The sequence below is a fragment of the Desmodus rotundus genome, chromosome 2 (assembly GCF_022682495.2).
Source record: "Desmodus rotundus isolate HL8 chromosome 2, HLdesRot8A.1, whole genome shotgun sequence".
Classification (NCBI taxonomy): Eukaryota; Metazoa; Chordata; class Mammalia; order Chiroptera; family Phyllostomidae; genus Desmodus; species Desmodus rotundus.
In genome coordinates this window covers 90,466,817-90,538,905 of record NC_071388.1, presented here as the reverse complement: position 1 = coordinate 90,538,905, position 72,089 = coordinate 90,466,817, and the positions used below count along the sequence as shown (strand labels likewise).

The following is a 72,089-nucleotide window of genomic DNA, read 5'->3' as shown; positions in this document are numbered from 1 at the left end:
GGTGAATACTAAAATAATCACCGAGTGAAAGAATGCAGACCAAAGAGCACGTGCTATATGACTTTATTTCTAGAAAATTCTAGAAAATGCACACTAATCTGTAGAGACAGTATACAAACTTTGATAACACGAAGTGGAGGGAGGTATGAAGCACTGAGAAATCATTAAAGGCCACAGGATACTTTTTGGGGTGATGTGTATATTTACTCTCCTGAGTTTGATGATGGTTATGTGTGCATGTGTGTATCTGAGGACTGTATTCTCAAAATTTACCAAAGCTGCATACTTTAAATATGTGCAGTTTATTGTATATCAATTATACCTCAAAGCAAAAGTTTTAAAAATAACAGAGAATAATGACTATAGGTTGAATTAAAAAAAACTAAACCCAGTGATCAAAAAAATGAAAGTTTTTTTACTTTGATCTTATTCTTTTTTAAATTTTGTATTGTTATTCAATTACAGTTGTGTGCCTTTTCTCCCCATCCCTCCACCCCACCCCAGCTGAAACCCCATCCCTCCTCCACCTCCACCCTCCCCCTTGATTTTGTCCCTGTGTCCTTTATAGTAGTTCCTGTAATCCCCTCTCCTCACTGTCCCCTCCCCACGCCCCCCTGACCATTGTTAGATTGTTCTTAACTTCAATGTCTCTGGTTATATTTTGTTTCCTTTTTCTTTTTCTATTTATTATGTTCCAGTTAAAGGTGAGATCATATGGCCAGACGGTGAGGGACAAATACCAAAATGAAAGTTTTGATATTGTGGCTAGATTCCCTTGTTTCTCCTAGTATTAAGTTATAACAAATGGGAATACTTAGTGAAAACTTACCATGAGCTAGGCATAATTTTAAATACTTTGCATCTATTAGCTTGTTCAACACTCACAACATGCCTGTGAAGTAGATGACCTCATTTTACAGTTGGGCAAACTGAGGCACAGACAGGCTCAATCAAGGACACCGGTTAAATTAGCCAAGCCAGGATTTAAGTCCAGACTGTCTGTGTCCAGTATGCTCACTCTTGACCACTGCACTATGTATACACCTCTCAGGAAAATGGTTGTGAACAGAACTTACTGGTTTAAGTAGAAATGTTAGGATGAGGAGGGAGACTTTCAGAGAACCAGAAAGGAGGCTGAATGAGGTTCAGAAAGAGTCACCGAGTAGTCCAGGCCTGGCTGCACACCTGTCCTGCAGGGCCCCCCCTGGGTTTGTGCGGGGTGTGTCACCGTCTGTGTCAAAAGTGTTAGCTGAGATCTTAACTCTCCTTTATTTGTGCAGATTGGCTGTTGCTGTGCCAGGTCAACCTTGATGCTCAGGGCCCTCCACCAGCTTTCACAAGAAATTCAACCACAGCATGTACAGAATATTGTTTATAGTTCTCATGAAAATTTGGGGATTTGTGGGCAAGAGTCACTCCTCCCAGCACGCAGCATTTACTCAGCTCCTCCACCTGACACCGCTAGTGACTTCCCTGCGCCTCTCTCCCCTCCCCCAGCCCACCTCCAGTCACTCATATTTGCCTTAGAATGCTTTGTCCCAGTCTGCCTTTTGTTTCCTTGTCTTAAGGTTTCCACTTAAAACCTTGACTACAGCTTCTACCCTCCTCACAAGCCTCTCAAAGCCATTTCTCCCTTAGGAAATTCTCACGTCAGCTGCTAGGAAAATAAAGTTGCCTCCATACCCTGACAAAAGCTCGCCACCCGACTTTCCCAGGCTGACCTGACCATGTGTTGCTGTTGTGACCACATCTAAAAGAAAAGCGTGGAGAACAGCAGGGACCTTCCCTCCAGGGAGAGCCTCTGCTCTTGGATATTGAAGCACAGGCCAAAGCTCAATGCAACCCTCAGAAATCCTGCCGGATTTTCTCAAACCTGGTACCTGGCATCCCTTGGGGACTAGTGGCCTCACCTGCATCAGCTTGAGTGGCTGTTAGTGAGGAGGTAGAAAGGCTTGCACTCTTCTCCCCCGCCCCTTGACCCTGCCGCGAGCTTTCTACAGCTGCCTCGCTTGGGCTTTCAAAACATACTTTAAAATGTGAAGACAGCATTGACAGAAGGGGCATTTATAACTCAGGATCTGGGGTCTCTAAGGTTAGTAAAAACAGAACTTGGATGACCTCAGCCACCGATCAGATTGCCCCTGCCACCCCCTCTGTGATTGCAGGTGGGAGGGTAAAGGGTGCAAAGGGAGGAAGAGAAAGCAGAGGGGCCTCTCCCCGACGGCCGGGCAGTGGTGAGGAATGTGGGAGCAGGGTAAACACCGGGAAAGGAAGTGACACCCCCTGGTGGGACAGTCTTTCCTAGGACTCATCTTTGCTGTGTCGCCCCCTCACTCCTGTGATGACTTTGCTGATTCATTTGTGGCACATCCGTTTTCAAATGGAGATCAACAGTTAGGGCTGGGGAGAGAAGGAGGAAGGTCTGTCTCTAGGAAAGGCTGTGCTGGGGAAGGCCACAGCGCTCTTCTATAAGAGCAGAGATGAGTGGGTGGGCAGAGGGTCTGTAGGCAGGCCTTTTTTTTGTTTTAATCCTCACCCAAGGATATATGTACTGATTTTAGAGAAAGGGAAAGAGGGAGAGAGAGAGAGAGAGAGAGAGAGAGAGAGAAACATCGATTGGCTGCCTGCCTTCTGTATGCACCCGACCTGAGACCAAACCTTTTGGTGTACAGGACAATGCTCCAACCCACTGAGCCACTGGGCCAGGGCTGTAGACGTGTGTTTCAGGTGGCGATCACAATGTCTTACAATGGCCTAACATAGTTGCAAACACATTTTTAAGAACGGATTATTCTACATAAAAAGTCAGAGTTCATGAACATCCGCTGATCGGGCAACCTCACCTGTACCACTCACAGGTCTCCCTGCTTCCAGTCTGATTTGAACTCAGCAGCCAGAGGGATCCCTTTACACATAAATCAAATCACGTCACTTCACTGAGCAAAAGTTTTCCATGATGTTTTTCATCTTGTTCAGAATAAAAACCAGAGCTCCAGAAAGACCCTTTGTGGCAGGCAACCTGCTACCTTTGCTCTCCTCCTTTTCTTGTATCTTTTTCTCCAACCCCTCTTCACACAGATCACAGATTCAAATCCTGGCTTTACTGTCTGTGTGTCTTTGGGAAAATAACTAGTCTATTCTCACTTCTTCATCTGTAAAATGAAGCTATTAATTATATCTTGCTCATCGGGTGGTTACAAAGACGAAGCAGGTTCATATCGTGAGAGCCCTTAACCCAGTGGCTGACACATACATGGGAAGAACAACCCTCTGGCTCCCCTGCTCCAGCCCTGCTGGTTTCCTTGACGTTCCTCAGAGCAGCCAGGTTTGTACCTGCCAGGGTGCCTGTGAGTGCTGCTCTCTCTGCCGGGCCTTGGTTTCCGCAGACACCCACGAGATCTGCCCCCTCGCCTCCTTCACGCCTTACTCATCCGTATTTGGGATGAATCAAAAATTAAAAGCAGAAGTGAACCTAAAAAAAAAAAAAGGCCAATCAGGAAGACATGAAATAAGTATTCGTTGAATTCAGGAATGAGATAGAAGAGACACAGCTATCTGGAAATGATGATTCAATTACAAGGTAGTTAAAAGAAAAGAGAATCAAATAGAAATTTAACAAGGAGCATTGAAGAAAGGCTGAAAACAACTAAGAGAATTAAGGTGTATGGTAATTTTTTCTAGAAAATCATGAAGATACCTGAGGTTATAAACTAGATAGCGATTAGCACTGCCTAGTTTTGGATTTACAGAGTTACTTTTCCAGATTTTTTTCTGTCTGAGCACCCAAGACCGGTTTGTCACCAACCCTTGGCTATCACAAAACCTTTGCCAATACTTCCATTCTGCTTCTTCCCTGACCTCTCCTGTCTGGCTCTGTGGCCATCCAGGGAGCAAAGCACCCTCACTCCTTGTCCTTGCTTCCAGGAACGGCTGGGCCCACCCATCACCAGGCTCCCCAGACTTTCCAAGCAGCAAATCAGTGCCACATGCCTGGCTCCCTCACTTGCTCTCCATCCTTCTCCTTTCCACCCAGTCTCCAGGTCTTTCTTTGACCCTTTGCTTCTATTTCTCTGCAGCATGCCAGCCGTTACTACTTTCATTCACTCATCAATAAGATTTACTTTAAGCAACTAAGTAGCTGGTATTGTCACACTCACCTTCCCCTGGGAATTCTAAACAATTTTATGTTCTTTTGTTCTCATTTCCAGGGAACTCTGAACAATTGTAAGTAAAAGTACCTTAAATAAATATGACCTCTTCAGAGATAATGAGAGCATGGAAGAGGGGCACTCTCCACATTCCTGCCTGGGTCCTAGGGGGGCTGAAGCTATATACAGTAAAAAGGTCTCTTCTAGGCTATTTGGGAGATTGTTTGTAACTCCTGCCCCACCCTGACTTCCTTGGCCCCGCCGGCACTGGGCTCCACAGCGCTGGGTATTGTAGGGCTATGGAGGGAAGCCCAGCCCAAACTGTAAGAAAAAGAGACTTTGTCTATGTACCCTGGCTATGAACCTATGTACCCTGTCTATGAACCTTCCCCTACTTTATCCTGAAGAAATGAGGCTTACGTGGGAGAGACCCAAACTCACCGATGTGGGCTCGGAGACATAGCCAAGGGATACAAATGACTGTCTGTGTGATTGAAAAGTTGTCAAAATACTAAGAACTTTAAGGTGAGGAAGGGGAATAAAAATATAAGAAGAAAATATCTCAAAACATTCGTGTAGATTTTGTTTGATGTCTCTTAGATTCAAGCTGAAGAGAGAGTGGTGAGGATAGAGTTGCTGGATTTCCCTCAGTAGACTTTTTGTCTGTCTGTCTGTCTGTTTGTTTTACAGGAAGGAGGAGCACTTATGGAATGCAGATGTTGACCAATTTTTTTTTCTTTTTAGGAAGCTTGTCTGCTGGAGCCCTGCTCAGCCCCTTCAAATTATATTATTGGTTTGCTAACGGGGTTTAGGGTGGAAAAGACTTCTGTGATTTGTTTCAGAATAGTGTCAAATTAACAGGCTCACTCTTGGATTATAAAGTTTTCCCTCAACCTGAAACAAAACCAACTTCCCCATTCTGCCACGTCTCTCTCCTGTTCTCTTTTCTCTTTTAGCCTGAAACAGGGTTCTGTGGCCAGAGGGAGGAGGAAGTGAGCTGGCTCACTGTTCCTGCCCCAGCGGGACCCTAAGGAGCATGGAATGACCCCGTTCAGGGTGGCCATTATCTCTGCACAGTCTCTGGCTTGTGGTGGAAGGAAGAAGGGGCAAGGAACATGGTCCTAGGGAGAAGGCTAAATGAATGAAGCCAGACATAAAGAACCTTCATGAATGTTTCTTAAAACTAACTGCACACATACGCCATTCTATACCTATGAGTTCAGAGAAATTCTAAATTCGTGCATTTTCACATCTGAAGGCCGTACAGCACTTGCAGTTAGGCAACAGACCACTTCCCCAGCTTCCTGTTGAACCTTAATGCTACTGCAGCCTGTGGTTATTTAAGATGCTTCTACTTGAGCTTTGACCTTTGAAATTAGACATATTGGTAAATATAAAATAAACCACTTTTAACACCCAGAAGTGAGTGTCTTTCAGCCTGTCATCCACCTTGAGACTATCAGGGTTTCGGGGGCATTTCTGAGTATGTCTCCACTCCCTTCAGATTTCACCCTCTCCCCTGTGCACATGCCCGCCCACCTCACTCTGCCTGCTGCCCTGGGTGAAGCCTGGCTGTGTTCACAAACATCATGGGGTGCAGTGGAATAGTGGCTAAGGCCACATTCTGAAGGATGACTGACTGACCCCCCGAGTTCACATCATGGCTTTGCCATTTTCTAGCTGTGTGACTTCAGAAAAGTCACTTAAGCTCTCTGTTCTACATTTGCTCATCTTTAACATGGAGGATAATTTTGTACTTACCTCATAAGGATATTGTAAGGAAAAATAAATGTATATGTTTAAAGTACCCAGAACAGTGCCTGGCCATACTACGTGAATGTGAGATGCTGTTACTGTCTAGAGTTCATGTCGTTCCTCTGTGAGCCCCTGTTGGGTTGCTTCACTTTCTGACCATCTAAACCCACCCTGCTCCTTTCAATCTCAGATGAATTCCCTCTTTCCTCTGAAACCATTGCCTGTCCCATGCACTTTATACAGGCATGTCCTTCATTAGTGTGCTTTTCCCCTCATGTATGTTTTATCTGCTTCAATCAGTTTCAAGGACAGTAATGCTGTTTCATGAATTTTTGTATCTCCTGTGTCCTGTGCAGTGTTTTTTCTTTAGGCTTTTAAATTTTTTTATTGAATTTACTGGGGTGACACTGATTGATAAAATTATGTAGGTTTCAGGTGTACATTTCTATAACACATCATCTGTACACTGCATTGTGTGTTCACCGCCCCAGGTCAAGTCTCCTCTTGCCACCATTTATTCCCCTTTCACCTTCTCCTGCCTCCCCCAGGCCCCCTTCCTTCTGGCACTCACCATACAGTTGTCTGCATCCATGAATTTTTTTTTTTTTGCTTTTCTTTGCTTAATTCCTTCACCCTTCTCACCCAGTCCCCAGCTCCCTTGCCTTTGACAACTATCAGTCTGTTCTCTGTATCCATGAGTCTGTCTCCCCTTGTTAGTTTGTTTCGTTCATTACATTACACATATCAGCGACATCATATGGTATTTATCTTATTCTGACCAGTTTATTTCACTTAGCATAATGGTCTCCAGATCCATCCACACTGTTGCAAAAGGTATGGTTTCCTTCTTTTTTATGGCCATGTAGTATTCCATTGTGTAACTGTACCATAGTTGTTTTATACACTCATCTACTGATGGGCACTGGGCTACTTCCAAATCTTGGCTATTATAAATAACACTTCAGTGAACATAGGGGTACATATATTCTTTTGAATTAGTGTTTCAGGTTTCTTTGGATAAATTCTCAGAAGTTAAATTTCTGAGTGATAAGGCAGTTTCATTTTTAGTTTTTTGAGATATCTCCATACTGTTTTCCACAGTCACTGCACCAATTTCAATCCCACCAACAGTGCACTAGAGTTCCCTTTTCCCCACATCCTTGCCAACACTTGTTGGTTTATTTATTGATGATAGCCATTCTGACAGGTGTGAGGTGATACCTCATTGTAGTTTTAATTTGCACTTCTGTGATGATTAATGATGTTGAGTATCCTTTCATATGTCTATTGGTCATCTGTATGTTATATTTGGAGAAATGTCTATTCAGGTTCTTTGCTCATTTCTTAATTGGATTGTTTGGGGGGTTTTTGGTGTTGAGTTTTATAAGTTCCTTACAAATTTTAGTTTTTTCAGATGTGTTGGCAAATATATTCTATTCACTGGGTTGTCTTTTCATTTTGCTGATGGTTTCCTTTGTTGTGCAAAAACTTTTTAGTTTGATGTAGTACTATTTTTTAATTTTTGTTGTTTCCCTTACCTGAAGTAAGGAAAAAATTGCTACAAGAAATGTTTGAGATGTTACTACCTATTTTTCTTCTAGGATTTTTATGGTTTTGAATCTAACATTTAAGTCTTTAATCCATTTTGAGTTTATTCTTGTACACGGTATAAGAAAGTAGTCTATCTGTTCAATTTTTCCAGCACCATTTATTGAACTGACTGTCTTTATCCCATTGTATGTTTTTGCCTCCTTTGTCAAAGAGTGCAGGGTTTTGTACACATAGGACCTCAGGTAATTTTTGTTATTGAAATTAGTGAAAATCAATGGAATTCTATGCAGCAGAGAGAAAGAAGGAGCTTATACCCTTTGCAACAGCATGGATGAAACTGGAGAGCATTATGCTAAGTGAAACAAGCCAGGCGGTGAGGGGCAAATACCATATGATCTCACCTTTAACTGGAACATAATCAATAGAAGAAAAAAGCAAACAAAATATAACCAGAGACATTGAAGTTAAGGACAATCTAACAATAGCCAGAGGGGAGTGGGGAGGGGACAGTGGGGAGAGGGGTTTATAGGAACTACTATAAAGGACACATGTACAAAATCAAGGGGGAGGGTGGAGGCAGGGGAGGGAGGGAGGTTCGGTTAGGGTGGGGGGGAGGGATGGGGAGAAAATGCAGACAATTGTAATTGAATAACAATAAATTTTTTTTTAATTTTTAAAAAAGAATTAGTGAAAATAGTGACAATGCAGAATTTGGAAAGAAGCGCATGGCAAGAAGATGAAGAAACTCTATTTCGGGTATGTTGGCTCTAATTCTAATGCTGAAGAATCCAAATGATCTATGTGAGCAGGCAGGGCGTTCATGTTTGTGGATCGGAGAGCTAGTGCGATCGCAGCTTCCACTGTTGACACCATGCGGGTTTTATTTGGAATTGCCTCTGCGAACTAGATGGGGATTTTCATTTATCCTCCATTTTGTCTGGTAAATTAAAGATGCTAACATGCTTTAGCCAAGGCAGTTCCAAGTCAGTGTTTCTCCCCTAATAGTCAGTAGGTCCTTCTGCAAAAAGTTCTACAGGGCTTAGACCTGAGGGTTGCTCAGCATTTTGTCACCACACATCATTATCTAGAAGGCAGGGACTCCACATGGACCGGTGTAACCGATGTGCCTGCGGGATTCTGGTAGTGAGACGGATGCACAAAGGTAAGTGCAGAGGGCATGCCCCCGGAGACAGATGTGCATAGAGGTGGCCTCCCACTCTCTCCTGCCCAGGAGGAAGAATCTGTCTAATCTGGCTCAGCTTTTAAAGGATGTGGGTTTGTCATGGGGTGGACTTGATGGGAAGAGTTTGCTCTAGTTCTCAGACCAGTTCTTGGAAATTTGTGCCAAATTAATGTTTCTCGAATAAAGAATGGGTCAGTGAGTGACCTTATACAATTGGGGTTTAGTTCCATGCTCTCCACTTGAAAATGTGAAATAGACTACATTGGTCTGTGGTTTGTCCCAGTGACTTAGGCCAGGCCCGCAGTATTTCCTGAGATGTATAATAAAATGGCATCACAAACTTATGAAATCTTCCCACCCGGGCTCTAACCTCATTCAATCCTCGAATCCAGTTTTAGAGTTATCTAAAGACACAAATGTGATCGTGTTACACTCACTCCTGCAGTGGCTTGTGGCTGCACTCAGTCCGACAGACTGACACGGGCTCCCTCCCTGAGCCCGACCGTGAGACGGTCACCGTCTTAGGCATAGCTCATATAGCCCAGGGGAAGAGTAGAGCCTCACCCTATGGGGGAATTGACACAGACACCTTCACCAATTTGCTTGCTTTCAGAGAATTGTAATGTATTATGGTTTATGTGTGCCTGGCTAAGTGTATTTACAGTACTATATAGTGTTTGGTTTAACCTAGACAAACCCCACAATATAGATAAGTGGCATTAGAAAAAGATTTATTCAAAACAAAACAAAAAACCACTCCACATCTTGAAGATAACACTAACAGTACAAATACAAAGAAACAAGTAAACATGTCAAACTGATACTTTTCTTATTTTTAGATGTTCAAAGATAAACTGGGGCATATTTAAAATTTTGAGTTTATTTGAGCAAAAATTAATTTGAATATGGCCATGTCCAATCTAGGAGAAAGGAGCACAGAGGAGCTGTACAGAACAAAGACATTTATAGGCAGAAAGGAGTGGAAACAAGGAAATTATATTAAGCAAAAAAGTGGGTTGTTGATTACTGTAAGCTTATTTTCCTTTAGGAGATAGCAGATGTCTGTCAATCAGATTACCTAACTGGTACTGATAAGGTGATTTCTGATTGACCCTAAGATTCCATTTTTTTAAATGATTTTATTTATTTACTTTTAGAAAGGGGGAAGGGAGGGAGAAAAAGAGGGAGAGAAACATCAGTGTGTGGTTACCTCTCACACAGCCTTCACTGGGGACCTGACCCACAACCCAGGCATGTGCCCTGAGTGGGAATCAAACAGGCAGCCCTGTGGTTTGCAGGCCTGCACTCAGTTTATTGAGCCACACCAGCCAGGGTTCCTAAGATGCCATTTCTGGGAGAGCTGAAAAGGTAATTAAATTAAGTCTAGTTTGGTGATGTGGAACTTAGTATAGGTGACACCGTTTTGGGCCTGTTGTCTTGTTTTTAACATAGTATAAACTCTCAGTCAACCCTGAAATGATGTAAAAACATTGATTACTTAATGTAATCAATGGATCTGATAGCATGCCAAATTGTAGGTACTTTTGTAGAATTAAATTCAATATCCCTTTTCAAGGTAAAAAAAGTACGTTGACAATGAAGAAGAAAATAGACCCAGCAATTCCACAGCTGGAAATATACCCTAAGAATCCTGAATCACCAATTCAAAAGAACTTATGCACCCTTATGTTATTTATAATAGTCAAGTGCTGGAAACAGCTTATGTGCCCGCCAGTAAGTGAGTGGATCAAAAAACTGTGGTTTTGATACTACACAGCAGAAAGCCTACCTTTTGTGACAGCTTGGATGGAACTGGAGAGTATTTTGCTAAGTGAAATAAGCCAGTTGGTGAAAGACAAATACCATATGATCTCACCTATAAGAGGACTCTAATGAACAAGGTAAACTAATGAATAAAGTAGAACCACAGGCGTGGAAACATGGAACAGGCTGAAAGTGACCAGTGGGGAGCGGGGAGGGAGATAATGGTGGAAAGAGAGGGAAGGGGCTGGACAAAGAGCATGTATGAATGGCCCACAGACGTGGACAACAGTGTGGGGATTGTCTGTGGGAGCAGGCAGTGGGATGGGCACAGGAGAGCAAAGGGGGAATATTGGGACATCTGTAATAGAATAATAATGAAAAAAAATTTTTTAGAGAAAAAAATTGCTTTCCAAAAGAAACCCAGACTCTGCAAAAGGCTTTATAAAAATGATGCTTCTATTAATAAGCAATTTTGTTGTTGAAAATGATTTAATTTATCAAGTATTTTTATTTCTCTATCCACCTATACAATTTGCAAATAGAACTTTCCAAACTATTTTTACAACCTTCCAAAAAGATTCAGAGTAGTTTTTACCTATTTGCTTAAATTTATAGAAGTGCAGCACCTTGTAATTCACTTGAAAGAATAATTGACCATAGGACAGAAGCTAATTTACTAGTTAATTTTACTAAAGGCTTTTGTGTAATTTGTGATGATTTGATTATCTATTCAAATTCTAGCAGTGGAGAAGAGTGAGCAGAGGCGTCTTTTCACCCACTGTGCTTTCATCATTGGACGCGTTTTTGCAAGGCAAGCAAGAGTCCACCTCTCGATTGGAAGATAATATTGCTTTTACATACAATAATTATTCTTTTTTTCAAAAGTATATGTTTTTCTTCACTGTTCTCCGTCACCAGACAGATACAGGCACAGGGGAGGTATGACCACAACTGATCATATTGTGTGTTCCCAAACAGCAAGTGTTGGCTACATGGTGGGAGTATTTTTTTTCTGGGACTCCATGTTGCTGGGGAATTTGCCCCCAGACATAAAGAACTGGCCAGCATTTGGTTAGAACTGAACACGGACCTAGGGACTCAGATTTTAGAATTTCCTGTGAGTTAATCACATAAGTGAAAAATGTTAAAACTGAAATTTAATTTAATCTTCATGAGGAAATAAGAATTGTAACATACTCAAACTTATACATACATACACATACCACTTGGAATTAAGAGAAGAAAGGAAAAACTACATTGATGTTTTTATTTCACTATATCTTTTGTTTAATAGGGTAACAGGGGCCAACCCAGCAGGTAGTCCAGAAATTACTTCACTTTCTAAATAAATTGCTTCTTGTTCACCTTTGCTCCTGGCAGGGGCATCCAACCTTTTGGCATCTCTGGGCCACACATTAAATACATTGCAGAACAGAATGACAAGAATATCTCATAATGTTTTAAGTAAATTTATGATTTTGTGTTGGGCTGCATTCATAGCCATCCTGGGACACATGCAGCCAGCAGGCTGCAGGACGGACACCCCTGCGGTGTAGGGAATCGTGCCTACAGGTTGCAACTGTAAGGAATGCCAAGCCTTCTGACTTATGGGCTGTCCTGATTACTGCCCCACTTTCCTTCCAACCCAGTGCTGAAATCCAGCAGAGTATGGGGAGAAGAGAACAAAATATATCAGTTAGGATTAGGTTCACCTGAGAGTAACATGGGCTTCTCCCCCTGCTCCCCACTTCCCCCCCCACAAATGTCTTAAAAAATGGGTGTGTCATTCACTCCTATAAGTCCAGGAAAGCTGTCAAGATTGCATCAACAGGGAACCAGTCTTTCTGCAAGGTTCTGTCCCAACCTACTTAGGGGGTCGGTCCTTATTCTCGTGGTTCAAGATGGCTGCTGGAGCTCGACCATCACAGAGCAGGATGAAGGGAGGGCAAAGCGGGGCTTTTTAATCTTTAATAAGAACTCCTAACATGTCACACAGTACTTCTATTTATGCCACATGTGTTAGAATTAGTAACATGGTTAGCCTTAACTGAAATGGAGATTGAACGTATATATTTTTGCTATACTCTAAGGTAAAATATGGATTTCTTATTACCAAAGGAGGGGAGAATGAATATTGAAAGACAACTATCAGTTTCTGTCATACCTCCCATTTTTTCCTTTAATTATATTTTATAAAAATAGCAAAGACCATCTCACTTATGTAAAGGTGACCCTTTTGTACTATGGAATCTAATTCCTTTTATTCCATTTCCGCCCAAATTTTAAGCTATTGGCCCAGAAGCCACGCTTTAGAAGGTTAGGCTTCCACGACTGTGGGCTTCCAATGTAACTCATATCTTTGCTCCAATCCAAAGGCCAATGATCCCTCCAACCATTTTGTCTATTGATTCCACACCCGCTCTCATTAATAGTAGCCATAGAAACTGGATAACATCAAATATAGTCATATTCACAACATGTACTCAGAAGTCTGAAATTCTAATTGGTGCCACTCGAAGTATGAATTATTATTCCTTAAAAAAGAAATGAAATGAAGTTATGGGGCCTATACCCTATATCTCAATATTTCCAAATTTCTAGATATTAAGGCTTTGTGAGATCCCAGCTACTTGATAATTGACCAATTACCTCTTTATATGGATATTTTAAGCTCATTTAAAAAGTATTTTCTTCTTGCCAAATTCCAAATTTTGGAAAAATCATCTTGGTATTTCATGACCTTCTATAAAAATTTTGTGAGGTATTTAGGATGCCTGCCATCTCTCATTTGGTACTTATTAAATTCACATCTTTATTTTTGCTAACTTTCTAATTTATCTTAGTTTTTTAAGCATTATCTTAAAATCATTGGCCTTTTCAAAAATTCTCAAAGTTTCTAAATGAATTCCCAATCATAGAGGCTACATATGCAAGGGTAAACATATATCTCCTGTCTTAATCTCTACACAAAGATCTTTGTGCCAGGGTGAGAGAGAGCCTGGTGATTTCTGGGAAATCTTCATCCTAGGCTGCAGTCAAGCTGTGTCTCTCACTCAGCGTCTGCACACAACATTTCTGATGTGGCCAGATGACCAAAGAAAGGCACAGTGCTCTGTGCACGATCTCTGCAACATGTTTCCTAGAACCCACATTTCAGTTATTGAAATTGAAGAGTTAAAATTATTAATAATGTTTGTATACAATTTGTTTATGCCTTTTAACGGTCTTCATGGATTTGTGATTTGTTTTACATCAATTGAAGGTGTCAGTGTCATTCCTTTGGTGTTGTTCCTGTGGTTTTGTTTTATCTCTTCTCTTTCATTTATTCTTTTTTTTCTTTTTTAAATATATTTATTGATTATGCTATTACAGTTGTCCCATTTCCCCCCCTTCACTCCACTCTATCCTGCCCACCCCCTCCCTCCCACATTCCCCCCCTATAGTTCATGTCCATGGGTCATACTTATAAGTTCTTTGGCTTCTACATTTCCTACACTATTCTTACCCTCCCCCTGTCTATTTTCCACCTATCATTTATGCTACTTATTCTCTGTACCTTGCCCCCCTCTCCCCCTCCCACTCCCCTATTGACAACCCTCCATGTGATCTCCATCTCTATGGTTCTGTTCCTGTTCTAGTTGTTTGCCTAGTTTGCTCTTGTTTTTGTTTTAGGTGTGGTCATTAATAACTGTGAGTTTGCTGTCATTTTTACTGTTCATATTTTTTATCTTCTTTTTCTTAGGTAACTCCCTTTAACATTTCATATAATAAGGGCTTGGTGGTGATGAACTCCTTGAACTTGACCTTATCTGAGAAGCACTTTATCTTCCCTTCCAGTCTAAATGATAGCTTTGCTGGATAGAGCAATCTTGGATGTAGGTCCTTGTGTTTAATCTTGGGTAATGTAATTATGATGTGCCTTGGTGTGTTCCTCCTTGGGTCCAGCTTCTTTGGGACTCTCTGAGCTTCCTGGACTTCCTGGAAGTCCATTTCCTTTGCCAGATTAGGGAAGTTCTCCTTCATTATTTGTTCAAATAAGTTTTCAATTTTTTGTTCTTCGTCTTCTCCTTCTGGCACCCCTATAATTCAGATGTTGGAACATTTCAAGATGTCCTGGAGGTTCCTAAGCCTCTCCTCATTTTTCCGAATTCTTTTTTCTTCATTCTTTTCTGGTTGGATGTTTCTTTCTTCCTTCTGGTCCACACCATTGATTTGAGTCCCAGTTTCCTTCGCCTCACTATTGGTTCCCTGTACATTTTCCTTTGTCTCTCTTAGCATAGGCTTCATTTTTTCATCTGGTTTTCGAACAGATTCAACCAATTCTGTGAGCATCTTGATAACCAGTGTTTTGAACTGTGCATCGGATAGGTTGGCTATCTCTTCGTTGCTTAGTTGTATTTTTCCTGGAGCTTTGAAGTGTTCTGTCATTTGGGCCATTTTTTTTTTTTTTTTTTTTTTTGGTTTTGGAGCTTCTGTTACTTTAAGGGGCGGAGCCTTAGGTGGTCCCCGGGGCGGGGTAATGCTGGTTGCTGCGCTGTGACGCTGTACATGGGGGAGGGGCTGAGAGGGAGCTATGGTGCCCGCTTCACTCTCCTCCGGATTTCACTCTTTCACTCCTCTATCCACAATCAAATTGGGTCCCTCTGGTGCTGGTTCCCAAGTGGGTGGGCTTGTGCACACTCTAGGCCCCTGTGGGTCTCTCCAACGACCTCTCCTGTGAGGCTGGGAGTCTCTCCTGCTGTCACCCCAACCCCCAGGGGCGTTTTCAATCAGAGGTTTGAGGCTTTATTTCCTCCCGCTAGAGCCCTGGGTTGCACGGTCTGCTTCACTCCCCGCCATTTGTCCGGTTTATCTGTGCTCGAATGGGGGGTCGCGGGGTGCTGCCCACTGCTCTGCCTGGCCCGTTCTCCGCCAATCTGAGTCCGGACCTCTGGGTTTATCTGTGCGCGAATGTGGGGTTGCAGGGTCTGCTAGAGGTCGGACTGCCTGCCCCGTTCGTCCCACACTCTGCCAGTCTCGGTCCCATCACGGCCACACCAGTCCTCTCTGCCCCGGTGCCCGTCTCCACCCCGCCTACTGGTCTGGATGAATGTTTATTTTTTATCTCCTTGGTGTCGGACTTCCTTGCTGTTCGATTTTCTGTCAGTTCTGGTTGTGCGAGGAGGCGCAGTGTGTCTACCTACGCCGCCATCTTGGTTCTCCTCTTTCATTTATTCTGATTTGTGTCAGAAAGAGAGCTGGAGGTGCGTAGAGAATGAGACAAAGTGACAAAGGTTATAGGGAGTGTAGGCTGTCACATGACATTAGTTAGGCAACTAGTTCCTTCAAAACCATTATCCTATTCACTATATTATGCACTCACTGGGTGTTATGTTGCCACAACCTGAAGGGTGAACTTCTCTACGTCCACCAGCTGGGGTAACAGCAGGAAAAAAATATTAAATAACTATTAGTTTAAAGATGGGTAATAATGACCGGAAGCAGGCCAGAGCTCTACCATGACCAGAACCAGACAACTGAAGTAGAGTGACATCAAACCTGATGACCAAGAAATAACAGTTAACACCGAAGTGTGTGACAGTAAGTCCCAAGGGATCAGGGCTAAGGGTGATGATACAGAAAGAAAACTGTGCTTATCACACGCAGGCAGGTGGGGAGGGTGAGGTGGACAGAGCTTCCAAGGCACTTACAAGGACCCCTTCTCTTGCCTTGTGGTTCTTCAAGGCCGCTGATGTCTCTAGGTCTGGAAACTCTGCAGAACTGACCCAGAGCCCTGGAGTATGTGTGGACACAGAGACCTATCACAGAAAAGACCACTTCCCTATCTTCAGAAAAAAACTTCTGTTTCTACTTAAACTGATGAAATTATTTAGAAAACTCTATTTTGAAAGTCCATTTTAATTTTTTATAGTTCGCACTTCAATGTCCCAAACACCCAGTTCAGATGTCTCTTTCAAGGGGGCCCTTCCTGTAAAAGTGCCTGGTGACAAATTTGAAGTGACGTTGTGAAGACAGCAGTAGAAGAAGACATGAGATGATATCCTTTCAATAGTCTTTTCTTTTTCTTTTTTTTAAATTTTGGGTTCACATAAATATTTTGCTCTGCAAGAGTAGCCACAGAAATTTCTACAGAAGATTCTGTGTGATGTCAGTTTTGGAGCACATTTTGAGAGTAATGGTTCTGTCCAAAGATGACGTGATGTTGTTAATCTGACATGTTTTTAAAAGCTTTCTTTAAATACGTATCACAGTGATGGGAACATGCTGTAGCTACCAAGCAGGGCTCATGGAATGATATTAGAACACAAAGCTTTGGTCTTAAGTTCTTTTGTTTTGAAGTAATACACTGTAAATGACTAATTGCTTAACAGAAGTTAGTAATTGATATCTGTACAAAAACAAAAACAAAGTCACATTGTGAGTAAAGGCACAGTAAATATTAAAGAGGCAAAGTAGATAATGGGTAGTAAAGATAGATTAACAGAGATTTGTAGAATATAAATAAACTGGCTTTCTTTTAGCAATCATGTTGAAACACACTGCCTTTCAAAAAAGTGGTTTCAGACTTGGCTTCCCAAATCTTTGTATGTTGAGAAGATACAAAGGAAATACATTAATCCTGTGACAAATGGAAAACAAATACATTAAATAATAATATTAGCACTCAGACACTATTTAATTCTTATTTTTGCATGCTTGCATTAATCAAATAGAGTTTCAAGCCTAAGGACTTGACCACAGTATAAAAACATTATGAAAGAAGACTCAGAAAAATACAAATTTGGGAGTTCTGGCCAAGAGGGAGGAGTAGGTAGAAACCCTTCACTTCCTCACACAACCAAAAGGAGAAAAACAATAAATCTAAATCAATAAAAAACCAGAAGTGCCAGAAAATCAAACTGCATGGAAGTCTGACAACCACGGAATTAAAGAAACAGTGAAACAGAACAACCAGATGGGTAAGGCGGCGGATAGAGAGAAAACGCGGTGAGGCGGCGGACTGTGCGGGCGGGCTGATTAAGGGGAAACTCAGACTCCGTGCTGACTGTGGACTTTGGCAGTTGCTGCAGTGGGAGAGACTCCCAGTCTCACACGAGAGTTCATTGAAAAGTGGGCTAGAGATGAGCGGGTGAGCTGCACTGTTCACTCTCTGATGCCTCCCCCACAGCAGCACAGCAGCACAGCAAGGAGGGTTGCCCTGCCCGGGTGAATACCTAAGGCCCTACCCCCTCACAGCCTAACAGGGGCCCCAAGCAAAGAAATATGGCCCAAATGAAAGAATAGAGCAAAGCCCCAGAAAGAGAGCTAAACGAGGACGATATAGCCAATCTATCTGATGGAGAATTTAAAGCTCCAGTAATAAAAATGCTCACAGAACTGAGTGAGCTTGGTCAAAACATGAAAGACCAAATGAAAGATACACAAAATGAAATAAAACAAAATATTCAGGGAACCAACAGTGACAGGAAGGAAACCAGGACTCAAATCAACGATTTGGAACAAAAGGAAGAAATAAACATCCAACTGGAACAGAATGAAGAAACAAGAATCGAAAAAAATGAAGAAAGGCTGGGAATCTCTGGGACAACCTGAAATGTTCCAATGTCCGAATTATAGGGGTGCCAGAAGGAGAAGAACAACACCAAGAAATTAGAAACTTATTTGAACAAATAATGAAGGAGAACTTCTCTAATCTGGCAAAGGAAATGGACTTCCAGGAAGTCCAGGAAGCTCAGAGAGTCCCAAAGATGTTAGACCCAAGAAAACACACACCAAGACACATCATCATTAAGTTACCCAAGATTAAGCACAAAGAGACAATCATAAAAGCAGCAAGAGGGAAGGAAAGAGTTACCTACAAAGGAGTTCCCATAAGGCTATCAGCTGATTTCTCAAAAGAAACCTTACAGGCAAGAAGGGGCTAGAAAGAAGTGTTTGAAGTCCTGAAAGGTAAGGACCTACATCCAAGATTACTCTACCCAGCAAAACTATCATTTAGAATGGAAGGGCAGATAAAATACTTCCCAGGTAAGGTCAGGTTAAAGGAGCTCATCATCACCAGGCCATTATTATATGAAATGTTAAAGGGACTTATCTAAGAAAAGGAAGATCAAAAATATGAACAGTAAAATGACAACAAACTCACCACTATCAACAAATGAACCTAAAAAAATAAAAGAAAAACAATGAAAAGAAAACCTAAGCAAACAACTAGAACAGGAACAGAATCAGAGAAATGGACATCACATGGAGGGTTTTCAGTGGGGAGGGGGAGGGGAGGAATAGGGGGAAAAGGTACAGGGAAGAAGAAGCATAATTGGTAGGCATCAAATAGATAGGGAGAGGTCTAAAATGATATAGGAAACAGAGAACTCAAAGAACTTATATGTACAGCCCATGGATATCAACTAAGGGGGGACACTGAAGTGTTGGGCGGTGCAGGGTGGAAAGGGGAGAAAGGGGGGGATATGGGAAAACTGTAATAGCATAATGAATAAAATATAATTAAAAAAGAAAAATACAAATTTAAAGTTTCTCCTTCTGATTTTGGATATAAAAAATGTGCAGTCACAAGAAAATCTTTCCCCAAATTTCAAATAAAAAAAGCAAAAAAATTGTACAATTCAATGATAAATTAAAAGTTTATTTGATCATTAATAGATATCAAAATAGCCCTGGCTGGTGTAGCTCAGTGGATTGAGTGCCGGACTGTAAACTGAAAGGTCTCTGGTTTGATTCCCAGTGAGGACACATACCTGGGTTGTGGGCTGGGTCCCCAGTTGGGGTGCGCAAGAGACAACCACACATTCATATTTCTCTCCCTCTCTTTCTCCCTCCCTTCCCATTTCTCTAAAAATAAATGAAATCTTTAAAACATAGATATCAAAATAAATCATGCTTAGAAATAAAATCAGTAATGTCTTCCATTTTAAATAAAGTTGATAATACCTACCGTATCAGGTAATTTACCTAAATAAAATCCTGGCATGAAGAGATTGCTCAATATGTTTGTTTCCTCACTTCCAAGACAATGACCAAAATGTAACTGAATATTCCTCCTGATCACTTAGGACAAAATAAATTGTGATTGAATTTAATTATTTTTCACTCTTAGATCGAAAGTGGAGAACTGCAGTAGAGGTAGAGAAATCTTTTGAAAATTACTTCCTACCTCCCAAGAATGTACTCCTATCTACTCTCACACAATGACGCTATTGGACTTGGCAATAATTGATACCCTTCTCATTATTTTGTTACTTTGATATTTGTAATTAGCAGTTAATTATTTAAGAGTGAAGGTAACTCCTGAAAATTTTATTCTTTTTACAGAATTATTTCTTTTCTTTTACAGAATCAATTCTTTTACAGAATTGCCCTTGCAATTAAGGGCAAAAACAACAAAAGAAAGACAACTTAAAGGCATTTCATGATAAGCTAATCATGTGGTATAAAACACAAGATCTCTGTAATTATGAGATCTGAATTTCAATTCCAGCTACACACATATGCACAGTGTGCCTTGGAGACTACATTTCTTTGCCCGTGAAGTGGAAATGATACTTGCTATGAGATTAAAATAATGCATCCAGAACATTCCGCTCACTGCTTGTCTCACAGTATTCACTCATTTATTCATTCATTGAGCAAATATTTAAAGAGATTTTCCATTATGTCTGGCAATGTGGTAGGCACTGGAGACAACAGTGAAAAAGTAGACATGGTTCCTGATTTCCAGTTTAACAATATGGTAGAAGGAGCAGACATTAAGAATTACGCAAAAAACAGTTTGATAAATAGGTTAGTTAATTCTGACTAAAAATTAGTTCCCTTTCTCTTTTCATTTGTAATAAACTGAATACCTCTTCTTTCTAAATTTTTTCACTTATGAGAATTAAATGAATTAATGAATGTGAATCCATTTTGGAAACTCTAAAACTCTCTACAAATGTCCATTGCTCTGTCTGTAACACAAATTTATCAAGCATGTGCTAATCGCAAAGCCCTAGGGAAAGTACAATGATTAATTGGACACAGGCTCGGCCTGCCCCTCCTGGGGGAAGGTAAGGCAGCTGGGCACTGTGAGCTACAATTCCAGGCAGAAAGTACTGAGAGGTGATTTGAGAGAGGGCAGGGAAAAAAGTAGATATTTAGAAGAGGCGGAGAAGGGCTCAGGTGGCGGGGCTCAGGTTGGGAAGCTCAGGGAAGACTTAATGGAACAGGTGCATTAGAACTGGTCTTGACAGAGAGAGGGCTGTTGGACTTGAGGAGATCAGGAAACAATAAGCAAAAACATAAAAGTGGGGGAACAAGGGACAACAAAGACACAGTGTGTATTTCAGCAAAACTGAAGGAGGTATTCATGGCAGTATTTGGCAAGAAAAGTTTGGACACGTAGTTTAAGATCAGATCATACAGGACTTTGAATGGCAAGTTAAAGAACATGAGCTCTACTTCTGACAGCTGAAAGCCGTTTACAGAATTTGGGCAAGACAGTAATACAGCTGGAGCTGTGAGTCAGGAGGAGTGCTCATCCTACAACAGTGTGCCCAATGGATGGTCATGGCTACTGATATAATTTTGCCGAAGGACACAGAGAAAGAGAGCTTTTGAAATTTTGTATTTTGGTCATCTTGAAATCCAGGGTCTTGAAGCCATCAGAGTTGGGGTGGTCTTGGGAACTCAGCTGAGTATTTTTATAGTTGGTGATATTTTTATAGTAGGTGATATTGAGACAGGTAGAAAATAAACTCCCTTCTCTGAATACTGTGAAATTCATAATACAGCCACAAAGAAAACGTATTTCTTTGGTAAAAATAAAACACTCTTTGTAAACACATCTCTCATTTGCCTTCGCAGGGGCCACATTTTTTTAATAATCTCATACCATACAAATAAGGGAGATAGACACCAGGAAATAAAAACAATTGTTTGAAAAACTAAGTTGCTGTGACTCTCCATTCTCAAAGGTACACACAAAACCCCCTGCTGGCTTTGAATACACTTAGGGATATGACTAACATTCAATAATACGTGATTAGAGCAGCTTAATGAAATATCCCTACTTCTGGAACTCCCATAGGCCGTGCATACTCCCATGTGCACAGAACAAGCTGACTCTGACCCCTCCCTCCACACCCATGAGCCTCCCAAAGCCAAAACAGATGTGGGAGGTGAGTGGCACACCCATGAGCCTTTCAGAGCCAGAACAGCTGTGGGTGGTGCACGGTGGCTGGTCAGCCAATCCATAAGCAGCTGGCAGAAGGCAGGCTCCATTTATGACTCTACAGAGGTGGCAGAGGAAGCCAAGTTGCCCTGCCCAGTTGGGTTCAAAAACTCTCAACTGAGTGAGAATAACAGATGTTCATTTAAGGAAAAAAAATCCAAATACAAACCCAAAACATAATTTTACTGCACAAATACATGCCAGTGAATATTTAAAGAATAAGAACATCTTTTTGCCAGCCCTCACAGGGTGTCCGGGAGACAGACACAGAGAAGGGTCTGCATATTTCTCATCTCTGTCACATTTCCGTGATGAACTCCAGAGAGCATGAGACACTGTCTTGGTATGCTCCACAGAGGAGCTCTCTAGACTTGTGCTGGGTTTGTTTAGAGCCCAGGGCAGATATGGGACTGGGCTTCCTATTCCCAAGGCAAGGAGAACTAATTATGTAGGAGCAAGATAGGTAGCTGAAGATTTTGTTAGTATTACTTCATCACATTAGATAAATACATTTGGCATGAATTTACCAACATAGAGGAAAATGATGCCAAGTCATCCAGATAAGCTTTTAAGGAATTCAAAATCCAGAATTTAAAATTCTTTTCACCCACATAAGCAACCAGCAACTAGGGTTGGGCTCTCAGTCATGAACAGATTATGTAAGAAAGGGAGGCAGCCAGAGGTTAAGTCCTTTCTTCTGACGATGAGCAAGTAAGTGAAAAACTCCCATAGAGGAGAATGTTATCTCAGGGTCTGTTCCTCAGAAGCCTCACCTTGCAGTCTGGGACCAAAGGCCAGTGTGATTATGGCCCAGGTATGACCCGAGCTCTGTGAAGGGCAAGGAAGGTGCCAGAAAGGTCTTGAAAGGCTGTTTGGTCTGCTCTTTGGGCTCTCATCTACACCTGTGGGTCTGACTTACCTGAAAATGCCTCCAAGTCTTCCTAGTTCAATTCGGAGAAGACCTAAACTTCCACCTCTGCACCAGGACTTGCTGACCACCCAAACTGCCCTGGGGCATTACCCTGTAATTCGGGAAGGACCAAAATGGGTTCCAGGGTGAACTGGGGGATACGCCTGTCCAGGGCAGTCTCTCTTGCTAATTCACCGTTAAGGTAGAACCTTAGGTGACACCTGTGAGGATTATAGGAATAGTAATGGGTTCCAATAAGCACTCAGAGTGATGTGCCGGACCCCAAAGCACTAGAGGTGGGTCAAGAGTTCATAAAGCAGAGATCACAGGCAGAGCTGGGACAAACCTAGGTCAAGAATAAATACCTGAGTCTAGGTATATTGAATTACCTAAAAGTGCGATCCATGGTCACCCTTAATTGCTTCCATAACAGCTTGCATAAACTGTTTTCAGTATTATTAATTAATGGAATATCTTAGATTTCTAAAGATGTTTTTGATACAATAGGCTTAGACTCTTCTCTTTGAGGTTGACATACATCTGCTATTTCTTCTGTAGATTCACGTAGGGTGGCAAAGATCAAATACTTTTAAAAAATTATTAATACAGTGCATCTCATTCTACATGTTTGTTTTCAGATTGTTTTGAGGAGCTCCCCTTGAAGGGCTGTGTTACTTAATACAAATTCAATTATGACAAAAGGCCACTAAATTTAATCTATGTCAACAGGTATTAATGTCACAGCAAATAGTTTAACGTTTGTTTGCAACCTTATCTTGGAATCTGATAGAAAAATGTGAAATATATTTTATTTTAGATTTATCAGATTGAACCGTAATTGCAAATATGCACCAAATTTTTAGAAGGATGAAAGAGAGACTCAGCAATTGATTTGGGGAGAATAAAATTTTTCCAACAAAATTGTATAACATGACCTAGGACCTGTCATTTCACAGTTGGCCTCTTATAGTACAGTCTCAATAAGGACTACATTTTAAACTTATTCAATGGCTTTTCAATGCCTTCACTGATTTTCTGAGAGATATTTTTAATCTGTTTATATCCAAATAATTTTCCTTTGAAGTACTGATTACTTTTTCATTCTTGATTTTCTCTTCTTGTCAGCTTGTTTGAAAATACCTTTGCATGTAATCTCACTATTTCCTGTTAAAGGTACTGAGTGACGGGAAAAGTTGTTATATAGAGAAGAATGTTTAGGAACTAAGTTTGTTGGTGGACAGTCCACTATTTTTGTGTTATGATGATGTTATGGATGGGAGAGAGAGACACCCGAGCCAGGAGGCCTGTCTCCCCAGCCTCAGTTCTTGTCTTACCGCAAGAGATGAATTCAAGTGAGAGACAATACATACAGAGCAAGTGAGGTAGCAAGTTTATGTATGAAACGCATATGAGCACAAAGCTGCAAGCAGGCACCTGGCTAATCTAAATGCCCCACATGGAGAGGAAAGAATGTTGTTAGGAAGTTTGTTAGTTAGTGAGTTTGTTCTATACACTTGAGCCGAGGCTAAAAGTGGGTACTTAGCTAATCTAAGTACCCCAACTATTGGGGTTCAGGTGTTACATACCTCGGCTGGCTTCCAGAGGTACCCTTCTCCTCCCCCTTCTAAATCTTGGGAACGATGTATAGCTACAAAGGCTTTCTTTCTCAGTTCTTTGTCTTAGTGAAATTGTTACAGAGGCTCCCTTTCCCAGGAAGGCTCCCCCCTCTTCCTCCTGTGCAGTTCCCGGCCTGTGATGTTCAGAGCACCTGGCAGTCCTAACAAGATTGATACAGAAGCCCCTTTTCTCAGCTCAGTATCAAGGACTCTTCCCTTCTCCTGGTCTATTTTGCTCGGGACCCCCGGCAATCTTACCAAACTGGGCTCGGGACTGCAGAGTTAATTGGTGAGACTTGTCTTTTGCTTCTGGCCTCCTGTCTTAAGTTCTTTGTTAGATTGTGACGGGCAAAGGCCCTGCCTTTCTTTCCCCTTTGGCCGCGCATTCCTAGCTGCTCCCTCACAATGACACGTGCTCCCTACCTCATGTCTTTAGATGCCAACTCTGACAACTCTGGTATTTCTGGTAAGTTTTTCTTTGTTCAAAAGGAAAAACAATATTGTGTCAGCTCATACATAGTAATTATAGAAACCACAGAGTCCCAGAATTTCCAAGGCTAAACATTAACATGGGTTAGCCACTCACCTAATGCTTCAATTCGCAGCTAAGGAACCCCTATTTTAACATTTAATCCAACAGAGAGCTTACTGCCTCCCAAGCATCTTTCTTCATCTTTGAAGAGATCTGTATTTATTACATTTTCTCTATTAGCAAGCTGAAATGTTATCTAGTATTTGGGCATATGAAAGTATAGCTGGCAGGATGCTGAAAAAACACAGAGAGGAAAAGGGAGGAAAAAATCAACTGGGTTGTTCTTCCCATTGAGGTAAATTGAGTCTGATGGGCTGGGAGGACACTTAACTGGATCTGCCACAGTCAAAAACACAGGGAAGAAACTGGTTCTTTTAAAGATGTCGGATTGTCACACTCCAAACATCTGTGGGACAGTTTCAAATCTCTCTTGAAGCACTTGTGATATTTTGATAATGAATGAATACTGTTTATTTACACATGATAAAGTATTTGTTTTTCAAAAACTCTTTAAAATAACTTCTGGATTTTAATATTGTTTTATGCTACATTTCTATACATAATTACCCATTCATAAAGAAATCTTCACAATTTAGACATACTAGCTCACTATGAATAATAGGTGTGCATGGGTCATGTTTAGCATTCATCTGTTCTGAGACATTAAATTAAAAATAAAATTAAAGCCACAATCTTTTAAAAATAAAATAAAGTATTTCTAAAAATATAATTAAAACCACAATCTTCTTCCTGCTTTTATTCCTTTCTTTCTTTCTTTTTTTTTTAAAGTTTTAAGTATAGCCAGGTTAATTTATGTCCAACATGGTAAAAACAAATTCTTTCCATGCAATTCCAAATTTATACTCAGGAAAAGGTTTTTAATAACCCAGTTGTTAAAACCCTTAATGAAATCACGGCTTCTCTATTTCTAAATCATGCAATTGTGCAGCTCTTTAATTAGAAGCAGAGGTTCCAAGGCTCTGCTTTCCATTCATTTATGGGGATGTTCGCTATTCCATGTACTCTGAGATGTGTCTAGGGCTTTTCATAGTTCCAATGTGTTTTGTGCCGTGCTAACTCAAACCATCTAGTGGTTTTTTCCTGAGGGCCATGGCCTTCAGATCCTCTAGGGTGTCTTCTACATCACACTCATCTCCGTTGGTTCAAGTTCAAAACCTTTGCAGGAGGAAATCTCTGGGTGACAAGCTCCATTCAGATATTATGTTGCAGGCATACATTTTCATTACTCCTTTCAGCTTAATCTAACTTTATACTATCACCAGGTTTCCATGGTTACAACTGGGATCAGTGTCTATTTCCCAGCTCATTTCTAGGCCCCAGGGAGCCTTGAGTTTTCTCTTGGAAGTTGTGTCCTCACTGGTGAGGTATTGGAAGTAGGAATGAAACATTGGTGCTTTCAGGAAATCACAGCAATGGCCACTTGGGGATGAGTTGGAGGGTCGGAGTCTGGTGGTGGGAGCCGACCAGACACCCCCTGTGGAAACACTGTCTGGCTCCAGATTCCACTGCAGACCGGCCCGCAGTGCTTCACAGGTGAATCTCCTTCCGATGCGTAATCGTTTACCTTTGATTTTGGTGTTTAGCCCCTTACCTGACCCTTTAGCGCAGGGGTGTCAAACTCAGTTTCGCTGGGGGCCACATCAGCCTTGCGGTCGCCTTCAAAGGGCCGACTGTAATTTTAGGACTGTGTAAATGTAACTGCTCCTTAACACTGAAGCGAGAGCTCGGCACTGCCGCTGGGTAGAAACGAGGTGCCGGGCCGGATGAAACAAGGTGGAGGGCCGGATTCGGCCCACGGGCCTTGTGTGTGCCACCTGCGCTTTCCTTAGCGCCTTCCCATGTTGTTTCACTAGCCGTGGGCTAGAAGTCTCAGCTTGTGACTGCTCCTGTGTAGGCACCATTCCCCGACACTCGCTGAGTGTTAGTTTGTGGTTGGTAAATTTTGGACACTAAAAATAACCATTCCCACTCCAATCTATAGAAACACAAAGGAGAATAGTCATTTCCAGGAACTGAGAAGGGGGGGAACAGGGAGTTTTTGTTTCATAGGAACAGAGTTTCAGCTTGGGGAGATGAGGGAGTTCTGGAGCTGGACTGACGGGCGCACGGCACTGTGCGCTTACTGCTGCTGGACGGGACGGCAGGCAGGTGCATTTTAGCACAGTAAGCAACAACAACAACAGCGAGACTGGGCATTCCTGGACAAAACCAGCCCGGAAGTTTGCCCCACTTTGGGACATTTTATGTGTGTTCCCTGTTGTTTATGTCAATAATAGTTTGCTGTGGATTTTCTGTTATTTGAACCATGAAGCACACTAATAAATAAATTAACCCTATTACATACATAAAAATTAAGTATTCACATTTTTTATAGATGAAGAAACTGAGGTTCGGGGAAGTTAATAGCTTGCCCAATCACAAAAGTAATGAGCAACAAACCTGGGATTTCCATCTGTTTTGTTTGGCTGCGAATTCGTGCTGTCTTCTTATAGGCAAAACCGTTCTTATTCAGTGAGTGAGGGAAGTCTCCATATAAGGGGCTCTTCTCTCACAGGCAATTTTTTTTTTCAATCTAAGCTGTTTCTTTCATTTTTGGTGCAGTTACTTACTAACATTTATTTGTACTGCCTCTGAATTTTCCCAGTAGTTAATGCCAAGGCTTTGTCAAAATCCACCATCATAAATTATTTGGAAAGAGACCACGTCTTTATTTTCCATACTTAACTTTTAAATAAAAATAACATTTAAAATTTTGGAATGTTACCTGTCCACCTAGTCAGACAAATTCTGCTTTGAACTTTTTAACTTACTTTGAAGTCCACATTGTATTTGATCTTTATTCTGCAATGTTTGTAACAGATTTGGTTTAAAACATATAAGCTACAACAATATCATTTTTAAATAGAGCTTTCTAAGATGTCATTACAAACTAATGTGACTTAAAAAATAACAGAGTTCAAATTAATATCACTGAGTTCAAAGCACATCTTGGGAAACTAGATAGAGATGGTTTGATTATCAAATACATAATAAGTACCTACTCTATGCCAGACACTCAGAGAATTTTTAAAATTCCTTTTCAGATTTCCTCCAAAGCTGGTTAATGGACCATGCATGAAATATACTTTGTAGTCATCTATTATTTTGGCCTCAACCAGAATTATACAATTTGATCGTCTACCTCATTCAAAAGAGTTGGCTTCTAAGAACATCAGAATCAAACCAAAGCACAACTCTAACCTCAAAGGTTGAGAAATTGACAAAATTTAAGATATGCCAAAAGGTCCTAAAACGCAGCATATAACTATGGAGGGGGCACCAGAAAAATGGAATTCATTTCTACAAAATTGTGTCTTTATTTTTACATGTTTAAACTTCAGTCACCTTCCAAGTACTCTCCATTTGAGGAAATACACCCATTAAAACATTCTTTCCCACCGCTCAAAACAGTTTTGAACTCATCAATTTTGCTGCCTTTTAGTGCTTCTGCCATTTTTTGTTTCATCTCTTCCACATCAGCAAAACATTTCCCTTTGACAAATTTTTTCATCTGGGGAAACAACAACAAAAAAGTCGCTTGGGACTAGATTGGATGAAAACAGAGGGTGGGGCATGGGGGTCATACTGAATGGTCAGCATGGTGTGGGCAGGTGCGCTCAGAAATTACCCATCATGAAATGGGCAAATGAGTTGAAAGAGTCTTCAAAAAAAATTAATTGAAGCCAAATGCAGCCTCTCACAACAATGCCAGCTGGTACATTATACAGATGGGTTCCTAGAACCCTCACCTGGCAGGGGAAGCCTGTACTACAAGGGGCCTGCCCTCCAGAAGATAATTCTGATTATTTTGGGTTCCCCCTCATACTTTGACAAGACTAGCCCTTGGTAGTATGCTACTACTCCATCTTTATTTTTATTTATTTTTAATTTTTTATTATTGCTCAATTACCATTGTCCCCATTTTTCCCCTATTACTCTCTTCAGCCCTACCCACCCCCACCTTTCACATTCAATCATTGACCCCCTCCGTTTTCTTTGTCACCCCGTCTTTAATAGTGTGTTTTGTCCTTCATTTGCTATTACTTTTTCCTGCATTGATTTTCTTTAGGGAACTCATCTCTCACTAATAGAATGTGAGTTCCACCCTGGCTGGTGTGGCTCAGTGGATTGAGTGCTGGCCTGCAAACCAAGGGGTTGCTGGTTCAATTTCCAGTCAGGGCACATGCCTGGGTTGCAAAACCAGATCCCCAGTTGTGGGTGCACAATAGGCAACCACACATTGATATTTCTCTCCCTCTCTTTCTCCCTCCCTTCCCCTCTTTCTAAAAATAAATAAATAAAATCTTTAAAAAATAATGAAAAACTAGGCTGGGGCATGGCCAGCAAGGGTAAATGGCATCTCCCCTATTTAAAAAAAAAAAGAAGTGAGTTCCATAAGAGCACAGACTTTTTTCTCTTACTTTCTGCCCAACACTGGAATAATATCCAACATCTAAAAGGTGTTCCATAAACAGTTTTTGAATAAATAAATAAATAAATATTTATAATTCTTTATATAAAATTTTTTGCCTCATATTTACAATTCCACAGTTGAAGGCGAGTGTAAGGTTTAATTCTGATGATTTATAGTGCGATTTCTTCTGCTGCTGCTATTATTATTTAATGGACAGAGATTAAGTGACTTTCTAGTGCCAACAGCAGGGCAGATTGTCTTTTCCTCTGTCTTTCCCTCTTTAACGTGGTAAATCATAGTCAGGTTGTCTTCTGGCATTTTGCCAGCTCTCCTTCTAACTGCATTTGATTGGTACAGACTTAAATTTTTGTACTTTCTATATATGCAGAAATATATGCAGGGTGCAGAGGAGGGAGAGGGCGAACTAAATGTAAGGGTGCTCCACATTCTCAGGAGCCTGAAGCTCTTGAAGGGACAAGAACCCATGTTTGAAGCACAAAATGGCCAAAGAGCGAGGCTCTGCAGAACATCTCCTCAGGGGAAGGAGAGTGGTTCACGTTGGAGTTTCTGGGAAACCCCTGCGAAAGAGATGGTACAGGGTCCTGGCTTTGAAGAGCGAGCTCAGTGTGGGTATGTGTGGTAAGAACCTGTGCAGAAAGGGTCAGAGGTGACATGTTGTTCAAGCTGTGGGCGAGTGAAAACCACCATGTGCTCCTTCCTTTCTCCCAACACACCACTGCTCCTCCTCCACATCCTTTACCCACCTTCTCGTCTTCTAAATGTATGCCAGGCCTGAGGACGCTTCGTCTCCACCTATACTCACTCCTTAAGTGATTTCTCCCAGCCTCACGGTTTTGTTTTATTTTTTATCTTCACCTGAGGACGTTTTTTTTCATTGCTTTAACAGAGAGGAAGGAAGGGAGAGCGAGAGAGAGAAACATTGATTGGTTGCTTCTTGTATGCCCCCCAACAGGGGATTACATGGAAACCTGGGTATGTTGATTTCCGGCCTTGACCGGGAATCAAACCTGTGACCTTTCAGTCTATAGGATGATGCTCCAACCAGCTGAGCCACACCAGCCAGGACCAGCCTCATGTTTTAAATAGCTTCCAAATTTATAAATCTAGCCGCAGTCTTCCCTGAAGTCCAAACTCAGGTACCAACTGCCTGCTCATGCTCTGTGCCAGAATGTCTGACAGGATTTTTAAACAAAACATGATTGTTTCTGCTTCCAAACCACTCCTATCAGCTCCGGCTTCAACATAAATTCCAAAGAGGATGACTTTTCTGCGCCTACACCTTTCACTTGACTGGTACATTATCTTCCTAACTGGTCTCCCCGTGGCCATGCTTGCCCCATACTCTGTCTCCACGTAGCAATCCCTGTGACTCATATGTCACAGCTTGCCGCACCATTGCTTAACATCCTTCACCATCACTCTCCTGGGACACGTTGTGAAACAATCCCTGCTTCAATGCCTGTGTGTCTGCTATTCCCTCTAGAATGTTCTTCCCTCCTCCACTGCTTGAGTGACTTGTTTCCCCAGCTTCACTTAGGACCACTGTCCTTGACCTCTATCTAAAATAGTCTCCTTCCTTTCATCACCTTTTACTTCCTTCCCTTTTACAAAAATTTCTTCCAAGAGTGTATCTAGGCATAGGTTTACTTTTTGTTTAGGTACACTGCCTGTTTTCTACCACTGGAATATAAGCTCCATGAGATCAGGAGCTCATTCATTGTTATACCCCTAGTAACTAGAACAATGCTTGTCACTGAATAAATTGGTTGAACTATTGGTATTCTGTTGGTTAGCCCCTCCTTATGTCAGGCGAGGTTCTGAGTGATGCAGTTAAAACCTGCAGTGAAGGGTCAAGACAGAGAAACAAGAAGTGAAAGGCAGGGCAATCCTAGAAGGACAGGTACAAGAAACAGAGCCAAGGTGGGAGCTGGGAAATGAGAATGTAAGGACTGTCAGACAATCTCGCACGCAGCCTGCCAGACAGAGTGGTTTGGCCTCTTGTAGGCTAGAGGGTTCTACAGCCAGAGGAACATACCCAACAAGATTTTCCAGGTGTTCCACAGTGGTTGCCATTGGAAGCCTTTTTCGGGGCAAAACCTACTCCAACAATCAAAGAAGCAGCATCTCAGACAGGAACAAACTCTGTGCATATTGGCGGCAACCAGTCAGCACTGACCTGTTTCATGAAGAGAAAAGTTGGCAGTACTGCTGCAGAGAGTACAATGGACTAATACTTGTTCATCTTCTGCAGTGAACTGTGAGCTTCTAAAGGGAAGAGACTGCCTGCTTCTCTATCATTCCTGGTACTTAGTCTGCACTCTTGGAGAGCTTTTGAGAGAAGGCCTAAAATAAGGAAGAGAGAAATTGGGTCCTGACTCCCTTCTTGGCTCTGCCTAAGGGTGTGGAGAGCAGCACAATCAGGATTTTGCTCTTCAAACCTGATCCATATAAATCTTTTGTATGCATTAAATGGCCAATGGTTAACCCTTTGAACCCAGTACTGTCCACCTCTTCCCAGCCTAGAGTTAACCCTTCCAAGCAGCAAATCAATATGCCTACAAGTTTACACTTCTCACACAGAATGGCAATCAATAAAAATATGAACTTTAAATCACTGATGTCAAAAGATTTAAATGAGCCATTAGGTCATTTACATAGCTCCTTAATCTCTGCTAGGACAAGATCTTTCAATTTGCTCTAATTAGGAGTTCGACAATTTTTTAATTAAGCAACTTTCCACCTAGAAAAAGTGTCTTCATGATTCTTCCGATAAACTTTAAAGTAACTAAAAATAAAAAAAGAACATTAAAATTGTTCTTCTAAGTAGTTTTGGCCACTATCCTATCAGGTATCTTTCTTTCTTTCTTTCTTTCTTTCTTTCTTTCTTTCTTTCTTTCTTTCTTTCTTTCTTTCTTATTTTTACAGTATACATATTCTTCAACTTTGGGTTAAACATATGACCTCATTTACATTTTGGAGCAATTCTGAAATTGCTCTGAGGGTTTCTTTTGGGGGTTGCCCTTTTCAGAGCTTCCCCTGGCTGCAGTAGCATCCTGAGCTAGCAGTCAGCGTGGGTTTTCCCCTTGACCTTGCTGTTTATTTTTTGGTGTGTCCTATTCTGTGAATACTGACAAAGAAAATTCTTTTTCTTTCTGAAGGGCATGAGTGTGGCTTAAGACTGGACATTTATTAAAGCCTACAAATGGAAAGAAAAAGCACGTAGCATTATCCTCAATGTGATATTGTTTGTGTCTCTGCCATTTTTCCTGCTGGGAAAACAGGTTATCACAGAGCAGGAGAGGTGGTTTCCCTCCAAGATCACACTGAAGAATTTGTATTTTGCCTCCTCTCTTTTTTCCCATTTCCTCTTGAGGAAATGATATTTTTCAGGAAACATAACAATGTTTTGAATCCAGTTCAATAACACTTACCAAGCATTACTTTGTGCAAGGAAACAAGCTACATGTGACAGAAACCATGGTTTCTCTAGGCTGCCTGGGACAACATACTCCCCGAGACCTGGGCCCAGGCTGCTGACGACTGAGGTCAGCGTGGGTCTGATCAGTTAGCACACCCCCTTCTGGATGCCTCCTTACTTTTACTCTGATTTTCATCAAATAAATACCCTCTATCCCAGTGTCCCTAGGACAATTCTCTCTTTCATCTCTCTTGCTCTTCTGTTTCTTTCTTAGGTTACAGAAAAGATAAAAAGATCTAAGTGGGGGACTTTTTCATACAGGGCTCTCAAATCATGGACTGGAAGTCGAGAATCACTACAAACCATGTATCACCATCGGCTTCTCCGGAAAGGGGTGGATGCTGACTTGCTACTTGTTCTTATCAGGCCTGTGCTCCTTGGACTTCCCCAGGGGGAAGACAGGGTCCTGAGGTCCCAGGGAAGACTTTAGGCACTGAAGTCGAAAAATCCTGAGCAGGTAGTAGAAGCCCCACTTTGCCAGTGTGACTAGGTTGGGGGTGGGTGGATGGAGAAGAGTTAGGGAGACACCAAGGTGGCCCTATTGGGTCCTCTCCCACATGTGTGTTGAGTGCGCCATCTAGTGGCTACAGCTCACAGAAGGGGAAAAAAGACCTGAGGCCACCAGGAAGACAGATGGGGCTCAGGGTTGGGCTAGTTTCCCCCCTCAGAGTCAAATCCTAGTCTCTAAAGTGACTTCAACTTTACTAGTGCACAGGTGAAAAATCTGGTGCACATCGTTGGAAGGTTGTTGGAGGTCATGTGATATTAAAGAAAAAGGGTAATGACTTTAAGGACCTATTAAGAAAGGTAAAAATTACTACTGGAGAATTACTCTGGAAAGTAGGGTTCTAAAAATATCATAAGTACTCTGGTTACATAAATAAATGAGACTCTTCCACAAATATAGGAAACACAAAAACGTATTACCGGAAGAAGAAAAGAGACATTGTGGGAATAAAATTAAAGGAGGAGGCAAGAGAACACATTTGGTAGACAGTTCTCAACCTGGGTTCGATTTCAACACCACTGTTTGCCATTTGTGTGACAGTAGGCAACTTATTTAAACTCACTAAGCCTCAGTTTGTCCATCTACAAAATGGGAATAATTCTACCTATCTCCTAAGGATGCTGTGAGGGCTAGATAAAAGAATATAGGAAAGTGCCAAGCCCAGAGCCCCACATTAAAATGCTCAATAAATGGTAGCTGTTATTAGCAGGGAGAAGACAAAAAGGAAAGGAAAAGAAGAAGAGGACAGACCTTGGAAGAGAAAGACTGGAACACATTGTGCTTTGAGAAAGGAAGTAACAGTTAGGACTGCCCACACTCAGCACAGGCATTTGACCCACTTAAGAGGTGAAGCCCAAGGAAGGGAAAATCTTCTCTGACCCTGGAGGACAGAGGGTCTCTGTCTGAAGCCCAGAATTGTCACTGTAGTCACAAGTGTCTGTGAGCGCTCCAGACAAGGGCCTTCCCTCTTGGCACCGCTGGGTCTTCAATCTCTGGGCTGAGAGCCTTCCACTCAGTCCCCTTGACAGGTCTTCAATTCAGTGCCAGGAGCTTACATGAAGGAAAGGCATATGACCCATTGGAGATGGGCTGATCAAGGGGTAGTAACTAAGAATGAAGCTTTATTCAATCAGCGTCACCATTAGCATGGCCTACTTTGCGAAGGGCTTTGTGAGAACCGTAGTTCCTCACTGTCTGCGGCAATTCATGCCAACTGAATTCTCTTGGAAAAACTGGAAGAAATGTCTGTATAACCTGAGGTACCTTTCCACCCACCTAGAAGCTGAATCCCCATACCAGACCCAGTATGTTCCACAGAAGAGACTGAGACAGAGAGCTACCTCAGTCTCTTCTGTGGAACCTGATGTGGCTATTTCTAAGGATTGCCTAATGCCCTTAAGATACCTGAAGCTTTTGGAGAGAAAAATACCGCACTACACACACACACGTCTCTAAGGAAGGTCGTAGCCCACCATCTCTAGCTAGAACCCAGAACTGCAGATCATAGTGCCCCTCCCCTGATGTAATGGCTGACACAGTCTCAGGGGAACAGCAGCCATTGCCTGCATTTCTAACCTTTTACCAGCTTCCTTCCATGCCAAGGAGAGAACTAGGAACAAGAATACAGTAATATGATCTCCAATTAGCATAAAATAAAAACAACCCAGTCATGTTTTCCATGGGCTTTTCCAACCTCAAACTAAATGCATGAAGCCGGGAGAAAAATATAAAAATATATACACAGAACTATAAATACATATACTGTCTGTGTGTGTACAGCCACGCACCCTGACCCAGATGATTATCTGTCCCTAGGAAAACCGAGCAGCCTGATGCAGAAATCTGAGAATCTTCCCTTTCCAGAATGCAGTGTGAGTATGCACAGGAAGGGAAAGTATCCTGATCACTCGGTATGGAAGGGGTTAAGTCCTCAGCCATCCTATTCTAAAGTGATTTATGATGATGGGTAGTGTTTCAAAACTTTCCCCCACCCAAAGAACGGCCCTCCCCACCGAGTCCACTCTCAACGTGCTGAAATGGGAAGGAGGCGGCGTTTTGCTGATCTGTTAAATCCTTAGTGAAGTTTCCTTGATTTCCAGTGGCTGCTGTTGTTTGAGTTTGGTTTGGATCAAAACTGAGGTTGTCCTGGCATTCCTGGGACTGAATCCAGACAAGAGGAAGAAGAAAAGGAAGAAGAAGGAAAAGAGAAGGAAAAAAAGGTGGGGAGAAATAAAGGGAGGAGAGAGGCATAGGAAAAGAGAAAAAGCCTATTTTCAACATCACATTCCTGTGTTTTCCCTCAGCCTGGAAAACATATTAATCCCAGTGCTTTCACGCTCGGAAACAAAGGGACTAAGCCAGACTGTGGGGGAAAGGGTGATAAGAAGGACCCTGGAACTCTGAAGAGAGAAAAAAGTGGGATTCAGAAAGAGCTGGGGCTCCGCTTCAGGGGACGCCCTGTGTGCCGGTACAGGGATTGGGCACACACAGACACAAGGCTGAGCAGAACCTACAGAAAAATGGAGATGCAAAGACTTAAAAGGACAGCTCCTGTCACCTCATCCTACTTGTCAAGAAGGTAAAAAGACAGCCAAAAAGAAAAGAAGAAAGCAGCTGAGCCCTCAGGTCAGGACAGGCGACTCTGGTTGCTGAGCTGCAGCACACCCCAGCCTTGCAAAGGAGACAGAGGGTTGGGAGGAAACGTGTTTCATCTGGGAAACTGTCCTGGGACCACACTTCAGATTGCTCTTCAAGCCTTCTGCATTCCATCCCCATGAGCCACAGTGTAAGTGTGTAATCCTCTCTGTCTTTGGTGTGTTTGTATCTGTGTTGCTTGTTTGAGGAAATGCAATGGTAATGTTGTCATAAGTAATATGCTCAGTGTGCATTTTCTCTGGAGCATCAGAGAGTCAGTTGAAAGGGTGCAAGCATGCTGAATGGGGCACTGAGTTGGGTTTCCTGCTTAATGTAACTGTCTCTGCTAAGCACTGATAAATTACAGGGGCTTAAAAGTAACAGGATCTCATCCTATTTTCCATTCCCTGACCTCCCTCCTTCTTCTTCTCTAACCACCCCTTCCCCCAGCCCTTGGCCAAAATAGAGAAAGAGAAAATGCCCAGCTCTGTTTGCAATTAAATAATTTTTTTTCTTTTCTCCCCTTCCCCTCCCCTTTCGTCTTTTGACCTTGCTGCCTCCAAAAGTGGATTGCACAATGACATGGAGAATGGGACCCAGTTTTACCATGCTGTTGGCAGTGTGGCTGGTGTGTGGGTCAGAACCCCACCCTCAGGCGGTGCGTGGAGGGAGCCATGGAAGGCAGAAAGGGCCTCTGGTCTCCCCAGTCAACAGAAGGCCAGCTCGGTTGCTGAGGCACACGGGGAGGTCTCAGGGAATTGAGAGACCTGCTCTAGAAGAACGAAACCTTCAGCCTCTCCCAAGAAGGAGCAGTGTGCCTGTGTTGAGAATAGCTCCTGAAAAGGCCCCTCCAGTCCCACTAGGTATCCATGGGGCCCTGGTGAAACCTGAGCGGAGACCAGCAGCCCGGAGTTCTCCCCGTGAGATGGTCCGAGATGAGGGGTCCTCAGCTCGGTCAAGAATGCTGCGCTTCCCCTCTGGGTCCAGCTCTCCCAACATCCTTGCCAGCTTTGCAGGGAAGAACCGCGTGTGGGTCATCTCGGCGCCTCACGCTTCCGAAGGCTACTACCGCCTGATGATGAGCCTGCTGAAGGACGACGTGTACTGTGAGCTGGCGGAAAGGCACATCCAGCAGATAGTGCTGTTCCACCAGGCCGGCGAGGAAGGGGGCAAGGTTCGGAAGATCACCAGCGAGGGCCGGGTTCTGGAGCAGTCCCTGGACCCCAGCCTCATCCCAAAGCTGATGAGCTTCTTGAAGCTGGAGAAGGGGAAGTTCGGCATGGTGCTGTTGAAGAAGACGCTGCAGGTGGAAGAGCGCTACCCTTACCCAGTCAGGCTGGAGGCCATGTACGAGATCATCGACCAGGGTCCCATCCGCAGGATAGAGAAGATCAGGCAGAAGGGCTTTGTTCAAAAGTGTAAGGCCTCTGGGGTGGAGGGCCAGGTGGTGGAGGAGGGGAACAATGGTGGGGGCGCCGCGAGGCCAGGCCTGAGCAGTGAGAAGAGGAACGAAGACCTCAGGAGAGCACAAGTGCCACCCACCAGGGAGAGTCGGGCGAAGGTGTTGAGAAAACCGACCACCACGACAGCAACACCTCCACCACCTCCTCCCACCCCAAGGGTCACCACCCTGCCTCCGGCTCCAACCACAACAGTGACTCGCGCCACCTCGCGGGTGCCAACTGCGGCTGCCAGATCTACAACCACCACGGCCTTTCCGACCACCCAGAGGCCCTGGACCCCCCGGGTGCACCCCTTCTCCGATGCCCACAGGCCCCCAGCAACAGCAGAGGTGACTACTACCAGGAGTGCCGCAGCCCCAGAGAATCTGTACCCTGCACCCAGGAAGGAACAGCCAAGGGAGAGGCCACAGACCACCAGGAGGCCCAGCAAGGCCACCAGCTTTGAGAGCTTCACGGCGGCCTCTCCCACCCCCACCCCAGAGCACAGCAGCAGGGCTATGCCCGGCCGTCTCCGGGACAACCGCACAGACAGGCGCGAGCACGGCCACCGGGACCCCAACGTGGTGCCGGGTCCTCACAAGCCAGCCAAGGGGAAACTGCCCAAAAAGAAAGCCCAAGAGAAAATTCTCAGCAATGAGTATGAGGACAAGTATGACCCCAGCCGACCTACTGCCTCTCAGCTGGAGGAGGAGTTGCAGGTGGGGAACATTCCTCCCCAGAAGGCAAAGGAGTCTAAAAAGCATGAAAAGCTTGAGAAGCCCGAGAAGGAGAAGAAAAAAAAGGTGAAGAATGAGAAAGCAGAGAAGTTACTCAAAAGTGAAAAACAAGTGAAGAAGGACAAGGCCGAGAAAAAGAACAGGCCGGAGAAGGAGAAGAGCAAAAAGAAAAAAGCAGGTAAAACCGAGCAGGATGGCTACCTGAAACCCACCACAAAGTACTTCACTCAGAGTCCCAAGAAGTTGGTGACTGACCTGCTGGGCTCCTTTGAAGGCAAACGAAGACTCCTTGTAAGTAATCTTCTCCTTGGCATTGCTCTGTGGGATGAGGCAGGGAGTGTTCACGTTTAGTTTGTGGGTTTTCTAAAAGCACATTACTGGGTGGCAGACCATGGCTGAACCTGTGCCACGTCAAGAAGATCAGGAGGTGTGTCAGGGAAGGGCAGGCAGGCCAGCAGCCCTGTTGGGTTGGGTGCTCTATGCATCTTTTCTCACAAGAGTCAGAGTCTTTGGCCAGCGGACCTTGAACGTGAACTCAGGGAGGCACCTGTAGTCAGCTTCTTCCACACCCAGCAGCACCCATCCCCCACCTTTACTCTCCTCTCTTCCAAGGGATAGTTCTGGGCACAGCTCCATTTTACTAAGTTCAAAGAATAAAAAAAGAATGAAGTTCCTAAAATGCTATGCACTGACTCTGGACACAACTTAGAAAAGGGTTTATCTCTTCATAAGCTTAGAAACTGGAAGCATGTAGATGGGGAAATAACAAGGCTTCTCCTCTTTCCCCTAATTAGGTCTATATCAACAATTGGGAAACTCAAAGGCGGAAGTGAGGCAGCCTGTGTGGAGAGTAGGTGTAAGTGGGAGTGGGCAGAGGCTCTTTTTGGTGTGACCCTTATGAATGCTTTTACACCAGCTGGCTGAAACCTTTACCCCTTAAAGTCGGCCTCTTCTATCTCTACCCAACTAGTAAAAGGCCAAAAGGATGGCATGTGGGGAGTTGGAATAATTGTTCAAATTTCCAGTACTGAAGAGACACATCTGAACTTGGAGTCCAGATGTCAGTTTCCCTGAGACTCTATAAAATAAGCATGAGTATGTGTGTGTGTGTGTGTGCGCGCGCGCGAGTGTAATAAAGGAGACAAGCAGTCCTTCCTTCTGCTTTGCCTCAGTTTCTGAGTGCCACTAGAATTGAGCGAGTCGCTGTCTCTTTGGCCATTACTTACCACCATCCAAAGAGTAATAGTAGTATCTATGCAAAGCCCAGGAAAAAGGTTTTGGACAGGAACAAGCCCCATCCTAAATGTAAGGGCAGTTCTCATAAGCAATGTCTCCTCTCCAAGTCTCCTTACCCACTCTTTTAGTGCCCTTCCAAGGCTTTACCCCTCGCTTCATAACGCTATCATTTTATCCCAGGCTGTCAAAGAGGAAAGTATGATACAATTGCTTCAGAGGAAAAAGTCAGTAAATGAGTGTTGGGTAACATGAATCAGGATTGATTCTCTCAGACAGCCGGCTGGGAGGGAGCCCTCTCCCGCCACTGAGGATATCGTCTATCCTCCCGAAGACACAAGGTGACTCCATGCCCTGCATTTTCCTCACCAGAAGCGATAGACACTCTTCTCTCAAGGCATGTCTCTGAGGATGCTTTAGCTTTCTTCCAGTCTGGCCTAAGTTTGGATGAATAATCTGACCCAGAGAGACTCTGGTGCCTATTTATCTGTAGTGGTTTCAGAAAGTTTAGATGTGCATTTGGAATGTTATTCAGAGCAGAGTCCCTTGTGGTATTTATCATGGGTGGGGCATGTCCCCAAATTCTCTTAGCTGTTCCATCAATAGCATATTTCTGTGTTAGAACAAAACCTAAGTTTGATTGATTCTACAGGTTGTTTGTTTGTGCGTGTTTTATTTTTTTGTGTATTATTACTTGTTTTAATCAAAGCCTTAAAGTAACTGTATAAACTCAGGTTAGCAGAAAATAGGCTGTCACAGTAGTTTAACAGTTACTTGTATTCCCAGAGTACATACATTTAAGTGGGAATGTCCCACTAAGAACCAAAAAAATCGCTGATTTTAGAGTCTGCCTGGTACTTGAATGTTTGCTAGAGAACCCACGGGGGAAAACTGCTGTCTGGGCTGTGGAAAAGCATTAGCAGGGTGCTCTGTTGCCTGCCTCCTGAGCACCTGGGACTTTATTCCGCCTGTTAAAACACATCACCCAACCCTGGCCATTTCGCCAACAGGGCAGGCAAAGTGTTCCTTGCGGTCAGGTTTTAACCAGGGGGGAATAATCATGGGTAAACTGTCAGGATTGTAACGGTGCACCAATTGGTAAATACTTCCATTACTGCTAGTTTGTGAGTCAAAAGAAAGGGGTTTTCATACATAGCCCTGATATTAGTCATGCCTTTTATTTCTCTCCCTTTCTCTCCACTCCCTTAGTCAGGGATTTGAAAGCCCAGCTGGGTCTTTTCTGCTTTTAACAGTATCCCTGATCATAAATTTCTAGCAAATGAAACTCAAATGACAGCTTCTGCTGATGTCATGTGAGGCAAAACAGAAGCCAGCTGGGACTGCTCATGGCAATGTTGCTCTTGGTGGCTGGTGAGAGAACCGGGCTTGTTATTACAAAGAAAGCCCCAACAAGAGGCATTTCAGCCTTGCAGTCCCACATGTGCCCGGGATTGCACACGTGGGATGACCGATGATCACATCAGAAACGTGTTTTCTGAAGAGCTGATGACATCTAAATAAGAATGGGTTACAAAAGACAAGATAAAATAAAGGTGGTGCAATACCAAACGATGGGAGAAAAAGACTGTTTGACCAGACAGAGGGGAGGCTTGTGTTTCTGGGTGAAAGAACTAGTTGGTTCCATTTATCAACTTTTCCACTCATTTTTCCCATCAAACATGGCCAATGTTATTCAGGAAGCTTGGTGATTCAATTAATATTCATTAAGGCTCAGCACTCTCCAAGCTGCTCAAGTGCGGCTGACACCATATACCTCTCCCTGGCCTCAGCCTAAGCCAGCGTGCTCAAACTTAAAGAGGTTCACATTCCAAGAAACTGTGCAGGCCTTTGAGCTTATCTTTCCAGCTTTTCAGTAACCTGGTGCCCTGTTACAATTTATCATAAACCTCTGATACTTGGCATTTATTAATATCATTCTTCAGATGTGAAAACATAATCACATAGCCTCTACTTAGCAATGACTTAGAGACACACTGGCAGCAATGGTATAGATTGTGGCTGGGTGGGTGGAACCCTAGAACTCCTTCACAGCCCCTGCGTCTCAGTCTGTCAATGCAAAGGAGCAGGCCCTGCCAGGGGCTTTTCGAGACCGTGTGGTTTAATTTTCATGACAATGCTGTGAAGATCTCCATTTTACAGACAGAAGTTTCTCAAGGTGTGTAGTTAATATATGGCAAAACCAGAATTAGAACTCACGTCATTTGATTTAAAGCTCGTGCTCAAGCCATTCCCCCATTCTGCATTCCTGAATAGGCGCATATGCCACAAAGCAGAGGGGAAACTGAGACATTTTCCTGTTAGTTAATCAACACAGATATTTAAACATTCATTTTAAACCTCGAATTGCTCGGATCAATGGTAAGACACATCAGTTGTCAACATTTTGTGCTGAGCACCGATGTAGAGTTTCTCCCTTGAAAACAGGCTGGTTCTCTGCACCTCCATTCTCTGGCTTTCCTGGCAGTCGGTCAAGAGCAATAGATTGAATCCAGTTAACCCAGTCCCTCAGGCTGGCTGCTGCCAGTTTAGGGGTGACGGTGGTGAGAATACAGATAAGCTGTTCATCACTTAAACATTGGACTATGTGGAGTATAGCTGACGAGCCATCATTTTGTGCCGTGAGAATCTACCTACTTGTCAATTAACAAGTGCTGAATTGCAGAGATTCAAGTTCAAGTTTAAGGATTCTTTGGAGACTGAATCTCCTATAATTCAGGTGGGTTAATATTTTAAACCTTACTTCAGTAATCTGGTCATGAGCAACAATCTACTTATTTGATTTAATTTTAGAAAAGGATATAAAGCTCTGATTTACTAAGACAAACCTCTAGCTTAAATGTTATTTTTTAGAATCCTGTAAAAATCTAGTCTTTTGAGCCTAACACAGTGTGTAGAATAATCTGAGGTTTAAAACCCTTTCCCCACAGCATTGCCCAGTCCTGTTTGCTCCCTTGATTAATGCAAACTGGCTTAATTATACTCCGAGGCTCCTTGTGCCAACACGCTGTCAGGACAGAAACATAAAAAAGAGCACAACACAGCTCTTAAGTTCATGAGACACACCCTGCTTTATCACCATCAAAGCGGAAAGAGGTCAAGTACCAGACCGTAATGTTTACCGAGAAGTTCTAGGTGCTCTCTTTAGGAAGAAAGGATCGGAAATGGGACAGAGATGTCAATACACAGAGATGTCAATACACAGGGAAAAAATCCTTGAAATACATTCAGATGATGAGGCTCCTCTACTCTTTACTTTCCCTGATGTACACTTGAGGAACACATTGAACCCGCTGGTCTGTGGGCTGCAGCTGGACAGTCGTAGGCAGAGGTGATCATCGTGTTTCTGAGTGGCTCCCCTCTCCTGGCTGGAGCGGTCCACGTAACCTGAGGAATGGGGGCCAGAGTCTGCTCTCCAACAATGGGCACGGCAGTGGTAGGGGCTGGGGCTTCAGTGCCTTGAAGAACTTAGGGGAGGTGTGACATAAACATAAAATATAATAGTAAATCAAGGAAATACATACATTCCAAGTGAACAGCGCAGACCATAAGAACAGTGATTATAAGAAAGAAGCGAACACTGAGGGCTGGAAAAGACTTTAGGGAGGACCCTGCATTTGCAGAATGACCAAGTATCAGATAAGGTGGTGGGGACAGCAGGGCTTTCTGGGTGGGAGGGTCACACAGGCCAAGGCAGAGGAAGGAATGTGGGTGAACTACACAGAGGCGACATACATGTATTATACTCGGGTGCACAGCCTTACATACATATTTTATTTATTTTCGCTCAGTTCTCACTACTTTTGAGGTTGGCAAGGAAGTTGTTCCAGTGTGAAGATGGGAAATCTAAGGTTCATAAGGTTAAAGGACCCTGTTAAGGCTACAAGGAAGCCAGGGGTTGAATAAGGATTAAATGCAGGCCCTTCAACTTTAACTATAATCACCCCTTCTCTGTGCCACTCTGCCAAGGTTTCTTTTATTTCATAATTTAGGATGGTCTGGCTACTGGGTAAAGGGGGCACATAAGGGGAAACAGGAGGAAAGGTTAGCAAGAGAGAGAGCCTGGAGCCAGATCACTGAGCGACAGAGCTGGGAAAAGAGTCTGCAAGACCAGTGTCAGTCACCTCATGGGGGTTAAGGCACCTTGGGCAAAAGTCCCGAGGTGAAAATGAACATTAGAGCTCTTTATTTATTTTAGTGTAATTTCTACTGAATATCCAGTGGCCTAAGACTACTGTGTTCAGAGATGCCTGGGAGAAACTTCCAGATGGGGGAGGATGAGGTTCTGTATGATTATGTATTGTCTGAAATTCTCAATTATGTACAAGGGGAAGAAGGAGACCAGAGGAAGTTTTGAGGACTCCTGAAATCTTGGCATATCATGGTCTGTCCGTGGACTTTAAAGGTCCATGGCGAAGTAGGAGATGAATAAGACAGAGCCAATGTATTGGTCTGAAGTTACAGAGACAGGCATTATCAGTCAGTCAGCTTCTGGACGGCTGTGCCCTGGAGACTCCTCTCAATATGGGCTTATCCTCCATTTATAAGAGGGTGTCCAAATCATTACCAGTAAATCTTACCTTAGTTTTTGACTATTTTGTGTTCTCACTAAAGCATTCATTTTACTTATTTCAAAATAGTATGTTTGTAAGCAAATAGTCGGAAAGAAAAACATAAAGCATACCAACTGAAAATAAAACTCTAAAATTTGGGCTACCATAAACTCCTAAAGAAATATTTTCAGATGTAATATAGCTAATTAAAAACTAACAAATGAAAAAATACCATTAATATTTCTTTTTATAGCCATCTTAAATCTTTTTTATTTATTTATTTTTAATTGTATTTTTTGGCATTACCATTTAGTCCCCTTATACCTGCCCCCAGCGCCACCAGCTTAATTATTTTTTAAGGCTAAGTATGAGTCAATGAACAAATTAGAGAAAATTTGATTGTTTTTCTTTTTGGGCAATTACATTTCTAAAACAGTTTCTACCCATCATGTCCATCTGAACAAGCATATTAACATGAAATTAAAAGTAAGTGAAATCATGTCTACTTAAGAAATAACAACCTGAAAAAAATATATAACTTTATCCCAGAAGGCCTTTGCTAATGTTCCACTCAAAAGCTACTGAACACATCTTGGTTTCCGCGAGGGGTAGTATTTTTGCCACGTATGGAGAATTACTAGAAGGAAAAACTCTCAGGAAACCATGCACACATCTCTGACAGAGAAAGTAAGAAGCAGGACCAGGCGGGGATCAGATATTAACCATTCTGAGAAAGAATTTGAAAGAGGTTACAACATGGTGACTTCCCCTCTGAGAAATGCCATGTGGCAGACTTCAGAATTATTTTTTAAGCTTCGATTTATTTTATAAAGTAGAGAAGTGGTTAATAGATTTGAATGTAGTCAAATGGGAGAACATGGATAGAGGCTGGCCTCTGAGCCCAATGATGAGTCAGCAAAGGATGAATAGACAGTGTTCACTGCAGACATCAGCCACGGAATGTTCCAGAGTGCCCAAGACCTGGCTATGAAACTCTCTCAACCCTGTGAGACATGAAAGGATAGTAGTAACCACTCAATTTACGAATGTCAGAGCCCCAATTAGGATAATGAAGATTAAAATGAGGGAAGGGAGGCAGCACCTACTGCACAACGCGCCTGCCGAGTGTCTGCAGTGCACACGACAGCCTCGCACAACCGGCACTGCTGTGCAGAGGTCACAGCTGAGGAGCCGAGGCACGTGGAGACGAGTAAGGAAGGTAAATAGTGGAAATGACCAGAAAACTATAGGCTGTCTGAAGCCATTTAAAAATAAGTCTTTTCCAAACAGTCTTTGGCCCTAATTATGCTAATTGTCCAACAAAACGATCTAGCCTAGTTTAGTTTAGCTTAGCTTAACTTAGTTGAGTTTAATTTTGGTGGCAGTCCCTCCCAGCCCCCTCTTCCAAATCATCCCTTTGGATTTTACCCCAGTGGAAAGTTACCACTGTGAACTAACATGTGCTTGCCTCCGCTCGCCTGCAGCTGATCACGGCTCCTAAGGTGGAGAACAACATGTACGTGCAGCAGCGAGACGAATACCTGGAAAGTTTCTGCAAGATGGCCACCAGGAGAGTCTCCGTGATCACCATCTTCGGCCCTGTCAACAACAGCACCATGAAAATCGACCACTTCCAGCTAGGTTCTCTTAACCATCTTCATTACATTTTGTTCTTCTCATAGCTAAGGTGGGACAAATCTCATGGGGAAGGTCAGTGGGGAATCACAAGGAAACTTCTGGTATCCAGAGGGCTCTTTCCTTGTGGCAGCCAAGGTCAGTTTGCCTGACATTATATTTACATAACCATTCCAGATGGTTCTGGTTTAAGCTTTTGGCACTTCAAAATGAAAAATATGCAAGCACTCTGTGGTCTGAGAGTCAGTAAAGTGGAGAAACAAGAGAGAAGTGATATGGTGGGGGGAAAACCAGATAGGTGTTCAGATACTTTCTTCTGGACTTCTTGCCTGTGAGTGACATCATCTGATCTTCTTGCAGCCTTTAGGCTACAGGTGACTGACACATGGGGACCTGCCAGACCCTTGGAAGTACTTGACTCTGGCAAGGCTGGGGAGGGAATTAACCAGGGCTGAAAGAAACTGTTAAGATAAATGAAAAGTCACTGAAAATGTGGACTGAACTATGCCCAAGTCCTTTTGGAGAGCAGAAGAATTTGGCTGAGTGTAGAGTTTTCACAATTTTTCATATTAACGATGCGTGTGAGACTCTCGAGGCATCAGCTCAGCACTGGGCAGCTGAGATCGAGCTCATTGCGGGTCTCCCGGGAACGTGGCAAAACTGACTGTAAGTAGTTAAGCTTCATCATCAGAAGCCCCAAATCTACCCTGCCCATTTCTTTTATAATTTTTACATCTATAAGGCTTTCATTTTTATTGAAACAAACTTTTTTTCTTACATGCATTTTCTACTTTTTTATTCTCATTGAACTATAATGAAAATCTTTCACATTCTACCATTTTATTCTGCATAATTATCATAAAATATATTATATCTGAAAACATCTGAAAGAATACACCATTAAAACATACTTCCCATTAGTTAACACTTAACTTCAATATATATAACATGTTATCTCACAGGTTTTTCTGTCATGTGATCTTGGTATAATTGAACACATATTGTAATTATGTCATGATAATGTCAATTTGATTTTTAATACGGTCTTGCTTGCTAAATTATACTTTTTGTTGTGGTAAAAACACAGTATGAGATCTACCCCCTAATTTTCGTGCATAGTGCAGTATTGCTGACCTCAGGCACATACTGTAGGTCTCTAGAATTTCCTCAGGTAGGAAGTTTCCGTTATGCATGCATTCTCTTCTGTTAGCCCAACTTCCCCTGATGTAGATCCAAAGGATAATAAGTAGCATCCTTTCCAAAGCCCTACCTTAAATCACGGCAGATCAGTGACTTACCTGTGGGTGTGCTGTGTGTGTGTTTGGAAGGGGGAACAACAACAACAAAATGTCCATTCTTTAACCAAACAACAATAATCGTACAAACAGAGACACAAAAGAAGTTCTGGAGTCAAACAAACCGCTTCAAAAACACAGTCATAACTTCTTTGTTGAGTGACCTTAGCCAAGCAACTTCCTCAGTCTCAGCTTAGAACATAGTTATATGTGTTTCCTGGTCATGGAGAGGATAGTAAGGTAATATACGTAAATACCCGCCACGTCGTGAGCACTGTTACTGTGGTCACCACCACCACCATTTGTTCTGGCAGGCTTCTGGAGATTGGTGAGCTGTCACAGAGATTACAGTGCCTGTAACTGAAAAATGCTTGTAATTGCTTTCTGCTAATTACAGAACGTTGACAGTGAACTCTCAAACTGCTCTTCAAGCATCACTCCCAGTGACAATACTACAAAGCCACATGTTCTGTGGTTACTGGGATTCAACCATTTGCTTCCTGGATTTTCAAATAGTAGCATGAGCCAGTGAACTCAATTATAATCCAGATGTCTAGAGAGGAAGTAGGTGTTCAGTCCAGTGCAGGAACGGGTTCTGGCTGGTGGTGAAAATTCTCCATCACCAGGTGTTCCCAGTGTCAAATGTGGTAACCACCAACTCTCACACACACACAAATTCTCATTCCTATGGCAGGGATGTTTGGAAACATCATTATATGTCCCACCTCACCCTCTGTGTGTTTCTGTTATAAGCATCTAGAGCTGCCTTGGCAAAATTTTAGCATTAATTCTTCTGTTTTCTAGACATCTGGATTGAATATGAACTGTAGAGGGACTGGGATTTTCTTTTTTGCCCTTTTAGAAATCGGGTATTGTGATTTGGGTGTTTGCCTCTCATTGAATGGCAGCTTGGACACGGTTTGCGGCGCCTTTTATCTTGTTCCTCATCTAAATCCTGGAAGGCCTTTCTGTCCTGTGTCATGTCCCAGGTTACCCTTATGGGAAAGGCTGTGTAGTATTTTCGGCCAGGACTGGGAGTCAGCCATGGGAAAATAGGAATTGGCGGGCTCCGTGGTCTCAGTAAACCAAACTCCAGCCTTGACTGATTTTCAGCTGGAAATCTATCAGACGGCCTTGCTTTCCTTAAAAATAAATCAAGTACTCTGTACTCTTCCAGACTTCTACTGGGCCTGAACAGTAGAGGCCCACATACAATTACAGTGTGAGCTATCCTCCTGCCTGTTCCATCTTGTTAAGTGTGTGTGAACTGTAGATAATAAACCTATAAATACCAGGGAAGCTACCTGAAGATTTGAGGCATTAGCTTAACAAAAGTTGTTCAGACTTGAGCAAATGCCAGTGCAGAACAAGCCCATCTGTTTTTGCAAGCCCAGAGTGTATTACATGAGGAGGGTCAGAGTGACCTAACACATAATAACATTCTGAATTGTGAGTAGTGTTTGAAATGACGATCTAGGATGGGGATATTGGTGCATATGTCAGGAAGATGGATTATAGACAAAGTCTGTCAGACAGGAGGAAGTTACTGGCTAATGGTACTTTATTGAAGAATGAAAAGAGAATGAGGGGGAAATGCAGCAAGTATGTTTCTTGGCAAAATAGAAGAGTTCGAAGATAATCGATAAAAGGGGAGGTGGAAAAGTTGATGGAGGTAGAACGTGGCAAGCAGGAGAGAAAGTATGAAATGCATACTTACTCACGCGTATGAAATGCATAGGTGAATTTCTAAAGCAACTTTTGTGAGTACGATAGAATACATTTTAGCATCAAATACTCTGTCTTTGATCCTGTTATTATGAAGAAAATTATTATGAAGAAAAGACAAGCTTCACACCCATTAGGATCAATAAAAATGCAGAAATGCTGCTTTCCCTCTGGAGCACCTGAAAAGTTGACCTTTGCCCCCACTCCTCTGCTTGTCACGGTGACACTGTCCGGCAGCTGCCTTCCCTAGACCCTGCCACTCTGTGCTGGGAGGCGGGGCCCGGTGAGTGGTCCCATTTCCAGCACTGGCTGCAGTGTCCTTCTGTGTTTATTCAGTGTTTGATTATTGATCACTCTGCCCCAGAGGCTAGACAGGCTGTCCCCTGACTTGCTCAGCCATCCCATTGCACTGCCCTCAGCTGCCTCTAGCATCAAGTGTATCAGTGTCAAGAGCAGCCCCTGGCAACCAAGGCGTGTAAAGTGCCTAATAAATCAAACATTTGGAGTATTTGAAGAATGTGGTGGAGGAATAAGCTCTTCCAGTTGCAGTCATCAAAAAAGATACTGCCTATGTCAGAGTTTTGAAAGGTTGGTGAATTTAATGCAGGTGCCTGGAAACGGAGTAGATTTTTTTGGTATGTGATGACTCCATCAAGGTACTTTTTGTTTTTACTTATTTTTTAAAAAATAATACATTTTTTGGATCCCAACGTCAGAGCTGCGTAAAAAGGTATACACAGACAAGTCCTACACCCACTTCTGACCCTTCACCCTGCTTCTCTCTGCACCCATGTGTATTTTTATGATTTCTTATTTATTCATTTAGTGCTTTTTTGTACAGATACAAATAAATATAAATACTTATATTCCCCTTCCTTTTATACAAAATACAGTATATTATATATGCTGCACTTTGCTGTTTTCAATTAAATATATTTTTGGATATCTTTCCTTATAAGCTTATAGACATCTTTCATGTTTTTTATTAACCCATTGCGAGACTGATTCTACCATCGTTTATTTAACCAACTCTCTTACTGATAAACACTTGGATTGTTTTCAGTATTTTGTTATAAACAATTTTAACTATTAAGATTAATTACCGTGTACATTTGTCATTCTGTGTATATGGGTACATATTTACAGTAGATTTTTAGAAGTAGGATTGTTAGACCAAATGGAAAGTGTATTTAGTTTTGGTAGATATCGATAGACTTCTCTCTATACAAGTTGTATCATTTTACAGTCCCACCAGCAATGTACAAACGTCTATTTCTCCAAAGCTCTATGTGGAGTGTTTGATCAAACTTGTGAATGATTTTAGCCAATGTAGTATGTGAAAATTGGTGTTGTAGTGTAGTGTTGGGTTGCATTTCTCTTTTTATGAGTAAGACTGAACATCTTTTTATATTATTAAGGAGCATTTATATTTTGTTTTTAGTGTCCTTTGCCCACTTTTCTGTTGCGTTGGTACAATTTGCTCCCTTCCTGGGGTTGGTGACAGGTTGGTTCCCTGGGAAACAGACTCTGAGACTTTTATAAACTAGAATAAAAACCCAGACTCTCAGGTACCCTCCTCACTCCAAGATACTGACTCCGCTTGGGAATGAGGTCCAGGAATCTCTTTTCAAAAATGTTGCTGAAGTGATTCTGATTTGTAGGTAGGTTTAGTCTAGAGCAGAAGGTTCAGGGTAGGACAGAAGGGAAGAGAGGACCAGAAATGTAGGTTGACTCTCATCTGATGGGTTTGGATCCAAGGATTGTAATTTTAACCTCAACTCAAAGTGATTGTGATGAAGGTAGACAGTGGGCCATACTTTGAAAAAGTGCTAGAAGAGATAAGGGACTTGCAAAGCAATGGGAGAAACTCAAGTGGTCCAGGGACATTGGTAGCATGGCCTGGACTTAGGAATGAGGGGGTGGGATGAGGAGAAACCATAGATATTACAGAGAAGAAGCAGTCACAGATGAAAGCTTCAAATATAATGCCCAAAACAATTGATGTTTACCAAATTGTAACTGAAGCAGAATTTTTTTTTCAGTGTCATTGCTGTTTATGGTCAGGCTTAGAAGAGCAAATTTGTGAAGAAATTTCCTACTACCTGAATTTGGGAGTTGGAATTCTTAAAAGATGGAGAACCAGACAAATGTCTTACAAGTAGGGCCAGTCCTTAGTAACACTCTGCAGAGGTCGCCCTTCCCTGCTGTCCCTCTTCAGCAGTCTTAGGTCTCGGGCAGGCTGTGTGGAATGACCTAAATCCACCAAATGGGCTTGAATCTGTGAATCATTTTAGCTGGATCAGAACCAGATGAACAGTTTATATAGGAAGCTTCCAAAGAATGTTTGCTTCTAAGCCGTGCAACCCTTGATGAAGACTACAGAGCTTTGGAAAAACAAGAAGCTGCCAAACTTATGTTGCTTTCCCAGAGAACCTCTTGTTCACCCAGCCCTGATTTAGACAGTGCAGAGTGTAACAGAGACCTGTGGCAGGAGCAGGCAGCTGGGGGCAGGAGCTGGCCTCACATGCACCTCCCTCAGCACTCAGCCAGGGGTGGACTTCGTCTTGCCATAGAGTGGCCACCACCCTACTTGGATCGAGTGCCTATCAGTGCTTTTACTGTTTTTCTTTGGCAGATTCTGCTGCTCAGCACTAACATTCATTTGGGATGTAGTTATTTCTGTAAGCTGGGAGTGCAAAATGTGTTGTTTCCAATGTTCAGTCAAAACAGTTCAGAAAAAATTTTAGTTGAAAAGAAAAACCAGAGCATGAAATTGATTTCTTGCCATATCCTTGTAGAACAAAGTTTGCCTTAAATCTTGGTCCTGGGTCCTCTCTATCCTTGAGTGTGACATATTTTGGTAAAGTCGACAGAGTACTCAAAAGGAATGAAGTCATTTTATTCTAATCCCAACCCTTACTCTGTTATTAACTAGCAATGTGAACTTGAGCAAGTTGCTTCCTTCCTAGGATCGGTGACAGGTTGGTTCCCTGGGAAACAGACTCTGAGACTTTGAGATTTGCCTGCAGAAAGTTAATGAGGAGCAATACCAATGAGGGATAGTAGATGACAGAGGGAGAATTTGAATTGCAGTGCCGTTGACCCCTCAGAGTTGTTCACTTGGAGGTAAGGAGAACAGCATTTATATCTACACCTCCCCAAACACACACACACTGCATCAACCATTGAATATAGGCTGTCTCCTAGTATGGGTGTAACTTGGGGCAAGGCAGCTCCTCTTTAAGGAGTACAGGTTTCAGAGGGACTCAGCCATGCACATTCGCAGCAGCCTTCATCTGACAGCAGGGTCTGGACTGCACACCACAGCATGCACTACATATTGTTCCTTAGTTTCAGCCTCAGTAAGGTGACGGGGTTGGGCCTGATAATGTCCGTATCAGTTGTCTAGTGCCACAGTAAGGTTATGTAATAGAGACCCACACACCTCAGTGGCATATAACATTAAATATTCACTTAGTCGCAAGTCTGTAGAGTTCAGCTGATCTGGGTTGGGCTTGGCTAGGCAGCTCACGTATTTTCAGTCAGCTACAGGTTGGGTAGGTGGTTCTGCCGATCTTGGCTGGGCTTGCACCCAGGCTAAGGGTCACCTGGGAGTCAGCTGATCTGAGTTAGCCCTGGTTGGGATGAGACCAGAGGAACCTGAACTAATCTCCAGAAGTCTAATGTGGATATGCAGTCGTGGCAATGGCAGAGCAAGAGCAATCCTGAGTGTGATAGCCCATGTCTAGCCTCTACTTGTGTTACTTGTGCAAATAAAACAAGTCAAATACATGGGCTCAGAATCACAAGTCAGGGCAGCTCAACCCACTCACCGTACCAGGCAGCTACTGTTACTGGGTGGAGTGTAGATACGGGGAGGTGTGGAGACTCAGGACCACTTTTTAAATCTGCTATAATCTTCAACTTCCTTCTGTCTCAGCCGTTCAATAGTTTTTGTAATTTTATCTGTTAGATAGATGCTAATAGTCTAATTTTGATTCTAATTAGGAACTTGAACTCTGTCCAAGCATACTTATCTTTGAATCCAGCACCCGAAACAGAGTCAGCTCAGAACACTGGAGATAAATATCTTGTTTAATGAACAAAGTCAATAATGAATATATGTTGGGAATTAAAAGTATTAATTCCTAGGTTCAAGATAAAATCTGGTTTGTAAAGTCTTAGAATCAGAACATTAATTGTTAAGGACATTTTAATCAGTTTTTAAATGGTTTTATTCTTCTCATTATTATTACTAATCCCAAAGTAAAATTTAAATATCTAGACATGCATAGGCTAAACAACAAAAGTTTCCACTGAACCCCTCACCACTCTCCAGAAGCAACTGCAGGAGCAGAAAGATCATTTTCTTTCCATCCTTCTAAGTTTTTCTGGAAAGTAATTTAAGGCTGATTAGCAGAAGAAAATCAACCATTGAATATAGGCTGTCCACATTTATTCCTTATGCACATACAAGGGTTACCTAAGAATAGGGGACCCAGGGACAAAATGAGCAGGTGAGGTTTGAGATTTCAAAGTGCAGGAAGGCAATTCACATGAAGATGGTAAAGCAAACGTTTGATAAACAAACTTGCGTTGGGGCAACTTTAACAATGGGACACAGAGAACACTTTGATCAAACAGGCCTAACTAGGTTCCTCTTTTCTATCATACCTAGTCTATATTAAACTATAGTTATCTATGATGATAGCTCCCTTCCTGGAGCAGGTCCAGTGTCTAAATTCTTTTTAAAATATTTTATTGTTTACACTATTACAGTGATCCGAATTTTTCCCCTTTTGTCCCCCTCCACCCTGCCCACTCCCCACTTCCATTAACAGTCCCCTCACCATTGTCCATGTCCATGGGTTGTTCATATATGTACTTTGAATAATTACTTCACCTATCAATTAGTCTCCCCCTCCCCCATCCCCTCTTACACTTGTCAGCCTGTCCATGATCTATGCCTCTGCTTCTATTTTGCTCACTAGTTTTTTTTATTCATTAGATTCCCCTTATCAGTGAGACCGTATGGTATTTGTCTTTTACCAACTGGCTTATTTCACTTGGCATGATAGTATCCGGCTCCATTCATGATGTCACAAAATGTAGGAATTCCTTCTTTTTTTCCTGCTGCATAGTATTCCATTATGTAAATGTACCATAGTTTATTGTATCCACTCATCTACTGATGGGCACTGAAGCTGTTTCCAAATCTTGGTCATTATACATGTGACTGCTATCAATACAGGGGTACATAAATTCTTTCGAATTGGTGTTTTGGAGTTCTTAGGGTATATTCCCAGCAGGGGAATCACTGGGTCAAAAGGCAGTTTCGTTTTTAATTTTTTGAGGAAATCCATACTGTTTTCCACAGTGGCTGCACCAGTCTGCATTCTTACCAACAGTGTAGGGTTCCCTTTTCTCCACATCTTTGCCAACATTTGTTGTTTGTTGATTTATTTTTTAAAGATTATATTTATTTATTTTTTAGAGAGAGGGGAAGGGAAGGAGAAAGAGAGAGAGAGAAGCATCAGTGTGTGGTTGCCCCTCACATGCCCCCAAATGGGGACCTGACCTGCAACCCAGGCATGTGCCCTGACTGGGAATCGAACCAGCAGCCCTTTGTTTTGCAGGCCTGTGCTCGATCTACTGAGCTACACCAGCCAGGGCTGTTTGTTGATTTATTAATGATAGCCCTTTTGGCAAGTGTGAAGAGATATCTCAATGTGGTTTTAATTTGTATCTCTCTGATGGCTAGCGAGTTGAACATTTTTCATATGTCTATGGGCCATCTGTATGTCCTCTTTGGAGAAGTGTCTATTCAGGTCCTTTGTCTATTTTTTTAGTGGATTGTTTGTCTTTCTGGCATTGAGTCCTATAAGCTCTTTATATATTTTGGAGATTAAATCCTTGTCTGATGTATCATTGGAAAATATGTTCTTCCATGCAGTTGGTGCCCTTTTCATTTTGATGGTGGTTTCTTTAGCTGTGCAAAGCTTTTAATTTTGTCATAGTCACATTTGTTTATTTTTTCCTTTATTTCCCTTGCCCTAGAGGATATGTTGGCAAGAATATTGTTATTTGAGATATCTGAAATTTTACTGCCTATATTTTCATCTAGGATTTTTATGGTATCACAACTTATATTTAAGACTTTTATCCAGTTTGAGTTTATTCTGGTGTATGGTGTAAGATAGTGGTCTAGTTTCATTTTTTTGCGTGTACCATTCCAGACACCCAGCACCATCTGCTTGCTAAAGGGGCTATTTTTACTCCATTTTATGCTTCTGCCATTTTTGTCAAATACTAATTGACCATAAAGATGTGGGTTTATTTCTGCGCTCTCTGTTCTGTTCCATTGATGTATGTGTCTGTTCTAATGCCAATAACAGACTGTTTTGATTACAGTGGCCTTGTAGGATAGTTTGATGTTGGGTATTGTGATCCTTCTGACTTTGTTCTTCTTTCTCAAGATTGCTGAGGTTATTTGGGGTCTTTTTTGGTCTTCTATATATTTTTATATAAAGCATGTGTAAATTTTTGGAATATTTGTTCTAGATCTGTGAAATATGCCATTGATATTTTAATGGGAATTGCATTGAATCTATAGATTGCTTTGGGTGGTATGGATATTTTAATGATGTTAATTCTTCCAATCCATAAACATAGTATATGCTTCCATTTATTTGTATCTTCCTCAATTTCTTTCTTCAGTGTTCTATAGTTTTCTGAGTACAGGTCTTTTACCTCCTTGATTAAATTTATTCCTAGGTACTTTACTTTCTTTGTTGTTATAGTAAAGGGGATTTTTTTTCTTAGTTTCTCTTTCTGATAGTTCATTGTTACTATACAAAAATGACACTGATTTCTGAATATTGACTTTGTATCCAACTATTTTGCTGAATTCATTTATTAAGCTGAATAGTTTTTTGGTGGAGCCTATCAGGTTTTCTATGTACAAGATCATGTCATCTGCAAATAATGCCAATTTTACTTCCTCCTTTCCAATTTGGATGCCTTTTATCTTTTTTTCCTGTCCAATAACTGTGGCCAGGACTTCCAATACTATGTTGAATAGAAGTGGTGCAAGTGGACACCCTTTACTTGTTCCTGATTTTAGGGGGAAAGCTTTTAGTTTTCGCCCATTGAGTATGATGTTAGTTGTAGATTTTTCATATATGGCCTTTATTATGTTGAGGTATATTCTCTCTTTTCCCATTTTGTTGAGTGTTTTTATCATAAACTGGTACTGAATTTTACCAAATGCTTTTTCCACATCTATTGATATGATCATGTGATTTTTGTCTTTTGTTTATTTGATGTATCACATTTATTGATTTGCAAATATTGTACCATCCTTGCATCCCTGGGATGAATCCCACTTGATCATGATGTATGATCTTTTTGATGTATTGCTGGGTCCAGTTTGCTAATATTTTGTTGAGAATTTTAGCATCTATGTTCATCAGAGATATTGGCTTGTAATTTTTTTTCTTTGTTGTGTCTTTACCTTGTTTCAGAACTAGGATAATGATGGCTTAATAAAAAGAGTTTGGAAGTCTTTCCTCTTCTTGAATTTTTTGAAATACTTAGAGAAAGCTAGGTGTTAGTTCTTCTTTGAATGATTGATAAAATTCACCTGTGAAGCCATCTGGTTCAGGGCTTTTTTTGCTAGGAGTTTTCTGATTACTGCTTCAATTTCACTAGTTGTTATCAGTCTACTCAGGTTTTCTGCTTCTTCCTGATTCAATTTTAGAAGATTGTATGTTTCTAGAAATTTATCCATTTCACTCAAGTTGTCCAGTTTTTTGACATATAGTTGTTCATAGTAATTTTTTATAATCTTCTGTATTTCTGTGGTATCATAGAAGGAGATCTTAACACCCCACTATCAATAATGCACAGATCTTCCAGACAAAATACCAACAAGGATATAGTGGCATTAAACAACACTCTCGATCAAATGGATTTATCTGACATCTATAGAACATTTCACCCCAAAGAAGCAAAGTATATTTTTCTCAAATGCACATGGATCATACTCAAAGATAGAGCACATGGTAGGACACAAAATAAGCCTTAACAAATTCAAGAATATTGAAATCATATAAAGGATACCCTTGGATCACAATGGCCTGAAACTGAAATCGACCTCAAGAAAAAAAACCCAAATCATTCTAATACAGGCTAAATAACATGTTATTATATAATGCATAGGTTAACAATGAGATCAAGGAAGAAATAAAAAAGTACCTAGAAACAAATGAAAATGAGCACACAACAACCCCAACCTATGGGGCACAGCGAAGGCAGTCCTGAGAGGGAAGTTCATAGCATTACAGGCCTACCTAAAAAAGATTTTAAAAATCTCAAATAAACAACCTAATACCACACCTAAAAGAACTAGAAAAAGAACAACAAACAAAGCCCAGAGAAAGTAGAATGAAGGAAGTAATCAAGATCAGAGCAGAAATAAATGACATAGAGACTAAAAAACAGCTCAAAAGATCAACGAATCCATGAGCTAGTTCTTTGAAAAGATAAACAAAGTTGACAAAACTTTAACCAGACTCATCAAAAAAAGAGAGAGGACCCAAGTAAATAAAATTAGAAGTAAAAGAGGAGAAGTAACAATTGATAGCACAGAAATATCGAAATTCTTTAGGCAGTTAGGGAGAAGTAACAGGTTTTTCCTGAGTCTTGTTTCTTATAAGTAACCAGCCTAAAATAATTAATATCCCAAAAAGTCATATTTGGGGGTGACAAATTCTGTTTCTCCTCACAACCTTTGTTAACAGCTGTATGCCCTGCTTGACCTTTCCTACGTATATTCACATGTGCATGTTTTGTCTTTTGTTTCTAACAAAGACTAAAGTCATAATATGCATTTTATTCTGCAACAATACAAGAATAATAGTCAATGGTACTCAAGCCATATAACCTCATTATCTGCAAAATTGTGGTGGTTTCTTCTGCACTACGATTCACTGGGTAACAATGTTAATAATAACTGACAGGTTCTCATCACTAATATATCTATCAATCACATATTTGCTAACTATAACTTTTCACATTTTTTTAAAAAAAGAGGGTATTATTTTGCAGATAAACATTCTAGTAGAGTTGAGGGAAACACCGTGACTTGTAAGGGAGAGAAGTAAATAAAAGTGTCCTATCATATCCAAAATGCTTTCCAGGCATAGGCGCTGCAATGTTCATGCTTCCCATTTTTGGTAACACTGCTTAAAATTGTATTCACTTTCAAAATTTGTATTATCAATAGCTTAATTTTTTTCTGGAGCCAAAATGAACCTGATAGCAGGTTTGAACATAGAGTTTCCATTTTTCTCTGTGGCAGTGACACGGTTCACTGAGGCCCAGAGTGGTTCTGTAATCAAAGGGAGGAATGGATGCAGATTTTAGACTTGACTAAGTGAATAACTAAAACTAAAATAAGTTTTAGAATTAAATAAAACGTAAAAATATCTGGTCTAGCTCCCTCATGAGTTAGGGCGATGACTCACACCTGGGTAAAGTGGTAGTTTTCTTGCAGGGATGACTCAGAAGTCTTCACTCTCACTTTAAGGATTTACTATAACCAGAGTGAGCAGAATGGAACTTGGTCATCTTTAGAAAAGTGACTTTCAAAATGAGTTTATTTATTCATTCATTTCTATATTTATTCACCATATAGACTTTTGTTTAAACAAAATGTTATCAAATATGTACAACTAATGAAAGCTGTTCTAATTAACACCAGAGGGAGGCCCAGTGTCTCCCGCCATTGGTTCCCACTGATTTCTATCTTGTCACACCCATACTTACTCACATTTCATTTGCCTTAAGATAATGAGAAACCCATGCAAGTGGTGGATGAGGAGGACTTGGTAGACCAGCATCTCATCGGCGAGCTGAGGAAAGAGTATGGAATGACCTATGATGACTTCTTCATGGTACTCACAGACGTGGACCTCAAAGTCAAGGTACGGGTTGCTGTTTTAGATAATGTGGTGCCATTCCTTAGAATGGCAACTCTGAATTTTTGTCAGTGAGTCTGTTAGACATATGAGTAAACACCAATTATTTTGTAAACAGGAAGGGTTTTAAATGGTCTAAATATTCCTTGCTGGTTTATAGAATTTGTGTCCAGAAATGTGGTCTCTGGAAAAGCCTGGGTTGGATGACCTCCTATGACCCAGCTATTTGATTCAGACTAATCAATGTCTTGCATTCATTGGACTCCTGTTGAATGCGCACGATGTGCCAAGCCCTGGGAATAAAAGGTAGAGTATTTGGCCTCTGCCTTCAGGAAAACCAGATTTAACATAGACCTACGTTGGAAGGACCTAGAAGTTTAACTCCTGATCAAACATGGACAAAGCAGTAAGGTTTTAGACCTACTTTCTTTGTATACTTGGGGACAAAGGTTCTGAACTAAGAAAAATGATTTTAAAAATTAATAAAACAAAAATAACTAACCCTATTAATAGAGTGCTTTCCATATGACAGGCACTCACCTCAACTCTTTATAAGCCTTATCTCAAACATCCAAGACAAATAACAGGAATTATTTTTGTTTCTAAGAGGAAGAAATAGAGCTCTAGAGTAGTTAAGTACCTTGCTCGTCAGCTAGTTAGCACTGGACTTCGTATCTACACAGACTGGCCCCAGAGTCCACTGTCTTACCCATTCTAATGTACAGAGAGTATACCATGCTGATGTGAAAATCATCAGGGAAAAGGCTGTCTGTCCAAATAGTGGATTCAACTTGCAATATTTTTTTGGATCTGGAAAAAGTTCCCTTCATAAGTTCATACTGTACTTGTGCTGCCCAACCTCTAATCTTAGATAATCTCTAAGGTTTCCAGAAGCTTTCATATCCTGTGGTTTACTGCATGTCCCACTGGGGGCTTGTAGCCATGTCCAGGCTCCTCCTCAGCTTATGCTCGTTATGCTCAGCCAGCCTCCAAATCCATCTCAGGTTGCTGTTGTGAGTTCAGATGAGTGGGTAGCAGGAAACCAAATTTCATTATCCTTCATTGGATCCCAGCTCTTTTCTGAGAATACATAAGGAAACATGACCTAATTTTAAGTGATGCTCACTCAATAAAATAATCTCTGTGAATCACTAAGAGTTTATGTGGATTTCTAATGGCCAAAGAAGAGGCTTCCTGCTGGGGGAAAATTACTCTTATTGCTCAGGTAAGATATTTTAACATGTTATTCCATCCCTGTGTTAGATGTGGCATTTTACACTGTCTCTCCAGTTGTGTAGTGAACAGGACTCAGCTTAGACCCAGAGGTAGGGAAGTGAATCCAGGACATGTGTGGAGAGGAAGGCACGGATGCTTTCCAATAAAATGAGTGCAGTTAAGAAGCAATCCTCATAAAAGGTAAGTGGTGGTTGTTTCATGGATTCTGAAGTTCAAAACATCAGCAGAGGTACCATTATGGGAGAGAGTTTAAAAATCACTGAGTCCTCTAGGCTCTGATTTTCTCAGAGTTTCCTGGAATTCTCCTGGGCTCGCTATCCTTTGAGAATAGGGTAGAAATATCCTTATACATTATATATTTTCTATTCTTTCTTAAACAGCAATACTATGAGGTACCTATAGCAATGAAGTCTGTGTTTGATTTGATCGACACTTTCCAGTCCCGAATCAAAGACATGGAAAAACAGAAAAAGGAGGGCATTGTTTGCAAGGAAGACAAGAAGCAGTCACTGGAGAACTTCCTATCCAGGTACATCACCTTCAGAGTCTCTGAGGGGGCAGGCATAAATCTGTTCTGGGTGAGCTGGTGACAACACCCAGGAAACACAGAGCTGACGCGTGCAGACAGCGACCTTCCCTGGTGAAAGGTTTGTCTGCTTCTCAGCCCTCCACCACTGGGCTCAGTCTTTGCCATGTTGGAAGTGGCTCTGGTCACAGGCTGGCTGGGGTCAGCTCCAAGCTTGAATGTTGGTGTGGTAGCTTTGGATAAATCTTTTCTGCTTTTTTTTTTTTTTTTTGCACAGAATACAGAATTCTAACCTGTGAAGGTTAATTTATTCAGTCTGTGAATTTGGAGGGCTTTGTATACCGCATTTTTATTTTACGTATTCATTAGGCTCCTAGATTCCAACAGAATCTGGAACACTGTGCTTGATTTTCTGCTTCTTTCCAAGTCTGTGGAGGACAACAAAGGCCCCACCAGGACTTCAAAGGGAGAAATCCTCTTGACCCTGCTCCCTGGTTCCCCGGGAAGTGGTTTTTTTTGCAAACCATCATAGGGAAACCCTTTTCTGTACCCATACAGAAAAGAGTGTTAAAAAAAATCTCTCCATGTCCTCCCTTCTTCGTCCCATCCCCCATGTCGGATGAAAAGTATACAGGGCCTTTGGGAACCCTAGGAGGTGCAAAGCTGCAACAATTCCATCCACAGCAAGTAAACTCAGAGGCCACAGGGTAACACTGCCCAATCTGTATTTGTGTGGCTGAGGGGCTCCTGAAATGGAGCTTTGCTTGGAGACTCGGGGTTTACTGTGTATCACTCTAGGCAGAACTTCCTTACCTGTGTCTCTAAAGCACATTCCCCATAAACGAGTCATAGAATCAAGAATTCTATGAGAAGTGGATAATCTGAATTTGTCTAGATTCAGGAGGCTTGGGCCTCTTAGGAGATAACCTTGTGATGTGTAAAGAGCATAGGACTTCCTGTTCACCTAAGTTTTGGGTCGCAATTTACTTTTTGCCCCTACATTTCTAAATTAAACTGTGTTAAAAATCTTGCACTGGCAAATGAGAATAAAGATAGTAAGCAGCCCTGCCTCCATCCCAGGGTTGCTGTGATCACGTTCGGTATGCTCACCTCTGTGCCAAGCACTTCGTCTTCCTTGCTGGATTTAATCTGCACAACAATCCCGTGATCTAAATACTGTAACTGTTGTCATGTTACAGATGAGTCAACCAAGGCTAATGGAGATTAAATAACTAACTTTCATCATTCAGCTAGTGTCAGCTCTAGGACTCAGTGGCCCCAGGGTAATCTGGCTCCTACAGTCCACATTCTTATCTAGTACTCCTGTTGAAAATGTAAAATGAATTAATTTTAGTCTTGGATCCAAAGGCCCAGAGTTTGAAGCAAAAGAAGATAATCGTAAAATCACAGGATTTCCAAGCTAAAAAGAATCTGAGGTTTCTCCCTTCATCCACATTTTCAGTGCAACGCCAGTTTCTCGGATGGAGATGGAGGGTGTGTGCCTCCCCAGGGACCTCACTCTCATCTCAGTCTTCATGCCTCTCTCGCGGCTGAGAAAGGGCTCTAGGACTCCACTGGGCAGATAGCTTCTTGTTCAGTCCTGGGGCCATTGAAACATCAACTTCAGATCCAAGGTCATCCCTCTAGACAGCATTGACTTAGAAGATAAATAATAAGAGCTCATTGTTGTCCTTGAAGATTTTTTAAAAATTATTTTCCTTTCCTTTTCTTTCCATTTCCATTTCTCTTTTCCTTCCTTTCTACTTTCCTTCCTTGCACAAAATATTCTTTGAAAGTTTATTTTTGATCTTAGTTTTCCCTTAACCATTTAATTTAGACTTTTAAATCTTCTATTTATTACTTAGGGAATTTTAGCTATCTATTTTAAGGGGCATTGATAATGTTTGATGTTGCTTGCACACTCAGTAATTAAACAACTTCATTACTTCAAACAGACATTTTACATTTTATATATATATGTATATATATGTTTCAATTGCTTGAAAGAATTTCTGAGTACTCAAATGATTGGATAAATTTAATACGTTAATCTTGTAAACACAGTGAATCAAAGTTCTCTCATATGTTCCAATAACTGTATACACTTAGGGAGATTTCAACTTAAAACCATACATTTACACCAAATACTCAATTACACATTCTAACTTGGAGTTTTAAAGGTGTCATTTTATTAAGCTATAGTTTCAGAAGACCATAAATTATATAAAGAAAACCAGGATCTTCTTAGAAATATACATATATTATTACTATGATTTTGACTCTTTGAAAACATTCTCTTTTCAGTTCTAAATCTTTCAGGACTAAAACACGCGGACCTTCCGAGCCATCCCAGGGAACTCAGGTTGCCCCACCTCTAAACAGACACCACCCAGTTCACTGATGCTATTTATAACCAAGGGTCTGGGCCAGCCAGGGCACCCTTCGCCACAGACAGAAGGAGGGGTTCTTCTCACCACCTCCAGGCAGCGTGTCTTTTTTATAATCACTGTGTCGTGGGTTTCAAACCTGAAACGAAGATCTGACATTCTCTCAGCTTTGTTCACTCACAGTCTTGCCGTGCTCATGGACATCAGTCACTGCTTTGAATTTGTCACCTCTTTGATTCTTAAGACTTGTCTTCACATTTTGAATCTAAAGTTTTTTGAACTGGATAGGGTCTTACACTATGTAACTGTATTTTCCTTAGCATTTAAGACCCCGTATGGGCTCTTACATTTATTACTATTTCAGGAACATTCATCTCTTATGGATATTCAGAATGGTGTATGATTACAATGTGGATGGTCTCTGGCTACACGTGACTGTGGGCACAACTCATAAAGTCGCTGTGCTGATGATTATCATTGGTCTTAACATTTAAAGTTCAATGGTACATTAGTTAAAGGCCTGAGTAAGATAGCCCAGAGTTTAATTCCTGGCTTCTCCACTCCCTAGCTGTGTGATCTTGGGCTTTAGTTTCCTTCTTTGCAAAATAAGGATAAATCAGCGTATCTATTCTTAAGATTGTTGTAAAAGGTAAATTTAACACCGAAGGTAACGATGGCCCAGAATCTAGCACAAAGTGAGCAATCAATAAATGCGGGCTATTAGTAAGAGCCTCAGGGCCAGTTAGTCAGCTCCTAGTTAGAGAATTTTGTCATCAGGGGAGAGGTGAGTAAACACCCCAGAATTGAAACCCAGGCAAAGAGAACTGAAAAAGAAATCTTTTAAAATAAAAGTTATATAAATAAACCAGTATCCAAATGGGAATTTTCCTTCAAATTTGCTGAGTTGTCGGTGGGCGTATTAAGCCTGGTTTCAGCTGACCAGACTCAGAAGCCAGTCTAACCTTTAGCGGCACTCATCTGTTTCAGGCTATAATTACCTTTCTGTGACACAGAAGCCCCAGAAAGTGGGCAAACACACACTAATTTTGGAATGCCGGTCAAGAGAAGCAAACATATCCATAGCTCCTAGAACTTTTATTTACTGAGAAACTCAAATGACAGAAAAACAAGTTGTCCAAAATAAGGGTCTGTGTCGCATGCACACCTCTTGTTACATCCTATGGATGTTATTTCCTTCAAGGCCGCAAGCTGGGCGCTTTTAGCTTGATGTGAAGGGACTGTGGAAAAAATGACGTTCTCTTGGTGTGTCTGCGACACAGAGTCTCAGACCCCATCCCTCGCAATCAGGACAGTGTCCAGTGGTGCACACAGGTAAACAAGCCAAAATATACCTCACCCAAAATAGCTCCCTCCAGGCTACCCTAGGGCTCCATGTGAGGCCGGGAAGGCTGGCCTGCTTCGGAGGCTGGGGGGCGGGGGCCAGGGGGCAGTGCTGGTCTGGCCTGTCTCCTAAGGAAGCAGGGAGAGCAGGAGACCACGTTTGTGATCCAACAGCAGTCACTGTTCCTTTTCCCGGGAAACCTCAGACAGTCTCAGATGCGCCTCTCTCCTCCTCTGTGCCAAACACATTCATCTCCCTATCCTCAGTGGAGATTTTAGTTTTTCTTTCCCTTTGAAGAAAAACAAGCAGAGGAAGCGAATGTAATGTCACAGCAAGCAATTCTTGGCGAGCTTTGCTACAGGCATCTATTTAGAGGTTGTATTTCATCAGACTATCATTTACTCTCATTCACCCAAACCACTATTCCCCCAAGAGGCCATTTTCTTTGGGCTGAAAGCTCTCATGTTCACTCTGAGGCTGGAAGGGGCACAGGGAGAGAAGCCATGAGTAAAATCAGCTGGCTAACAGCTCAGTGAGTGCTCAACAGCCCATAGTTGTCTACACTGAAGGCAGAAAGCAAAACCCCTTCTCTAGTGAAGGCAGAATCTGAGACAACTCCACACAGTTCCCCTTGGCTGTGTACCCTCTCTCCTTCCTCCCCTTTCAGGGACCCTGGCATCGGGATCACTGAGGGTGGTAGATGAGGGAAACCATGGCCTGCGTGTCAGAGAAAACTGTATTTTGGTACCACCTCTTCGATTTACTAGTTAGGCAAGTTACTTCACTTCTCTAAGCTTCATTTTGTCACCTGTAAAATGAAGGCAATAACCATGTGCTCACTGAGCTATCATGAGGAAGCCATGTTGTGCAGAAATTGTACTATGAGATGCTACAAACACAACGGTTAGATCAGTTATCACAGAGCAGTGAGACAGACAACGTCAAGGTCTGAGAGTGGAAAAGTTCTACATCCAGGAGCCTGCAGATGAAGACACGATTTACACACATGTCATCACATGGATACCTTACATGTGTGAGCTTTGGTTTAAGTCTTACAACAGCTCTTTGAAGTAGATGCTATTTTTGATTCTAGAGATAAGGGAAAATGGAGAATTACATGAATCTAGGGACATCCTTAAGGAACTTAAAAAGGAGCAGTGACAAAACGTTTCCTGGCTACAAGACAAAAACTCTTTCCAATACCGTGCTGTGTTGAAGCTGTAATAGCAGAAGCGATTTTACTATGTATTCTAAAATCCTGTGGCTATAGGTTTAGCCCATTCTGTTTCAGAGGGGTACTTTGTAAGTGCTGGTTTTCACTCCTACAGTTGGGTCCATGTCAGAACTTGTGCTTGCCTCTGGAAAAACTAGTAGCTACTGAGGAAGGTGAATTGAGCTTCGTGTTTCCAGGAACCTTCCTTGACCCTTTGAGCCACCTTCCCATTTTCCTTCTTCCTGGCACCTACTTAAAATTCAGTTGTCTTTTCTTACTCTAGTTCTTATCCATATAATTATTTCTTAACCCCCCTTGAAGCCTTGGGGATCTCTACTAGAACTTGAATTTTCCTCAGTTCCCTTCTGATTCCTCATTTCTGCTGCTACAATATGACATACAATTTTGGCCAGTCCTCGTGATGTCTGAGAGCTGTGTCTCTTCCTGAGTGACCTCATCAGGCCTGGGGGCCAAACTCGGGCCTGACATATCATGCAAATACCACAGTAGGCAGACTGTGGAGTTACAACAGAAAAAGTGCAAGAAATGTGGAAATGCAGTTTAATGGCTTTGAGGAGTTATGAGACATTTCTCAGAGTCAGTGTTTTTCATTCTGGGCATAGGAAAATGCCAACAGCGAAAGTTACTCTGCTGTCTCACACTGGCCTCTATTGTTCGAAGTAGTCATTGTGGCCTCCTGCTTCTTTCCCAGGTTCCGGTGGAGGAGGCGGTTGCTGGTGATCTCGGCTCCTAATGATGAAGACTGGGCCTATTCACAGCAGCTCTCGGCCCTCAGTGGTCAGGCATGCAATTTTGGTGAGTGGGAAGCCTCGTCGTCACTGCTTTCCCACACCACTCTCTTCCTGGTCAGCTCTAAAATGAAACATAGAAGCTCAGATTATTCAAATACTCCGCCGTCCAGACTGCAGATTCCCAGACACTTACTCAGTTATATTGAGTATAAAGTTGCTTTCAGGCTGGCACCTTAGTCAACCGGGTCTATTTTCTTTCTCAACATTCTCCTCTCTCAGGTTCTTTATTGCAGTGTTTGAAAATACCCGATGCTTTACTTGCAGTGATCTGTGTTATGTAAGATAGACAACCACACACACACATACGTATGCATATTCTCAAGATTTTAAAACCTGCGTGTCCTCATTCACTTAGGTAATTCTTCGGTACCAACACTGGGTGCTTCTCCACAAATTAAATGTCTTTTGTAAAGCAGAAATGGCTTTGTAAAGTAATATATTAATTGAAACACATTTACTGTATTGTAATTCCTTTAAAAAGGCACCAAGAAGACTGCAAGATCTGTTAAACATTATTTTTAAGACAAGAAGTCAAAAAGAAACAGTTCTGGTTTTTTGGTTTTGTAAGTTGCCCAGTGTTTTGAAAACTAACATGTGCTTTAGTCTAGTGGCCTGATAGAGCTAATATCATTTTGAATATGGATATATAGAAAGTAAAATGCATGGATCAAAAAACTATGGTACATTTACACAATGGAATTCTACACAGCATAGTACATAAAACTACTACCAAGTTCAATGATGAACCACAGAGATAATGGCAATTCCCAAAGGGAAAATCACAACTGAAATCTCATTTAAGATATACTTGTGCGAAGGAAGAATTTTTGAGAGAGTCATGGGTGTGGGGAAGTAACAGGGGCCACAGTTTTAAAAAAAATCATTATTGCAACATAGATGAATCAACACTATTTTGATGCTTCTATTGGGAAGAAGAATCATGTGTTAGTTATAAAACTGTACTTGATTTATCAAAGGGGAGGGGCTGAGTTCTGTAAAACATTAACAGAGCCTGTGTTCTTACTGTGGACCAGTACATGTAAATTATCAATACATTTCAGTTTTTATTTATACTCCTGTTATCAAGGTTAGTAATTTAAAACTTTGTATCAATATATATAAGATTTGATTGTACCACTATTCTTAAGCATATTTTAAATTATTTATAACCACAATGGTGCTAGAAAAACAGAAGTTCTTAAAGCAGTTAATGACCCTTCACAATAAGAATATAATTAAAATCATGACTTAATTTTCTAAAGGCATCTTTGCAGCAGCTATTAGGTGGTGTTTTTAATTTCTCCATCCAGAACCTAAAGTCACATTACTACAGGCAAACTCTTGTTTACAAGATACAGGAAATGTGAACAAATCTTGTTTTTCAGGAATAATTAAATTCATAGTCTTCCCTTTTGGAAACACAATTCAACAACATGTAGAACAGAATGTCTCATTTTTCTGGGAGAAAATTAAATACCACAAACTTTTTTTTTGGAAATAGCCTTTTGCGTTAAGCTCTTCCTTAAAGGAGACCTCAGGAGTGGCTTTCAGTTTTCTCCCCAGGACAGCACACCCCATCAGCGCTCAGATTATCCAAGTTATGACCCTGACTAGGCTGGGATCTTGCCTAAACCATGAAGTCTTGACAGGGTGAATGGACAGCCCCCTCTTCCTCCTGTTTCGTTCTCCTGAACCCTTCACATGTGCTTCATCTTCAAAAGAATCCCAATGAGCTGCCAAGGCCGGACTCTCTTCTTTCCTGAAACTTTAGCTGAGGGTGGAAGCAAGCTGTGCTCACCTAAGAGCTACTTGCCCTCTCTGCGTCTTATCGCTTAAAAAGTGACAAGAACCTGCCCCTTGAGCGACCAACTTTGTTTGAGGAAGCCAGAATTATTTCTTTAACAATCCCAATGGATGGGGTCTTCATTTTTCCCTCTGAAAGTGATCCAGGTAAGTTTGTGACTTTTTTCAAAACACTAATCGGGTTAGACCGTCTCAGGTATGTTAACGTTATGATGACTTTATTTTTGTTTTGTCACAGGTTAAGAGCAAATTCTTCTATTTTAATCTACAAAAAAAACCCCAAAACCCAAAACAAACATCTGACCCTTTTGTTAATTTTAAAGTCTGCAATTGGTCTTCTTCAAGGTTTTAAAAGTATTTAAGTGTTTTCTTATGGAATAATTAAAAAATAGATGATTCTTTCTAATCAGGTTATATTCTAAGAGGTTTTAATTGTAAGACATTCGTCTTTGGAAGTAAAAGATGACTTAGAGTCTTTTCCCACAATTCTATGGCTTTCTTTTTTCTCTCAGGTCTGCGCCACATAACCATTCTGAAGCTCTTAGGCGTTGGAGAGGAAATTGGAGGAGTCTTAGAACTGTTCCCGATTAATGGTATGGTGGTGTTTTTTATCAGTGTGGACTACTGTTAGGTTCAGTGAAATTATATGGAATTATATGCAAGCAGTGGATATACCGCTAAGGCACAGGTGGCAAACACAAGGCCCGAGGGCTGAACCCGGCCCTCTACCTTGTTTTATACAGCACTGCACCTTGTTTCTACCCAGCAGCACTGAGCTCTCGATTAACTGTTAAGCAGCAGTTACATTTATACAGTCCTAAAACTACATTCAGCCCTTTGAAGGCAACCACGAGGCTGATGTGGCCCGGTGAAAATAGTTTGACACCCCTGCTCTAAGGTACACCCCATCTCCTTTGCATACATGGATGTGCATGTGTGTGTGCATGCATGCCCACATGGTATGTGTGTAGAGGAAGGAGAAGTAGAGTGAAAAAAATAACATTGTTTTTATTACAAAATCATTCATAAGTGATAATAAAAACATTCACTTTCTTATCTAGCGATTTTTGTCTACATAGGACTCTGTGGTTTACAAAACATTGTCATCTGTCATCTCATTTAATTCTCACAATAGTACTATGAGGCCCACAGGTTATGTCTTACTGATTCCCTTTCAACAGATGGACATTTACTAAAAGGTTCTGAGAAGCTGAAAGAATATGACTGGCTACTAAAGGTTTCAAAAGGCACATCTAGCCCTTCCTTCCAATATCAGGCTCTTTACATAAGAAAATGTGCATAAAATCCCGGCACAATGCTGGACAGTGTCACTAATCATAATAGTTTAAATGCATTTATCCAGCTCTGACATAACTGGTATTTTTCACCTTTGACAATAAAATAAGGGGTTTTTTGTACAGACAACAGCATCAAAAGAAAAATTGTAATTGCAAAGAACTAAGCTAATCGGGAATAAACAGGCATATAAAAATATAACCTTTGTTAGTGACAAATTTTAAATAAATTGATCCTGCCAGGATGAAATTAAAGGACTGGTTTTATATCTTGCAACGTTCCCATGAAAGAGAGCTCACGTGCCCCAAAGTTTGATGCTAATAATGTTGCAGAACACAGGGACATTTACTTTCTAGTAGGAAAAACCAGCAAACTTCCTTAGTTGGATTTTGAGCCAAAGAGAATAGACTCATGAGTCCTGTCGTTACTCTCGCAGGGATCTCTTATTTTGTTTTCCTGAGTGCTGACTCTTTAATCCCCTAATGTTTTCCTAACCCTATTCCAGGGAGCTCTGTTGTTGAGCGAGAAGATGTACCAGCCCATTTGGTGAAAGACATCCGGAACTATTTTCAAGTGAGCCCTGAGTACTTCTCCATGCTTCTAGTTGGAAAAGATGGAAATGTAAAATCCTGGTATCCTTCCCCAATGTGGTCCATGGTGATTGTGTACGATTTAATTGATTCGATGCAACTCCGGAGACAGGAAATGGCCATTCAGCAGTCACTGGGGATGCGCTGCCCTGAAGATGAGTATGCAGGCTATGGTTACCATAGTTACCACCAAGGCTACCAGGATGGTTACCAGGATGACTACCGTCATCATGACAGTTACCATCATGGATACCCTTACTGAACAGAAATATGTAACCGTAGCCCCAGCCACTTTCCCTTCAGCTGTTCAAGCCACACGTGGCCAGCTACATAAAGGAGTTCTGCCTACATTCCACACTGCCCACGTCCTCTTCCTTTCTCTCTGTGTTCTTCCAAGATTAAATAATAGCAAACCTTCACCTACTCATGAGTTGTTATTGAAGCCTTACAACATAAAGATGTGTAAAAGAGTTGTTTGTTTCTCTAACTGGAGGGGATGTGGTGCTGAATAATGGTCCTGAAAATGGATATTTTTCTTCGCTTACATGATGGACATGATTTGGAATACAAGAGTCTATAGAATAAGTATTTATGTCTCTCATTTACTTTTTTGGTATTAATCGGTAAGTAAAAACTATGATAAAGAAAATTAAAGATCACAGCACATAATTTCAGGAAACATCTGAACAGTTGGAAGAAATGGTTTCTTAACCTTTTTTGAAATATCAGTCTAAAATGATTAAGATGGCTCTACTTTCTTTATATCATTATTTTTTTCATGAGGCTCGATACCACAGGAGTCCAGTGAACCAGCTTTTCTGTCATAGCCACTTCCTGCTCTGTTTCTGTTATCTTTTGTGCCTTTTCAGAGATAGAGCAGGAAAAAGGAACCCCTGAATCACCAGCAGAATCCGACACTGTCGGTAGAGGTGATACTGACAGAGTTCCAGCAGGTACCATGGAGTTCCTGGCATGGAAAACCTTGATCCCTCACAGATGAACCCCTGTACTTACTTGCTAATGGGCCTGTGACCATACTGGACTATGTAAAATAAAATTACAAAGAAGGAGATTATATCTAGGAGTTCTTTTGTGTTTTCAACACATAAGATATAATCCAAATATAATCATTTTCTTTGAAAAAGAACATTTATTTTTTTTTACATGTGACTAAATGCTCTTCCTTCCTCCCTCCCCTCTTTACCTCCCTCCCTTCTTTCTTACTTTTCTTTTATCAGCAAACAACTAACAAGTAATATTACCAGCTAATACCTATGAGCTTCTCTGCGGTTGTCAGTCAGATTCCCGGGCATTAGCATCTGACGGTGCCAGCCTCTATCAAAAATGGGATGCTTGGTTTTTTTGCCACTGTTATTAATGATAACTAATTCTTCAAATAATCTTTGTATTGGTTATTAACTCTAATGATCACAGACATCAATAAATAACTGCATTCAAGACACATGTGAGTGTTAGCTGGTAACTTATCTGTGCCTATTTGCACAAATCTGTCCTCACATCATCTGTACTTTGTTATAATTATAGTATAAGTAGAAGTTGTGATCCAGTGAGCTTGAGAAATCCCTTGCTTTGCTCCTCAGTCTCATGAAGGCCATTCATTCTTTCCTGTTGTACAGAAAACTGGGGTCCAGAAAGTTCAAGTGACTTTAGAACACAGTTCTCTTATTGCGTAAATTTTGCTCCCAACACATCTCTCCTCCAAGGTGGAGAGCTTCCTCCTCCCTCTTTCTAGAACAGTCTGTACCATCAGCTAGACAAGTGCAAGGGGGAGAGCCAGGTAGATGTGTATTGCTCTTAAATTTATGCCAAGGTAAAGCACAGCTTAAAATCCCCCCCCCAAAAAAAAGTATATCATTGCTTTTTAAATGATATAGGGAAGATTTTTTTTAAATTCTCATCTGAGAGAAAGATGGAGAGAGGGGGGGAAAGGGGGGAGCCAGGAGGGAGAGAAGAATATCCATCAGTTGTCTCCCACAACGTGCTGCAGTGGGGATTAGAACCTGCTTTTTGGTGCACAGGATGATGCTCCAACTAACTGAGCTGCCTGGTTAGGGTGATGTAGAGACAGTTTTTAAGTAGGAGGCCCAAATAATCTCAGTTTTAGGAAATATAATAATGACGAAGTTTCATCTCCTAAGGAAATTAACTGGATAGAAATAGAAAATTTACTTTTAGAATAATATCAATAAGCTTCTAGCTTCTGCAACCAAAGAAAGATGACCATTTTTTATAACCTCAGAGTATTTTTTCAATCATTCTTCTGGTTTCACTGTCCCTGAGATTAATAATTAGCACTGCATCTAAACTGTCCTTTCTCTAATGAGTGTGCTGAGTCTTGGAGCACTGTAGAATTAGCTATAGCTCAGTGAAAGAACCAAAATACCTCCAAAGGAAGATGTGATTGGTAAATGTCCTCAGATTTTATAATCTGGTAAAATACAAAGTAT

The 72,089-nt window shown here is 41.7% G+C and overlaps 1 protein-coding gene across 1 annotated transcript; it reads left to right on the top strand.

Annotated features, from left to right (window-relative positions):
- The first annotated feature begins 35,170 nt into the window (after positions 1-35,170).
- On the top strand, positions 35,171-70,091 carry CCDC80 (coiled-coil domain containing 80). The gene is made up of 8 exons (XM_024578179.4): positions 35,171-35,949; positions 36,365-38,268; positions 45,266-45,422; positions 58,286-58,422; positions 60,033-60,181; positions 65,833-65,936; positions 68,248-68,328; positions 69,537-70,091. The coding sequence occupies exons 2-8, from the start codon at positions 36,376-36,378 to the stop codon at positions 69,881-69,883; spliced, it is 2,868 nt and encodes a 955-aa protein (XP_024433947.2). The 5' UTR covers positions 35,171-35,949; positions 36,365-36,375; the 3' UTR covers positions 69,884-70,091.
- The last annotated feature ends 1,998 nt before the right edge of the window (positions 70,092-72,089 follow it).

Bases quoted from the DNA above. Each gene is read 5' to 3' on its own strand.
- CCDC80 (XM_024578179.4), top strand. From the start codon at position 36,376: ATGACATGGAGAATGGGACCCAGTTTTACCATGCTGTTGGCAGTGTGG. The intron at 45,423-58,285 runs GTTCTCTTAACC...ATTTGCCTTAAG, and splicing joins AATCGACCACTTCCAGCTAG to ATAATGAGAAACCCATGCAA. The intron at 65,937-68,247 runs GTGAGTGGGAAG...TTTTTCTCTCAG, and splicing joins TGGTCAGGCATGCAATTTTG to GTCTGCGCCACATAACCATT.